The sequence below is a fragment of the Dasypus novemcinctus genome, chromosome 6 (genome assembly GCF_030445035.2).
Source record: "Dasypus novemcinctus isolate mDasNov1 chromosome 6, mDasNov1.1.hap2, whole genome shotgun sequence".
In the NCBI taxonomy this organism is placed as follows: Eukaryota; Metazoa; Chordata; class Mammalia; order Cingulata; family Dasypodidae; genus Dasypus; species Dasypus novemcinctus.
In genome coordinates this window covers 94,355,699-94,427,787 of record NC_080678.1, presented here as the reverse complement: position 1 = coordinate 94,427,787, position 72,089 = coordinate 94,355,699, and the positions used below count along the sequence as shown (strand labels likewise).

At 39.3% G+C, this 72,089-nt stretch overlaps 1 protein-coding gene and 1 pseudogene across 4 annotated transcripts; both read right to left on the bottom strand.

Moving 5' to 3' along the window:
• Positions 1–26,896: 26,896 nt before the first annotated feature.
• On the bottom strand, positions 26,897–43,971 carry LOC101434018 (zinc finger protein 33B). 4 transcript variants are annotated; one of them, XM_004477663.4, is made up of 6 exons: positions 43,588–43,971; positions 42,735–43,006; positions 41,430–41,488; positions 33,375–33,501; positions 33,038–33,133; positions 26,897–31,897 (listed from the first exon to the last, which is right to left on the bottom strand). In XM_004477663.4, exons 2-6 carry the CDS (start codon positions 42,817–42,819, stop codon positions 29,706–29,708), a joined length of 2,559 nt encoding a protein of 852 aa, XP_004477720.1. In that variant the 5' UTR covers positions 42,820–43,006; positions 43,588–43,971; the 3' UTR covers positions 26,897–29,705. The 4 variants fall into 4 exon arrangements, with proteins under 4 accessions (XP_004477720.1, XP_004477719.1, XP_004477721.1 ...); XM_004477662.4 differs by having other exon boundaries at positions 42,735–43,011; positions 43,588–43,962; XM_004477664.5 differs by having other exon boundaries at positions 26,897–31,894; positions 42,735–43,011; positions 43,588–43,948.
• Positions 43,972–55,644: 11,673 nt separating this feature from the next.
• On the bottom strand, positions 55,645–56,392 carry LOC101437718 (fructose-2,6-bisphosphatase TIGAR pseudogene; annotated as a pseudogene).
• Between the last annotated feature and the right edge of the window lie 15,697 nt (positions 56,393–72,089).

Sequence of the window (72,089 nt, the reverse complement as noted above, 5' to 3'; positions counted from 1 at the left end):
ATGGACCACATAGTAAGCACAAATGTTACCTTGTTTGAAAACTATAGTTTCGGAATCTGTACATCAGTTTCAGGAAATATGATATGAATAAGTTAAAAGATTATTGCTGTGGAAGGGAAAAGGTTTTATGGTGGATCTGGGGAAATACTGTATATTGTATATATGAATTTTGGTGATCTAAGACTCTTCTGAAGCTGACATTATGTTGGGATTCACTTTATGGGAAGTTTTGGATCACAGAGTGGTACAACAATGGCAGCGGAGGAATACTGATATGGGATGTTATTGACAGGATATATATGGCTGACAGGGAGTTATACAGGGCATATGCCCAGGGTATATGGTAATGTCTATATATACTCATAGTGGAAACAATTAAAAACAACAGCTGGGGGGGTACTGGGCTCCTGGCCGGGGGGGTCACTGTTGTGGGCCCTGGGAGAGCAGCGGCAATCCTCCAGGTGCAACGGCAAGAACCAGGAAGGAGGGAGGGTCCAACAGTGGGCTCTTGATACTAATGGCTACACTTTTGAGCCTATGCACCTGCAATAAGAACAAAGCCTAGAGTAGCATTGTGCCTGGGGGTTTCCTCCTGACAGCCTTCATGTTACTCAAATGTGGCCACTCTCACAGCCAAACTCAGCATGTAGATGTGATGCATTCCCCCCAGCGTGGGACACGACACCTGGGGATGAGCCTCCCTGGCACCGAGGGATCACTACCACATACCAGCTGAAGAAGCAACTAGAAAATGACCTTGAATTAAAGATTCAATGCGGAACAGCAGAATATCCCTGTCTACATATAATAACATGACTTTGGGAAGCGGTTTGACCTAATGTAAGGGGGAAATGGAAAGGAGAAATGAGATTATAAGGCTGTGAGTCTCTAAAAAAGAGTCTGGACGAGGCATCTAGCCCCGCTCGGTGGGGCTGAGCCAGGCCGGGCCGGGCCGCGGTAGCGTTTGGAGCCGGGCGGGGCCGGTGCAGGCCCCGGCTGCGGGCCGCGGTAGCGCTTGGAGCCGGGCGGGGCCGGTGCAGGCCCCGGCTGCGGGCCGCGGTAGCGCTTGGAGCCGGGCCGGGCCGCTGCAGGCCCCGGCTGCGGGCCGCGGTAGCGCTTGGAGCCGGGCGGGGCCGCTGCAGGCCCCGGCTGTGGGCCGCGGTAGCGCTTGGAGCCGGGCGGGCCCGGGTCAGGCCGCGGCGGGTACGGAGCCGGGCAGGGCCGGTCCAGGCCGCGGTGGCGGGAGGTGGATGCCGGAGCCGGCTGGGCCGCTGTAGCGAGCGGAGCTGGGCGGAGCCAGGCCAGGCCAAGGGGGCGTGAGGAGCCGGGCAGAGCCGGTCCAAGCCTCCGCGGCGGGCGGAGCCGGGCCTGCGGAGGGGTTTCTGTTTTTTTTTTTTTTTTTTTTTTGAGCATCTGTAGTACTGGGGAGTTCGTGGGCCCTGGGCGGCCTATTGGGGGTTTGGGGGAAGGGAGGTGCTTGCAGACCCATTTGGGCAGACAGACGGGGGGGTTTTAGGGCAAAGCGGGGGGAAGTTGTTGTTTTAGATAGTGTTGCAATTGTGACACGTGTGTACCTGTATCTCTCTTCTCCCTATCCGTTCCCCACCGTTTGCCCATCCTCTTTTTCTTTCTTCCTTTCTTCTTGCCTTTCTTTTTTCTTTATTATAATTAGTTTGATTTTTTTTTTTTTTCGGTTTTCTCTTTCCCTCTTGTCCCTCATCTTCCACTTATTTTTACTTTAATTCAAGTATACAATAGGTGCTACAGGGAACACCTCACATTTGCTGGGTTTTCCCATCCTCCACTGCCTCATTTCTGTGTGAACTGATTTAGGCTACCTACACTATCCCCCTTCCCCTGCATCTTGATATCCACTATCATCTACTGTCTCTCCTATATTCCACCCCCCACCTCCCGTTCTTTGATCCACAAAGTGTCTAACTCTTAATTTCTAATACCTTTGTTCTGTTTTCTGTCTATTATCCACTCTTGAAACTATTACCTTTCTTTTCTTTTTCCCTCTCTCATGAAAACAATTACTGTGTAGTTCATACCATATTCCTCCCAAATTCAGTCATCAACTTCATAAAAGGTACTCTACCTACAGCTATAACCCTATACAATCTACATGAATCTAACCTCCATCCTTCCAGATCTCATATTCCTGCTTTATTAACATACATCACCAATACAACTTTACACTTTTCCCTTGCTTACACAATTGCCTTTCCCCAACACTAATACTTTCCTCTAAAGTGAACTTAACCAACAACAAGTAACTAGAATAAGAAGAAAAAAGTGACAAAGAGAAGATATAACACCTGTGCAAAAATAACAACTAATTAACCTCCAAGAGCAGACAAAGAAGCTAAGGAACTGATTAAATTCATCAAAATAAAGAGATGACCAGAAAGCAACAAAAATCTACGAACCAAACCAATAATCAGGAAAACATGGCTGAATCCAATCAACAAACCAATAATCACGAAGGGGAGCAAAACTTGGCACAAGCAATGAAAGATCTCAGAACATTTATCACCGACAAATTTGATGCAGTAATGAAAGAGGTTAACAACATGAAGACATCACTTGGAGGGGAAATTGCAGACATACGCAAAAACATAACAGATATGATGGGAATGAACACCACAGTTCAAGAAATCAAAAATACACTTGCAGCAAATATCAGCAGACTAGAAGAGACAGAGCAAAGAATTAGTGATGTGGAAGACAGTACATCAGAAATCAAACAGATAGTAGAAGGGGTCAATAAGAAGATAGAAAAAATCCAATTAGGATTTAGGGACCTGAATGACAATGCAAAACGCTCAAACATACGTATTATAGGCATTCCAGAAGGTGAAGAGAAGGGAAAGGGGTCAGAAAGAGTGTTGCAGGAAATAATGGCTGAAAACTTCCCAAATCTACTGAAAGAGACAGATGTACATATCCAAGAAGCACAGCGCACTCCACAAGTCATAAACCCCAACAGGCCCACCCCAAGACATATACTTGTCAAATTATCCAATGCTCAAGACAAAGAGAAAATCCTAAAAGCAGCAAGAGAAAAGAAAACCATCACATACAAGGGAAGCTCAATAAGATTAAGTGCTGATTTCTCTTCTGAAACCATGGAGGCAAGAAGACAGTGGTATGATATAGTCAAGGTACTAAAGGAAAAAAATTTCCAACCAAGAATACTCTATCCAGCTAAACTAGCATTCAAACATGATGGAGAGTTCAAAATATTCGCAGACAAACAGAAACTGAAAGAGTATACCAACAAGAAACCTCCCCTTCAAGAAATTCTAAAGGGAGTTCTGCAGGAAGAAAGGAAAAAACAGGAAAGGCAAAGTTGGAGGAGAGTATAAGACCAACAACAACAACAAAAAAGACAAAAAAAAATATACAAACAAAATATGACAAACACAAATCCAATCAAAATATGGCTAACACAAATAATTCCTTGATAGTAATAACACTGAATGTCAATGGATTAAACTCACCTATCAAAAGATTCAGACTGGGACACTGGATAAGGAAATATGACCCATCCATATGCTGTCTACAAGAGACACATCTTAGACCCAGAGACGCATGGAGATTGAAAGTGAAAGGCTGGAAAACAATCATACAAGCTAACAATAACCAAAAAAAGGCAGGAGTAGCTATATTAATATCAGACAAAATAGACTTTAAATGTGAAACAATTGTGAGAGACAAAGAAGGATACTACATTTTAGTCAAAGGGAAAATCTGTCAAGAAGATCGAACAATCATAAATATCTATGCCCCTAACAAGGGTGCCTCTAAATACGTCAGGCAAACGCTGGAAAAACTAAGTGAAAGAATAGATACATCTACAATTATAGAGGGGGATTTTAATACACCACTATCAATTCTGGACAGAACATCTCAAAAGAGAATCACCAAAGAAACAAAACATCTGAATAGTATATTAGAGGAGCTCGATCTAATAGACATATATAGATCGCTACACCCAAACACAGCAGGATATACATTTTTCTCAAGCGCACATGGATCATTCTCCAAGATAGATCATATGCTAGGCCACAAAGAAAGGCTGAACGAATTCAGAAAGATTGAAATCATACAAAACATTATCTCTGACCACAGTGGAGTCAAGCTGGAGATTTGCAAGGGAAAGAAGCCCAGATTTCACACCACGATTTGGAAATTAAACAACACACTCTTAGAAAAACAGTGGGTCAAAGAGGAAATCTCAAAAGAAATCAATGACTACCTTGAAACAAATGATAATGATAACACAACATACCAAAATTTATGGGATGCAGCAAAAGCAGTACTGAGAGGGAAGTTTATAGCCATAAATTCATATATCAAAAAAGAAGAAAGAGCAAAAATTGAAGAACTAACTGCACATTTGAAGGAATTAGAAAAACAACAACAAAGTAACCCAACAGGAAGAAGAAGGAAGGAAATAACAAAGATAAGAGCAGAACTAAATGAAATAGAAAATAAGAAAGCACTTGAACAGATAAACAAGACCAAGAGCTGGTTTTTTGAGAAGATTAACAAAATTGACAAACCTTTAGCAACACTAACAAAGAAAAAAAGAGAGAAGATGCAAATACACAAAATAAGAAATGAGAAAGGCGATATCACCACTGACCCCACAGAAATAAAGACTATCATAAGAGGATATTTTGAAAAACTATATTCCAACAAAAATGACAATCTAGAGGAAATGGACAAATTCCTAGAAACACATAAACAGCCCATATTGACAAAAGAAGAAATTGATGATCTTAACAAACCAATCACAAGCAGAGAGATAGAATCAGTTATTAAAAATCTCCCAACTAAGAAGAGCCCAGGGCCAGATGGCTTCACAGGTGAATTCTATAAAACATTCCGGAAAGAACTGACACCAATCCTGCTGAAACTATTCCAAACCATCGAAACAGAAACAACATTACCCAACTCCTTCTATGATGCCAACATTACCCTAGTACCAAAGCCAAACAAAGACATCACAAGAAAGGAAAATTACAGACCAATTTCTCTAATGAACCTAGACGCAAAAATACTTAACAAAATACTTGCTAATCGTATTCAACAACACATTAAACGAATTATACACCACGACCAAGTGGGATTCATCCCAGGTATGCAAGGATGGTTCAACATAAGAAAATCAATCAACGTAATACACCATATAAACAGATTGAAGGAAAAAAATCACATGATTATATCTATTGATGCAGAAAAAGCATTTGACAAAATACAGCACCCTTTCTTGATAAAAACACTCCAAATGATTGGAATACAAGGAAATTTTTTGAACATGATAAAGAGTATATATGAAAAACCTAAAGCCAATATTGTTTACAATGGAGAAATCCTAGACTCCTTCCCTCTAAACTCAGGAACAAGACAAGGATGCCCACTGTCGCCGCTCCTGTTTAACATTGTCTTAGAAGTACTTGCTCGAGCACTGAGGCAAGAACCAGAAATAAAAGGCATTCAAATTGGAAAGGAAGAAGTCAAAATTTCATTATTTGCAGATGACATGATCCTATACATAGAAAACCCTGAGAGATCTACAACGAAGATTCTAGAACTCATAAATGAGTTTAGTAAAGTCGCAGGTTATAAGATCAATGCGCAAAAATCAGTAGCATTTCTGTACACCAATAATGAGCAAGATCAGGAGGAAATCAAGAAACAAATACCATTCACAATAGTAAATTAAAAAATCAAATACTTAGGAATAAATTTAACTAAAGAGGTAAAGAACTTATACACTGAGAACTATACAAGATTGTTCAAGGAAATCAAAGAAGACCTAAATAAATGGAAGACTATTCCTTGTTCATGGATAGGAAGACTGAACATTATTAAGATGTCTATCCTACCAAAATTGATCTACACATTCAATGCAATCCCAATAAAAATCAATGCAGCCTTCTTTAAGGAACTAGAAAAACTAACTATGAAATTTATTTGGAAAGGAAAGAGACCCCGAATAGCCAAAGACATACTGAAAAAGAAAAACGAAATTGGAGGAATCACACTACCTGACTTCAAAACATACTATAAAGCTACGGTGGTGAAAACAGCATGGTATTGGCATAAGGAGAGACATATAGACCAATGGAATCGAATTGAAAGCTCTGATATAGAACCTCACATATACAACCACATAATATTCGATAAAGCCACCAAACCCTCTCAACTGGGAGAGAGTGGCCTATTCAACAAATGGTGTCTGGAGAACTGGATAGCCATATGTAGAAGAATGAAAGAGGATTACCATCTCACACCTTATACAAAGATCAACTCAAGATGGATCAAAGACCTAAATATAAAAGCCAAGACCATAAAAACCTTAGAAAGCAGTGTAGGGAAACATCTACAGGACCTTGTAATAGGTAATGGATTTATGAATATCTCACCAAAAGCACGAGCAGCAAAAGAACTAATAGATAAATGGGACTTCCTCAAAATTAAAGCCTTCTGCACCTCAAAGGAGTTTGTCAAGAAAGTAAAAAGGGAGCCCACACAGTGGGAGAAAATATTTGGCAATCATATATCTGATAAGAAACTTATAACTTGCATATATAAAGAACTCCTACATCTTGAAAATAAAGAGATAAACAATCCATTTAAAAAATGGGAAAAAGACTTAAACAGACACTTCTCCGAAGAAGAAATACAAATGGCAAGAAAGCACATGAAAAAATGTTCCAAATCTCTAGCTATCAGGGAAATGCAAATCAAAACCACAATGAGATACCATCTTACACCCATAAGATTGGCAGCTATGAAAAAAACAGAAGAATACAAGTGCTGGAGAGGATGTGAAGGAAGGGGAACACTCATCCACTGCTGGTGGGAATGCAGAAGGATCCAACCATTCTGGAGAACAGTATGGTGGTTTCTCAAAAAACTAGCCATAGATTTGCCATATGACCCAGCAATGCCACTGCTGGGAATATACCCAGCAGAACTGAAAACAAGAACACAAACCAATATATGTACACCAATGTTCATAGCAGCATTGTTCACTATTGCCAAAAGTTGGAATCAACCCAAATGCCCATCAACAGACGAGTGGATCAATAAAATGTGGTATATACACACAATGGAATACTACTCGGCTGTAAGAACAAACACACTACAAACACATGTGATAACATGGATGAATCTTGAGAACCTTATGTTGAGTGAAGCAACCCAGACATTGAAGGACAAATACTACATGACCTCAATGATATGAAATAAACAAGCTGCCCTAGATAGCAAGAGACTGAACGATAGGCTTGCAGGAAATCGGAGGGTGGAGGAAGGATATGAGCCGATGTCTGCAGGGGTGGAATTTAAGACGAGATGGTGGTAAGTATGAACACAAAGAAGAGATAAAAGGGGGGCAAGGGGTTGCCTTTGCTTGGGGCTTTGCGGGTTTGAGGGTGGCTGGGGAGGGATGGGTGGGTAACGTTGCCCAAAAGTGGGGGGAGGGAGGGGTAGCATACGAACCAGGAGAGGGTCAGGTGTTGGTGGAGAGTAAAATGCTGAGAAAATCATATCAAAATATAATAAAGAGGGTTACCTGTTTAGAATGCTCGGAGGGGAGGGTCTGATGCAGGACGGGCTCCTGGGGAATGTCTAAATGCTCATTCTGCCAGAGTGGGTGACACCATGGGGTAGAAACCCAAGTAGTGAGAGTGGGGGTGGACCCACATCCTGGGGACGACTAATGCCATCCAATAGAGGGAACTGTATCCCTCGAGAGAAAGGGTGGCTCCCAGGGCATTGGGGCAGTTGAGCAAGTTAGGCCCTGAACACTATTCCATCTATCTCTGGAAGTGGCTCCTCAGGAAACGGAGGTTGGCTATCACTGAGGGCACCAAGGTGGAAGGGAAAATGGACGTTAAATGTGTGGAACAAAAGTAAATGGGGGGTAAGAGAGGAGTTTCTTGAGAGTACACAAGGATGGATATAAAACATGTAATATTACACCATAACATATAGGAGATGACAGACTGATAATGTAAACCATAATGTAAAACATAGGATAACTAAAAATGTAAAGAACTGTGTATCCTAAAGTATGCACCATAATGTAAACACAGATGTCACCTTGTTAGAAAGCTAATGTCTCAGACTCTGTACATCACTTTAAGTAAATATGATATGAATAGGGCGTAAGAGTATCACTGTGGAAGGGAAAAGGTTTTCTGGTGGATGTGTGGGAGTGCTGTATATTATATATATACATTGCTGTGGTCTAGGACTCCTGTGAAGAAAAGCTGAATAATTAGGGGGGGGGGGGGAAAAAAAATAGGATGTGGAATTTTTTCAAGTCAACATTCTTTATCTAAGTTCTTTATCTAACTTTATCCAAGTTCTTTATCTATCCTTTAAACTCATCGCTATATGCCATTCCCTAGTAAGGGACCATGACATTATATTGGGCTTCAAATTTCGGGGAGTTCTGGATCACAGAGTGTTTCAACAATGGCAATGGAGGGATACTGGTATGGGATACCAATGACAGATGATATATGACTGACAGGGAGCTGTACAGAACATATGTCCAGGGTGCATGGTAATGTTTGGATATACTCATAGTGGCAACAATTAAAAACCACAGTAGGGGGGGTACTGGGTTCCTGGCCAGTGGTGCTCTGTCGTGGTCCCTAGGGGAGCACCGACAGTCTCCCAGGTACAGTGGTGGGGACCGGGAGGGAGTGAGGGTTCAACAGTGAGCCCCTGATACTAATGACTATGCTTGTGAGCTGATAAACCCAAAATAATAACAAGGCCTAGAGCAACTTTGTGCCTGGGAATTTCCTTCTGTCAGCCTTCATGTTACTCAAATGTGGCCAGTCTCGAAGCCAAACTCAGCATGTAAATGCAATGCCTTCCCCCCAGCGTGGGACATGACACCCGGGGATGAGCCTCCCTGGCAACGAGGGACCACTATCAACTACCAACTGATGATGCAACTGGAAAATGACCTTATACGGAAGGTTCAATGCGGATCAGCAGAATATCCATGTCTACATAAAATACCATGACTTTAAAATGCTGTTTGACCTAAAGTAAGGGGGAAATGGAAAGGAGAAATGAGTTTATATGGCTACGAGTTTCTAAAAAAGAGTCTGGAGGCTGGCAGAAGGTTTGCCCTCATGCACAACTGAGCAGAGTCAGAGAGACAGATAAAGCAGATACAACCCCCAGATATTGGTTCCTTTGAGGGCTAAAGAGACCCATGGGAGTTATGGTCATGGCCGATGGGGTTAACTACCAGGGCAGATGGCCCCTCTTTGGAAATGGTGTTTATGTGTGATGAATCTGGACTCAGATGGTATCTCCCTTCATAAGACTTTCATGCTAATGTGCTGGAGGTGCAGTTAATGTTGGGGTTTAAGATGTATTTAGGGGATTTGAATCTCTGGACTGACAATGTGATAGCCAGATCCTGAGCCTCAACAGACTCCAGCACCTACAATCTGATTTATTGGACTTACCACACTCAGCTAAGATGGAGGTGAAGAAGGACAACCACCACACCATGGAGCCTAGAGTGATTACAACTGAAAATGGGAGGATTGCATCCAGCATCCAGGTGGAATCTGAGCCTCCTCTTGACATAAAGGTGCAATGGACACAACCAATCCAGTGTCCACATAGAAGAGGTGGCATTGGATTGGGAAAAGTGGACATAATGGACAAAGGGTATGGGGAAAGGCAGGAAGAGATGAGAGGTGGAGGCGTCTTCGGGACATGGAGCTGCCCTGGATGGTGCTTCAGAGGTAATCACCGGACATTGTAAATCCTCACAGGGCCTACATGATGGAATAGAGGAGAGTATGGGCCATGATGTGAACCAATGTATATGAGGTGCAGAGGTGCCCAAAGATGTACTTACCAAATCCAATGGATGTGTCATGATGATGGGAACGAGTGTTGTTGGGGCGGGGGGAGAGGGGGGGTGGGGGGGGTGGGGTTGAATGGGACCTCACATATATATTTTTAATGTAATATTATTACAAAGTCAATAAAAAAAATTAATAAAAAAAAAAAAAAAAAAAAAAAGAGTCTGGAGGTTGTCAGAAGGAATACCCCTATGTACAACTGAACAGAGTCTAAGAGACAGATAAGGTAGATACAACCCCAGGTATTGGTTCTTTTGAAGGATAAAGAGACCCACGGGTTCTACGGTCATGGCAGAAGGGGTTCACTGCCATGACAGATGGCCCTTCTTTGGAGCTGGTGTTTCTGCGTGATGGAAATGGACTCAGAGGGGATCTCTTTTCACAAGACTTGCATGCTACTTTATTGGAATTGTAGTTGGTGCTGAGTTTAAGATATATGTAGGGGATTTGAATCTCTGGACTGATAATATGACACCCAGGCCCAGAGCCTCAACAGACTTCAGCTCCTACACTTTGACTTATTGGATTTACTCCACTCAGCTAACAGGGAGTTGAAGAAGGTCAACCACCACAACATGGAGCCTAGAGTGTCTACAACTAGAAGCGGGAGGAGTGCATCCAGTACCCATGTGGAATCTAAGCCCTCACTTGACATAGGTGTGCAATGGACACAACCAATCCAATGTCCACAGAGAAAATGTGAAATGGGTGTGGGAACGGTAGCCATGGGGGCTGCTGGGTGTGGGGAACGGGAGGAAGAGATGAGATGTGGAGGCGTTTTCGGGACGTGGAGTTGTCCTTGATAGTGCTTCATGGACAATTACGGGACACTGTAGATCCCCCCAGGGCCCACTGGATGGAACGTGAGAGAGTCTGGGCTATGATGTGGACCATTGACTATGGGGTGCAGTGATGCTCAGAGATGAACTTACCAGGTGCAATGGATGTATCATGATGATGGGAGAGAGTGTTGCTGTGGGGGGAGTGGGGGGCGGGGGCGGTGGGGTTCAATGGGACCTCATATATTTTTTTAATGTAATTTAAAAAATAAATAAATAAATAAATATTTAAAAAAAAAAAAAAAGAGACACAAGAAGTAAAACATAATGAGAGACACAACAAAGCAGGGAGCAGAGGTTCCTGGTGCCTCCTAAAGAGGACGAGCCGGACAGCAAGTTGGCATGATGGGCAGGTACAGCAAGCTGAAATGACAAGATGATGCAACAAGAGACACAAGAGGAAAAACATAATGAGAGACACAACAAAAGCAGGGAACAGAGGTGGCTTAGGCAATTAGGCACCTCCCTTCCACATCTGAGGTCCCAGGTTCAGTTCCTAGCACCTCCTAAAGAAACAAAGAAGACGAACAGAAACAGCAAGTGCAAATAATGAGAGAGATAAATAAAATAAAATAAATCTTTAATTTAAAAAGCCAAAAAACAAAAAGATAGTGGTCACCAGAGGTTCTGAGGAGAGAAGGAGGAAAGAAAGAATAGGTGGAACATGGGGCATTTTTGGGACATTGGAATTGTTCTGCATGATATTGTAATGACGATTACAGGCCATTATGCATTTTGTGAAAACCTATAAAATTGTACAGTGCAAAGTGTAAACCATAATGTCAACTATAGACCATGATTAGTAGCAATGCTTCAATATTTGTTCATCAATTGTAACAAATGTACCACACTAATGAAAGATGTTATTAATAAGGGAAAATGTGAGGGGGGATGGGGCAGATGGGAATCCCCTATATTTTCCATGTAACTTTTCTATAATCTAAAACTTCTTTAAAAATAAAGTTAAAAAAAAAAAGAAAAAAAAAATCTCATTGAAGAATGAATTTCACAGGGACAATTGGCTCAAATAGATCCTGACAAAACTATAGACTTGGTGATTTTTTTCTACCCCGCAATCTCCTACCACCCTGTTCTGGCAAGATGGCATATTAGAATGGGTATTTATCCCCAATAATAAAAAAGATTGCAAACATATTTACAAAAACTTATTTCTATTATTGCTAAAGGACAATTATGGCTCATGCAACTTAGAGGGACTGATCCTGATCGAGTAATATGTAGTCTGTCTAATGATGAAATTAAACATCTTTATGCTACAAATATACAATGGCAAGTTGCTATTAGTGATTTTCAGGGAATTATTGATAACCATTATCCCACTTCTAAGCTGTTAACATTCTTATGGAGAACAACTTGGATTTTACCAAAAATAGTTAAGTCATTTCCAATTGAAAATGCACTTACCATTGTCACAGACAATGGTAAAGTGGCTTATGTTACTCCTTTTACAGAAAAGGTTTGGCAAACACTGCATACTTCTGCCCAATGTACAGAATTATCAGCTGTTCTCATGGTCCTACAAACTTTTAAAGAGCCTCTCAGTATTATTTCTGACTGAGTATGTTTGCTTAACCGTTGCTCAGATTGAAACTGCTAATATCTCTGTAACTGATGAGCTTTCTCAAATGTTCCTGCAATTGCAGGCACTCATTCATCAATGAGTAAATTCTCTGTACATTACCCATATTCAATCACATTCTGCTTTACCTGGCCCCTTATCTGCACATAATGCACAAGTAGATATTCTGGTAGGGTCTATACAGGATGCTGCCAAATATCATGCTCTAACTCATATCAATACTAAGGGATTGTGACATAAATTTCCATCTTTAACAAAATTACAAGCACAAGATATTATAAAACATTGTTCTACCTGTGGCCCTCTCATGTCAGCACCATTTGATAAAGGTACTAATCCCTGAGGGCTGGCTCCAAATCAGATCTGGCAAATGGATGTCACACATGTTCCAACTTTTGGTAAATTGCAATATGTTCATGTTTGTATTGATACTTATTCTCACTTTGTCTGGGCTACAGCGCACAGTAGGGAAAGGTTTTGTCATGTTTGTTCACATTTGTGGTCTGCATTTGCAGTTATGGGATGCCCTGCAAAAAATCAAAACTGATAATAGTCCAGCTTATTCTGGCAAACAGTTTGCAACATTTTGCTCTAAATATTCCATTGCTCATGTCACAGGAATTCCTTATAATCCCACAGGTCAAGCCATAGTTGAACGGTCGCATCATACCCTTAAGCAAATGTTATTAAAACAAAAAGGGGGAGATGATGGCATTATAGTACCAAAGGACCAACTGGCAAAACTTTATTCACTTTAAATTTCCTTAATGTATATGATTCAATAACACCTGCTGAACGGCATTATGCATTGAATAAGAATAAAGAAAAGGTATTGTGTGACTCAGCTAAATATCAGCCAATATATTGGAAAGATGTACTAACACTTGGCAAAAGGGAAAGGTTAAACTATGGGGGTGAGGATATGCTCTTGTCATTACAGAAGACAGGGAACAAACTTGGCTGCCAGCTTGATGGATTAAACTGCGGATAGAGAAGAAAGAGAATTTTGACGATGATTTCTCCTCTTCTGGTCATGTTAATGGTAACTCTGGGTCATGCAGGTGAAAATCACACTTATTGGGCATATATTCCTAACCCACCTCTAGTACATGCTCTAACATGGAGAGACCCATCATTTCCTGTATTTTTTGAATAAAACACATGTGTTTCCTGGGCCTATAGATGACAGACTACTCTTAAAACCTGATGAAGAAGGGAAGGAAATATATAATCTTATCCTTCCTTTTGATCATAGACCATTATGTACTGGAAAAGGTCCCCCTTATGCAAACAAAAAATCGGACTATGGTTACCATGAAAAATAATGGTACAAAATTATTAAAAACATTGTTTCCTTCATATAATTCTTTGGTAACTAAAAAGCAAAATTATAATTGTCCAACCCAAAATCCTGAAAAGAAAAAGGGATGGCAGGAATGCCATATAGAAAGAAGATCTGTCATTTTTAGTGATTCCTATGGAATAGTGTGGGAAAGTGCTCCTATGGAGACCCCAAAAAAATATAACAGCAGATTTATATGGTATGGACTTAAAAACGGTCAACAAGTTAGTAATATTCAATATCCTTTTTCAGAACCTCTATTCTTGGGTGAACAAGTGGTATATACTAACAATTTTACTATTTGGAAATGTAAAGGAAAATGGTTACCAACCCCTTGGATTAATGACACCTATCATCTTAATATACATAAAAACTTGTGGAAAGTATTTCTTGGAATTGCCCCTACTTATAAATGGATTGGTAATTTCAGTCAAACAGGTCAATATCTACAATTAAATCAAATCTGTCAATTGAAAGGATGTGTCAGGGATCCTTTCATATTCATTACTGGAAAAGTAACCATAAAAGATAATGCCTTGTTTTATAAGAATGGTGCCTTGTATACATGTCTGTCAGAAAGTGTGTTGCAGGATGGAGACATTGTCACAATAGCCAGAAGATGACGAGGTATATGGATTCCTGTCCAAATGAACCGAATATGGCAGTCATCACCTGAAAGTCAGCTATTGCTCCATATGGTGCAAGAAATCATGAAACAGACAAAAAGACTTATTGGACTCCTAATAATTAGTATAATGGGGCCAAGTGGAGTCATCACAGCTGCTGCCACCGCTGCTGTCACCTTGCATGAGACTGTTCAGACCCAACAATACATGCATGATTGGCATAAAAATGCTAGTGATTTGTGGCATAGCCAAGAGCACATTGATGAACAGTTAAATAATCGGGTTAATGATTTAGAATCTGCTGTTTCACATATTGGAGATCAATTGTATAATTTAAATTTGTTAAGGGGGTTGAAATGTGATTGGAATGAAAGCAACTTTTGTATTACTCCTCTTGCCTATAATTCATCTTGTATAGAATGGAGAAAAATTAAGAATCATTTGCTAGGCCATAAAAGTAATATCTCTCTGGAAATAATGGAATTAGAAACATATTAGAAATGTCTCAAAATCAAATTCATGTAGCCAATGATAAGGATATTTTCTGATATGATTTCACATATTACAAAATTTAACCCAGTTAATTGGTGGAAGTCACTGCATTTCCTGTCTGCTTTAGGAATAGGGTTAATCATATTTGTTCTGTTGCTCATGATTCTTGCCTGCGCCGGACAGTGCTTTCGAAGAAAATTGCAAAGCATAACAGCCATGGGACATGTGAATAATCTGGTGCTAGCAAAAGCACTTCAATAATTTCCCCAAGTCGAAGAGCTTGGCCATGGTAGTCAATGACGGGTAAGACTCTCAGAGGAGGGGAACCTAAAACAGGCATGGTCACCTTGACAAAAACAAAAAGGGGGAGATGTTGGAAACTGAGGCACAGTGGCCTCTCAAGGAGAGACGTGCTGTCTCCATGGCTACATGGCTATGCTTGTAATCTAAGGAATGTGGTAATTAAGAGTTTCTGGCAAACAGGATGAAGCTGTGAAAGGCTGAAAGAAAAGATGAGCAGATAACATTTGTGTAGTAAATAGAACACTTAAAACTTGAGATAAGATTTTTTAAAATTCCTTAGACTATGAGTAATGTTGATGGTTAACTGCATGTTGCTGCTTCTACCCATGTGGACTGGGGTATATATAGAGCCCCTTGTGAACAATAAAGTTGTCTGAGGAGTCATTACTTGCAGACCCTCTGATCCCAGCTCTCTTGTTCTTTCTCTTTGTTTCCTTCTCCCTTTTCTCTTTCTTTCATTCCTGATACCCTTCAGGTCCAAATCTCCAACATTGGTCGAGGGTTGATAAATGGGACTCCTGTATGATGTTATGCATGTTTGCTTTGTAAGTTCACATCTTTTACTATACATCTAATTGTTTATGTATGTTCATATATAAATGATATAGAGATAATAATAATAGGGTTGTTGGGGGGAAAATACTTTGTAGTAGTAATATTTTGACAATGCTCATAATCATTAGTTTAAAATGTTTAACAACAATGCAAGTTATTGGTGGTAGAGTAAGTTATGGGAGTCCTGTATGATGTTATATAAGTTTGTTTTATAAGTTCACAGCTATTATTATACAGTTATTGTTTGTGTATGTTTATGTATGAGTGATATACTTCAATACATTTTTTTAAAAAAAGGAAACCATTTCCCACTCTCTGAGAGACCCCTCTTCCTCCCAGGGAATGCTACATCCCACTCTGTTGGGTGCAGTTAGTCAGCTTTACCAAGGTTATTCGACTTGAAGGTGGGGTATATGTGCTATTTCCAGCCACAGGGGCGAGTAATTCATGGTTTTCCTTTGGTTTCTTTACCTATTTCCCTCCTGGATGATGCATAGCACTTTCCTATTCTATATATCTCCAATGCAACTCCCTCAGATAGGTTTTATTTTTTATTGTCTTTTTTTAAAAGATACATACATTGCAGAAAATATTACATTAAAAAATATAAGGTTCCCATATACCCCACTCCCCAACCCACCCCTACTCTTCCCACATCAACAACTTCTTTCATCAGTGTGACACATTCATTGCATTTGATGAATACATTTTGGAGCACTGCTACACCACATAGACTATAGTTTACATTGTAGTTTACACTCTCTACCAGTTCATTCAGTGGGTATGGCAGGATAGATAATGCCCTACATCTGTCCCTGCAATGTCATTCAGAACAACTCCAAGTCCCAAAAATGCCCACATATCACACCTCTTCTTCCATCTCCCTGCCCTCAGCAACTCCTGTGGCCACTGTCTCCTCATCAATGATACAATTTCTTCCATTGCTAGAGTCACAATAGTTCTAAAGTAGAATACCAGTAAGTCCACTCTAATCCATATTTCATTCCTCCATCCTGTGGACCCTGGGATGGCAATGTCCACTCCACGTCTAAATCGAGAGGGGGCTTAGATCCCACATGACTGATGGATGCAATCCTCCTGCCTGCCTTTGTAGACTCTCTTGGTTCCCTGGTGTGGTGGTTGACCATCCTCACCTCACTGTTAACTGATCAGGGTTAAGTCCAACAAACCAGAGAGTAGGTGTTGCAACTCTTCTGATGCTCGGGGCCCAGCTGGCACATGGACAGTCCAGAGATTCATGTCTCCTGAGCATATACTAACCCCAGCAACAACCACAGGTTCAGTAAAAGTGACAGAAGAGACATGTGTTGAGAGGTCACATTGCCCTTTCTCCATTCTTTCTTGTGAGGGAGTTGGACTCTGCCTGCCTATTTTGATGCCATTTTCTCAAAAGTCTGTCTTTTTAATAGTGGCCATTCTAATAGGTGTGAAATGATAGCTCATTGTAGTTTTGATTGCATTTCCCTAATCACTAGTGACAGTGAACATTTTTTCATTAGTTTTCTTTTCTTTTGCCATATGTATTTCTTCTTTGGACAAAAGTCTATTCAAGTATTTTACCCATTTTTCAATTGGGTCTTTTGTCTTTTTATTGTTGAATTGTAGCATCTCTTTATATATCATGGATTTTAAACCCTTATCAGATATGTGATTTCCAAGTATTTTCTCCATTGAGTTGGCTGCCTTTTCACCCATTGGACAAAGTCCTTTGACATGCAAAAGTGTTTAATTTTGAGGTGGTTCCATTTATCGATTTTTTTCTTTTGCTGCTCATGCTTTGTGTGTAAGGTCCAAGAAACCCCACCTACCACAAGATCTTTGAGATGTTTCTCTACACTTTCTTCTAGTAGTTTTATGGTCTTGGATTTTATATTTAGGTCTTTGATCCATTTTGAGTTGATTCTTGTACTGGGAATGAGATAGAGTTCCTCTTTCATTCTTTTGGTTATGAATATCCAGTTCTCCCAGCACCATTTGTTGAAAAAACTGTTTTGTCCCATTAGTATGGATTTTTTAGATTTGTCAAAAAACATTTGGTCATAGAGGTAAGGGTTTATTTCTGGATTTTCAATTCTATCCCACTGATCAGTATGTCTACTTCTATGACAATACCATGCTGTTTTGGCCACTGTAGCTTTGTAATATATTTCAAGTTTGGGCAGTGAAATTCCTCCTGCATCACTCTTCTTTTTTCAGAATGATTTTTGGCTTTTTGGGTGCACTTTCTCTTCTAAATGAATTTGGTAGTTGCTTTATTTATTTCTGTAAAATAGGCTGTTGGAATTTTGACTTATTCATTTAATCTATAAGTCAGTTTGGATAGCATTGACATCTTCATGATATTTAGTCTTCCAATCCATGAACACAGAATGTCTTTCCATTTATTTGGGTCCTTATTGATTTCTTTTTGCACTGTTTTGTAGTTTTCTGGGTATAGGTTCTATACTTGTTTGGTTAACTCACAGACATGAGTCTTTTGGTTGCTATTGTAAATGGAATTTTCGCCCTGATTTCCTCCTCAGAGTTCTCAGAATATCTCAAAAAGATATTTGCCTGTTGATCTTGTATGCTGCCACTTTGCTGGACTTTTTTTTTAGCTCAAGTAGCTTTGTTGTAGACATTTCAGAATTTTCTAATATGTGATCGTGTCCTCCACAATTAGTGAGTTTTTCTTCGTCTTTTCCTTTTTGGATGCCTTGATTTTTTTTCTTGTCTAATTGCTCTAGCTAGAACATCTAGTACAATACTGAATATCAGTGGTGACACTGGGCATCCTTGTCTTATTCCTGATCTTAGACAGAAAGCTTTCAACCTTTCCTCATTGAGTACAATGTTGATGATCCATTTTTCGTCTACTCCTTTTATCATATTGAGGAATTTTCCTTCTATTCCTATCTTTTGAAAAGTTTTTTATCAAGAAAGGATATTGAATTTTGTAGATTGCCTTTTCTATGTTGATTGAGATTATCATGTGGGTTTTTTTCCTTCAAAATTTTAATGTAGTGTAGGATGGGTTTTTTTTCAAAGATTTTATTTATTTCTCTCCCCTTCCCCTCACCCCCATTGTCTTCTCTCTGTGTCCACTTGCTGTGTGTTCTTCTGAGTCCACTTGCACCCTCCATGGCACCAGGAAACTGTGTCTCTTTTTGTTACATCATCTTGCTGCATCAGCTCTCTTGTGTGTGGCTCCACTCCTGGGCAGGCTGAGCATGTACCTCTTCTGTCAGTTTTACTGAACCTGTGGTTGGTGCTGGGGTTGGTGTATGATCAGGAGACTTGAATCTCTGGACTGCCCATGTGCCAGTTGGGCCCTGAGCCTCAGCAGAGTTGCAACTCCTACTCTCCAGATTGTTGGACTTACCCAGGTCAGCTAACAGGGAGGTGAGGATGGTCAACTGCCACACCAGGGAACCAAGAGTCTACCAGGGCAAGCAGGAGAATCATATCCATCAGCCATATGGGATCTAAGCTGCCTCTCAATTTAAGGTGGAGTGGACATCACCATCCAGGGCCCACAGGATGAGGGAGTGGAATATGGATTAAAGTGGATGTACTGGTATTCTACTATAGAACTATTATGACTCTAGCAATGGAAGAAATTGTATCATTCATGTGGAGACAGTGGCCATGGGAGTTGCAAAGGGCAGGGAGACTGAAGAAGAGGTGTGATATGGGGGCATTTTTGGTACATGGAGTTGTCCTGAATGATATTGCAGGGACAGATGTAGAGCATTACATATCCTGCCATAAACCACTGAATGAACTGGGAGAGAGTGTACAAAGTAAACTATAATCCATGTGTCACAGCCGTTCTCCAAAATGTATTCATCAAATGCAATGAATATGTTACACTGATGAAAGAAGTTGTTGATGTGAGAGGAATAGGAGGGTGGCAAGTGGGGTATATGGGAACCTCTTATATTTTTATTTTTTTAAAAAGATTTATTTATTAATTCCCCCCCCTCCCCCAGTTGTCTGTTCTCTGTGTCTATTTGCTGCATCTTGTTTCTTTGTCCGCTTCTGTTGTCGTCAGCGGCACGGGAAGTGTGGGCGGCGCCATTCCTGGGAAGGCTCCACTTTCTTTCGCGCTGGGCGGCTCTCCTTACAGGCGCACTCCTTGCGTGTGGGGCTCCCCTACGCGGGGGACACCCCTGCGTGGCACGGCACTCCTTGCGTGCATCAGCACTGCGCATGGGCCAGCTCCACACGGGTCAAGGAGGCCCGGGGTTTGAACCGCGGACCTCCCATGTGGTAGACGGACGCCCTAACCACTGGGCAAAGTCCGTTTCCCTTATATTTTTTAATGTAACATTTTGTGCGATCTATTTATCTTTTTTAAAAAGACAATAAAAATTTTCATTTTCAAAAAAAAATTATGAGTCAGAGTCTGAGAAATCCTTATCCCCTCTTCCCTTTCTTGGGGTCTTTAGTGTGGGGGAGGTTGCTGGTAGTAGCAGTTACAGGTTTCAACTCACAGTTTTGCCATCATTATGATTCCCTTCCTTTCTCCCTCTCTCTTCTGGGCAGTGTCCAACCTTCACCTGGTGTCCTAAACCCTAGAAGATCTTTTTTCAGGTCATTTCAGCCTGTCATATAGCTATTTTTCTGGCAGAGAAGAGAGTCCTGTATCTTCTAGTCCACTTAGCTTTTCTTGATCATCTTGTAAGCCTTCTTCACCTTGCCTCCTGATGTGTTTTTTTCCTTTCAAAATAATACCTACCTTTATATAATACTGAATATTTTATTGATATGCTTACTGTCCTTCTCCACCATAAGAACCATAAGAATGTAAGCTCCATTTAAGTCTTAGCTTTGTCTCATTCATTACTTTGTACCTAACCCCTAGAACAGGAACTGGCATATAGTTTATTGCTTCATATTTGAAAAGCAATGGAAAAGTTTATTAAATGCCTTTTTAGATACTTTAACAACTCACTTTTTGAATTATAGATCTTGAGTCCATGTTATATTTTTTGTTATAACTTGTGGAAAATATATAACTTTATTTTGTTAGGTGATTAGCTGTTATTCTATGATCTTGGATTGAATTTTTAAAAGTCTTTATTATTTGCTGAACTAGAGCTACGAAATCTATCCTAAGAGTCTGTCCACCAGATTTCACTATTTTTTTAGTACCTATAAATTGTGGTGAATTTCTCCTTCTCAATGTCTCCAAAATAAGCAAATGTCCCTGGCCTACTAAGAAGCACTCCTTCTGACCACTAGTAAAGCTGGGACTCTAAGACAAGTATCAGGCAAATTTTCCTGGGAAGATTTTGCAGGCGTTTGCTTCATTAGCCAAGTAGAGTGTGTTCCTTGAAAGCGGCTTGTCTTACCTACTTAAATGAGAACGATGCACCAATATGATGCCCTAGGTATGTCAACTCCTTGGTTGCACAGTTTGCCCAACTAAATTCTGGTTTAAAGGGGCACATTCCTACTGAACCTATTCAAATAGTTATACTGCCATGAAAATAAGGAAACTTGTAAGAGTTTCTGAATTCTGAGATGTCAGTAAGAAAGAGAAGGCAATCATATTTTAAATATTCCATTTTAGTTTACAAAAACAGAATCTACTTAACTGCTATACATAAAAAGAAAGGTTTTTAAAAGTTATTCAGAGGCAGTGGACTTGGCCCAGTGGTTAGGGCATCCGTCTACCACATGGGAGGTCCGCGGTTCAAACCCCAGACCTCCTCGGCCAGTGTGAAGCTGACCCATGTGCAGTGCTGATGTGCGCAAGGAGTGCCATGCCACCCAGAGGTGTCCCCCACGTAGGGGAGCTCCACACGCAAGGAGTGCGCCCGTGAGGAGAGCCGCCCAGTGTGAAAGAGAGTGTAGCAGACGACAATAGAAGCGGACAAAAAAACAAGATGCAGCAAAATAGACACAGAGAACAGACAACCGGGGGAGGGGGGTAAATAAATAAATAAATAAATAAATCTTTTTAAAAAAAGTTATTCAGAGAATAGGAAATTTAAACTGCAACAGACATTCTAAGCAAATAACAATAATAAAATTTCTCCCATCAGTTCATTCAGGCCAAGGCGGTAAATTCTTGTTCTTCTGGGTCTTAGGTTAGCAGTCTGCTTTCCTAAAGCCATCTACTTCTGGACTAGAAAAGAGTCCTGGGAATCCTAACTTGATCCATTAGTACAGTCTGAAAACTGCCCACAAGTCATGTTAACTCAGAAGACTTTACCCAAGAGTATATTCTTTGAAGAGTCAAAAGTTGTAGTACTCCCCTCAGTATGGTACATTACTCCCAGGGATGAGCATCCCTGACACCCAGGGATTACTACCAAGCAATCTGCAGCTGGTGATGCAACTGGAAAAAGACCTTCAACAAAAGGGGGAAATGGTAAAAAGAAATAAGTTTATATGGCTAAGAGATTTCAAAATTAGTTGGGAGGTCATCAGAGATGTAACACTTATGCACATCTCAGCAGGATCTCATAGACAGCCAAAGTAGACACTACCCCAAATAGTGGGACTCCTGAGGGCTACAGAAACACCCAGGTCATGAGGTCATGGGAGATAGCTCTGGAGTTTGGTGTCTTGCCAGTGGGCCTTACTTTGGAGTTTGTGCTTCCAAGTGTGGCAGAGTTGGACTCAGATGTGACTTCTCTACACATGCCTCTTCTGTTCCTCTTATTGAACCTATAGTTGGCACTGGAGTTGGTAGGTGTTATGTCCAAAAGACTTGAATCTCTGGGCTATCTGTGTGCCAGCTGGGCCCTGAGCCTCAAAGGAGTTGCAACACCAACTCTCCAGTTCATTGGACTCACTCAGGGCAGCTAACAAGTAGGTGAGGATGGACAACCACCACACCAAGGACCTGAGAGAGCCTACAACTGCAAGCAAGATAGTCCCATCCCAGAATCCTCATGACTGGAGAATAAAATATGGACTAGAGTGGACTTACTGGTATTCTACTATAGACTTTTTATGATTCTAGCAATGGAAGAAATTATATCATTGATGTGGAGACAGTGGTAACTGGAGTTGCTGAAGGCAGTGAGAGGGAAAAAAAAGTTGTAATATGGGGTCATTTTCAGGACTTGAAATTGTCCTGAGTTACATTGCAAAAACAGATACAGGATATTATATATCCTGCCATAACCTACAGAATGGAGTGGGAGAGAGTGTAAACTAGAATATAAACTATAACCCAAGCTGTGTGATAATGCTCCAAAATGTGTTCATCAATTGCAATGAATGTACCACACTAATGAAAGAGGTTGTTAATGTAGGAAAAGTGGGAAGTGTGGGAAGTGAAGCATATGGGAATTCCCTATATTTTTTAATGTAACATTTTATGTAAGCTATGTATTTTTAAAAAATAAATTAAAAAAATATATTTTAAAGTTGTAGTACTTTAGATAGTCCTATTCCTATATAACTATGTGATGCTCCATGACTGTCCTTAGTTGAAGACACATACTCTGACCTGCAGCTCATAGCAGAGTTTGAGCAAGCATAAGAATAAAACGAAAACTGCCTGCAGATGAGCAACACTGCATGGCTGTGGTCAGTTTATTACAGTGACCAGTATTATCAGAACAAAAATCTCTTTTGGGTTATACTGAGGGTATAAATATATTATGGACAAAGAGAGTATTGACAAATTTCCTGAGATGTCCCACAAAACATACAATTTCTTTAAAACTGTATATTAATATTTTAGCTATACAAATTTATTATAGGGCAGGCCAAGTATCTCTTCACATTTGACAATTCTTCTCAAACAAGGCTTAAAATATCATATCAAACTAACCTAATTATTTCTAGCATTTCTCCTTTTTTAATTTGAAAGGAGATCTTTTGTGACTTTTCTTTGGAAAATGTTTTGGTTGTTAAAGATAGCCTGTCCACACAGAGATGCATTGTCCTTACTTAGCCCCAAGTAGAAAGACACCTTTTATCTTATCCTTTATCACTCTGTACAGAGGGAAAGGGCTTTGCATGAGCTAAGGAGAGAATGCTCTGCTATTTTGTGCTAAGGGAAATTACAAGGCAAGGAAGTCAGATGAGGTCCCTTGGAAACTCTCTGAAGCTGTCTACACTACCTCTCACAGCCACTGAGGTTGCTATAAGAACAATTGCTGAGTTCATATACTTGATTATAGAATCCCAAAATGCAGCTTTGATTCTCCAACTCCAACCCTCTAAACTGGCTCTTCAGAAAGAATGGAGAAGCAGTAAAATTATGTTTGGGGATGGTCAAGGACATTTGAGAGCTTTCTGAGAGTCTCCTTTGAGATGGTTCTTAGGTCATGGACTCTTCTGAGAATATGATGAGAGGTATGTACACACTCCCCACAAACATGCAGTTCATGCATGAAGAAGTTCATAAAACTTTTGGTGTTCTAGTTTAGGAAGTGTGCTGAGCTGATCAAGAATATGTTACCTCATTATCTGCTTATAAAACCTTTGAATATGCTCCACAGGGATGGGGGCTCCAGAATCCTGGAGGATAAGCAAGAGAAATCACAAGCAAACCATTCATCCAGGCAAAATCCCTTACATCTATCCATCTGTATTAGTTACATGGGTAGGCTGCCCATCATTTTGTTCAGATAGATGGTTGGTGAAAGGTTACTTAACCAGCTAGTTAACCAGGCAGAGGCTAATTAGTAAGGATTAGTAAAATGGGCAGGCTGGCAGTGAGTTAGAACATTGCCCAGAGAGACAAGTCAATGGGAATTTGGTGGTTAAGACCCAAACAGAGGGAACATGAATAAGTGTATTCACATGCAGAATGAGAAGACCGACTGTAAATAGGAATCACCCCTCTCTCCCTCCTAACTGTTGCAGCCTAAAGACCTGTGTAAGTGGGTAGAAATAAAGCCTGGGAATCCCTGGGACTGAAGTCCCAGATGTGTCTTCTATTTGCTAGAAACAGAGAGAGACCTGTTATTGAGAAACCCACCAGCCAGGGAGGAGGCAAGACCAGGCCTAGGGAGCCGACCCTATGAGGCAGTCAGTGATGTTGCAACTGCTCTCAGGGCTTTTCCAGGAGAGATGTGACAGTGTGAAGTTTTTTTATGAATCCCAAAAAGAAAAAGATTGTTTTTAAATTAATCCATCCCTGTGGGTGAGACTTGATTAAGGTGTGACTCAGGCTAGCCTCCACCCTCTTACTGGGTCGTATATAAATGGAAACACAGAGAGAGCAACACAGAGTAAAAGGAAGCTCAATATTTAACCTAGCAATGTGAGAGGACTCTAAAATTGCTAGCAGCCAAAACTTCAACACAAAGCTCCCAAGAGGCTGGGCCTACAGAGCAGCTCAATGCAGAAGAGATGAGCCATATACCCGAGAGCTCACAGCTGAACTCAGGAAAAAACGGGAGCAGGTGAGACAGAGAGGAGGCTGGAATGATACAACCCCTATGCCTGGTTGCCCACAGCTGAGCTTCAAGGGACAGTAGATTCTAGAGGGGGAGGCAGAGACCTCAGCAGAGATGGATTGACCATCTTTACCACATGACACAACTCCAGGATCACCAGTAACCAATTTTGGTGAGAAAGCATCTCTGCTGATGCCTTGATTTGGACATTTCACAGCCTTGGAACTGTAAACTTTTACCTTAAATAAAATTCCCAATATAAAAGCCAACCCATTTCTGGTACTTTGCCTTTGGCAGCCCTGTGGCAAACTAAGACATGGGGAACGCAGTTGCAGGCTGAGACAGCAATCACCAGACTCTGGCCTTATCAAAGGAAGGCCCAGACCAGCTGGGAAATGTGTTCCACCCTGAAGGGTACCTGAGACTTTATTTTATGCAAATCTAATCAGATTCCAAAATTCTTGGTTGTGTGTGGTGGGTGGGACCACGTAGAATATGACATTTTTACCAACAAATATTTTGGGGGTGAGGGGGAATTCAGTGAATGTAAAGGACATGCCATATATTACTAAAAAGCCATAGCAGTTAAACATTATTTTTGGTTTGGGTGGAAACAAAGAATTCAATTTAAAAGAAATTGATCCCAGCACATTGACAATGCTATTTGTTGGTTTAATGAAACCACAAGAACTTGACGGTGTGGCTCTTTTGGATATCTAAGCAAGGGAATTAAACACTGCTTGGACTTGGGCAACATACATCAGAACTCCTTCAATCTCTCAACTGTTTCTTTACACTATTTTTTAACTATTTTCTTTCTGCAAACATTTTCTTAACATGACTGCTGGCAGTTCCAAGTTCACTGTAGCAGTTTGATGTGGTTATCAATTCCAAAAATAGATATTGGATTATGTTTGTAATCTGGTCTGTACCTTGGCATGATTATGATTAGGGCTTTGATTGGGCCACGTCATTAGGGTGTTGAGTCCCCACCCCTTGGTGGGTGGAGACTCACAGATAAAAGGCATGGCAAAGGACAGAGTTGAGGGTTTTTGACGTTGGAGTTTGATGCTGAAGCCTTAAGCTGGAGCCTTAAACTCATAGAGGAAGGAGAAGCAAGCCCTGGGAAGAGAGGACCTGAGCCAGGAGAAGAACACAGAAGAATAGAGACAGCTCCTTAGACACGGCAGAAACCCCAGGTAGAGAGAACCATTCACCTGATAGTCTATAGCTGACCGTTGTGGAGCGAGGCAAAGCCTAGATAGCCTTATAGTCTACAGCTGATCTTGTGGAGAAAACAGAGGAGCTGAGCCCAGAGGAACCCAGGAAGCCTGAACCTTCACAGACATTGGCAGACATCTTGCTCCAACCTGAGAAAAAAGACTTTGTTGAGGGAAGTAACTTATGCTTTATGGCCTGGTATTTTTAAGCTCCTACCCCAAATAAATACTCTTTATAAAAACCAACCAATTTCTGGTATTTTGCATCAGCACTCCTTTGGCTAATACTGTCACCCACCTATATATCATGATGATCTCCTTTTAAAGAAGCCCCAGGTTGGGCTCTAATAGCCCATTTGGATCATATGCCCTTCACTGGAGTAACTGGGGAGTCAGGGCAATGTGGCCCCAGGGGATATCTGCTAGACCTTATGTCACAGGGGCAATGTCTCTAACTGGAAGAATAAGGGAATAGAATTATGAGCAAACAAAACATGCACTATAATTCTTAGTGGGAAAGGGGTTAATCGCATTGAAAAGAGAACTGGCTACTATTCTTTGGGAAACAGAAAGATCCTTACCTCACACCAGATCTAATCAAACAACAGAGATCAGTGAACAAGTTTAATGTAAAGTTTATTTCACGCATTTAAAATCCAAGACAAATAGGGCATGGTAGTTTCCAAGTGATTTTATTGTACTGATGCTATGAAAGCTTAATGAAGAAGACTGCTTCATATAATGGGATATTGAATAACATTTCTAATGGCAAGGTTCACTAGCATGGCAAGGCTGAAAAATGGCCATCCCTGAATCAATTTCTGAGAAAATATTCTCCCTCCAGGCTGTTGAAAGTTAACACTTCTGAACTAATAAGCCTTCAAAAAGATAAACCTTTGTTGGTTAAATCACTTTTTGAACCAAGAAATAGAAAATCTCAACTCACATTACTTTAATAACAAGGCAAGTTTATTATCTTACAAACAAACCTCAAAGTTAGTCATTTCACCTGCTCAAAAAAATATCGTTGAACCAAGTTCTTCACAGCTTTGTGCTCTACTATCTTCAGACACCACCTCATGACCACAAGAGATATGTCCAGACATAAGAATGTCCAGCAAAACCAAAGGGCCATCTTCTCAAATGTTTGTTAATCACTCAGGAATCCTTTCCCACTAAGTTCTTCATGGACCACAGCCAGGTTACATGATTACTTCAAATCCATCACTGGTCAGGAAACATTTTTAAAATTACCAATCATGGTTTACTCTCTGAATCATAAAGAGGAAGGGTAGAAAAAAGTAACATCCTGTTGGCATGGAATAAGTTGGGTAGCATACCAAAAGTCTGACAGACACTTCTATAAATTTGTCACAAGGAAAAGATGCTACTCATACAGTATCTAACATGTGTAATGTTCTGTAACATTGGGTCTAAGTACATTACATTTGCTAACTTACTGAATCCTTACTAGAACAGCATGGGATAGGTAATGCCATTTTGCAGATGAGGAAACTGAGGAACAATTTTGCCCAAGGTCCTACAGCTAATAAATGGTAGAGCTGAGATTTGCACCCAGAAGTCTGGCTCCAGACCATGCTCTTAAACACAACACCAGTGTAGGCAAACTGTGGCCCACAGGTCAAATCTGTCCCACAGCCTTGTTTCTCTATGGCCCATGAGCTAAGAATGACTTTTGCATTTTTATATGGTTATTTTAAAAAATAGGGAACAAAGACTGAAATAAGGAATCCAACTCTTCTTTAATGTTTGATTGATGACCACTTTCAAAGTTCACCTTGTGTGCTCTACAACTGAACAAGCTCATAAGGAACTTGGATGCTCCCTTCTTTGGTGCCAGTGGGAATATCAAACCACTTAAGGCAATGCCCATGCATGAGCTCTCACCCTTGTTCCACTCCCTAATAATGAAAACCTAGGCCAGTCTCCTCTTCTTTCTAGTCATTTTGGACCTGCTTAAGAAGTCCGTCCCACTCTCCTAGAGGCTTCAATTATGTAATAAAACTTTTCACACGCTCTGTGCCTGTGTATAGTGTCATCAGTTTCCACATCTGAACCAGGCTTTGGTGGGGAGGGGCTTATCCCTGCCTGCTTTACCAGGGTGGTCATAACAGAAACTAGATGTGCCCTGCAAAGCCTAAAATATTTACTATACGACCTTCTACAGAAAAACTTTCCAACTCATTGTTTTAAACACTAGGAAGTATAGGAAGAAAAATATTAAAGACATATTACCCAATAGTTTTGGGATTACAAACAACTTGGGCTTCACACACTTTAAAATTTCACAGGTTCTTCACTAAATTATTCAGGAGGTTGAAAGATGGGGTTATTTTCCTACTGAGCACATTTCCTGTTATAGAATACAATCTTTGTTACTATTTACAGCTGCTTTCTAAATTGCTGTATGCAAACTGTATGCTTGACTTTTGTACTTTTATGTAAAAACTGCTTTTACACAAGTATATTGCAAATAAAAAGCTTAGCTTTTTATTGAACAGGTAGTTTAATAATAACCATACCTATTTATATATGCCAGGAAATGATTGGAAAAATTGTGCTGGTATGCTTTGAATTTGCCAAATATATATATTTTGGGTTAAGATATTTAACAAGCCACAGTGATATTTGCAAAGAGAAATTGTGGTCTATGTCATAAAGGTTATTAAACTAAGGATTCTGATTTTTTACTTTGCTTTCGGTTCTAATTTAAAAATCAAACACAGAAAATATCTATCATATAGTGCACTCACACATAAAAGTTCCCCTTTGCTCAAGTACCCTTCACATTATGTTCAATGCTATATACCTGATTAGTCAAAATCTTTTTACAAAAACACGTTCTAGAGTGAAAACATCCATAATGAAAATGTTCTGTATTTAATAAAATTTGAATTTTTTTCTAAAGAGAAAACTCTCTTGTATTTCCTAAATTCATACCTACCCTCAGAATCCATTGATATGAAGATTTTTTTTTTTGGCTGAAAACTCAGAAAAATCACACAGTTACAATGTGCCCTGCAAAGTTCAAAATTATTTCCTATATGATCTTATACAGAAAAATTTCTGTTCTCCTCCTATTTAACTGATATTCAAAGAGGTGTCACTTTTTGGTAAAGGCTTTCTAACATTTTTGTCATCTCTGGGTTTCTTTCCTGTTATTTCCCCAATTACAGTGAGTTTGACACATAAATAAGGCTTTTTAACCTTGAGTATGTTGACAGGAATTTCTACTCTTGCTGAACTTATCAACATACAGTGAACATTGACATCTCAAAGGAAGGCTTCTACATTCTTATCACAGAAAATATAGATTAAACATAGCGGATTGCCCTGGAGGTCCTTATGTTCCAGAATTTTAAAACGTGAATTACAGCATTTATGCTTACATGCCACTGGCCAAATATTCACATGGTCCCACCTGAATGCAAAAGAGGCTGTGAAATATAGACTAGCTGTGTGCCCAGTAGGAAAAGGATAGGCCCATTGGTAAATAAATTGCCATTCTCTGCTACACAGGGTTTCTTCTCTGTGTGAGTTCTCTGATGTAAACTGAAGGTTGACTTTTGATAGAAGGATTTCCCACATTCATTACATTCATATGGCTTCTTGCCTGGGTACACTTTTGGTTGTACCAAATGCTCTGAATTATGGTAGGAGAGTTTTGCACACCCATTATTTTTATAGTGTTTCTCTCCTGTATGTATTCTCTGATGTGTGATGAGCGTTGGCTTGTGACTAAAGGCCTTCCCACATTCATTACATTTATATGGTTTTTCCCCTGTGTGAATTCTCTTATGTTTAATGAGTGTTGATCTATCAGAGAAACATTTTCCACAATCGTTACATTCATAGGGCTTCTCTCCTGTGTGTATTCTCTGATGTACAGTGAGGGACCCCTTTTGGCAAAAATTTTTCCCACATTCTTTACATTCGTAGGGTTTCTCCCCTGTATGAATTCTCTGATGTTTAATGAGTTGTGACTTTTGACAGAATGTTCTGCCACATTTGTTACATTTAAAGGGTTTCTCTCCTGTGTGAGTTCTCTGATGTTGAGTAAGGGTTGACTTATCACAGAAAGTTTTCCCACATTTATTACATTCGTATGGTTTTTCTCCTGTATGCGTTCTTTGATGTTGAGTAAGGGCTGACTTATCACAGAAAGTTTTCCCACATTTATTACATTCATAAGGTTTCTCTCCTGTATGAATTCTCTGATGTTTACTGAGGGCTGACTTCCCAGAAAAGGACTTCCCACATTCACTGCACTCAAAGGGTCTCTCCCCTGAATGAATTCTCTGATGTTTAAGTAGAGCTGATTTCTCACAGAAGGTCTTCCCACATTCACTGCATTCATATGTTTTCTCTCGTGTGTGGATCCTTTGATGTTTACTGAGGGTTGACTTCATATAGTATGTTTTCTTACACTCACTACACTCATAGGGCTTCTCTCCTGAGTGTATTCTCTGATGTGCAGTAAGTTTTGACTTTATACTGAAGGATTTCTCACATTCACAACATTTATAGGGTTTTTCTCCTGTGTGAGAACGTTGATGCACAGTCATGTCTGACTTATGGGAGAAAGACTTTGCACATATAGTACAACTGTAAGGCTTTTCCCTTGTATGTGTCCTTTGATGTTGACGAAGTGTTGAGTTCTGACAGAAGGTTTTCTCACACACAGGACATTCATAGGGTCTCTCTCCTGTGTGAATTCTTTGATGTACAGTGAGGGCTGACTTCTGGTAGAAGGATTTTCCACATGTAGTACATTTGTAGGGTTTCTCTCCTGTGTGAGTTCTCTGGTGTACAGTTAGGTCTGACTTACGGCAAAAAGATCTCCCACATTCATTACATTTATAAGGCTTTTCCCCAGTATGTGTTCTCTGATGTACCGTGAGAGTTGACTTCTGGAAGAAGGTTTTCCCACATATACTGCACTCATGATGTTTCTCTGATAACTCAACTTTATCTTGTTTCTTCAAAAGAATTATGTTATCAGAGAATGCTTTTTTGCATTCACTCAATTCACAGTTATTCTCCCTTGAGTAAATTATCTGATGAAACAAGAGAGTTGACTCATCCCTTAAGGCTTTCTCACATTCATTATAATCAATGGCTTTCTCTCTTGTGTGAACTCCCTTATGTGTAATGAAGAGAGCATTCTTGCGGAAGGCTTTAAAACATTCATTATACTCAAATGGTTGCTCTAAACTGTGACTCTCCTGATGCTGAATAAGATTCTCATTATGATGGAAGATGGTCTCATTTTTATTCAATTCATTAAGTTTCTCTCTAGCATGAGTCTTCTCATGCTTAATATCAGGAAGCAATTTCTCATACTTGACTTCTTCAAATTTCTTCCTTGAATAGTTTCTGTTAGTGATTAACTCTGACACATTTTTCAAACTCATTCCATCTTGTTTACATTTACTGGATATTTTTCTTGAAGGAAAAGAGTCTATGCACAGATTAAATGCTTTCTGTAGTATGTTTTCTCTCTGTGTAATTACTTTTCTGTTATTGATAAATTCAACTTGCCGTAAATGTTTTTCATGGTTTTCTTTGCTTTCTATCATGCCATCAACTTTCAGTTCTTCTAGGAATGAGAAAAATTAAACATACCTTAAGAATCTAAAAATATTTCTTATAAAATGGGACTGAAAATAAGTCTCTTGAATTGAAAGTAATACCAAATTACCTACTACTCTCATTTTTGGGAGGGATCCATAGATGGGTAACAATTAACAAAATGAACAAGCAAAGCTTCTGATAAAAGGAAGAGGAAAATCAGCAATGAATATACATATAGTTGGCCCTTCACAAATATGCATTTCAAAATTGGTAGAAAGAATAAAAATAAACATAAGACACAGAGAAAAAAGGATAAAAAAATTGGTAAGAGTGGATGAATTGTGATGAGTGAAATGTGCAGCGAGATACGTCCAAACAGAACAATACACAGTAAATAACATGAAATGCAACACAAATAGACAGGGATATTGCCCTAAAAAATTATCACAGGAACGAAAATGTTTAGAGGAGGTGGCATGGAGTCTAGATATCACCATAGTTAATCCCACCTTCAAAATATACACTTATTTCAGCCACTTTGCACACCCTATCATCCTGAACCCAGTGTCTGTTAGTATCAGCTTCCGTAACTGGTCTTTCTGCCTCTACTCGTTCCACCTCTCCAAAGGATCTTCTCTGGATGCAGCCAGTTTCCTGTGTTTCTCCCAAAATAATATGTAAGTCCCATGAGCTCAGCACCTTTATTTCATTCACTGCTGTATACCTTTCACTTGGAACATGACTGACTCAGAGCAAGTGCTCAATTAACATTGAATGAATAAACAAATAATTAAAAGCAAAAGCAGTCTGTGACAATGAAGGGAATGTGGGTAACTGAAAATGCTTGAGAAAGGGAAACTACCAGATAAAATATTTATCATGAGATAGACAGGAATGAAATTCAAGGTACTCATAATTGGTATAAAACTCTTAGACAGCCAAGCAAAAAAGATAACATTTATGTGTGAGAGTGATTTTGGGGGTGGTATCTGAGGCAGAGGCAAGCAGGATAACCATTCCTTAATCACTTCCAAACAAATGGGGACTATAAAAAAGAGATTCTTGAAAAATGTTTCAAAGATGCCTACAACTAAATGTTTCAAAGATCCCACAAACTGGGATCTAATTTCACCTGGATTAGATACCTGTGTACTTACTAACTCACCTGGGTAATACTGGCTTGGGAATTCCTCCTCTAATATCCATGGTGCTTTTCCTTGCTCCAACTTAAAGATCACCTCTGGTTTGGTAATGCAATGCCCTGAAAATAAAAAATGATACAGGATATAGGAAAAGCTGACTGGATTCAGAACTATGAAGAAAAAGGACAGTCAGCTTTGAGAGTTGTAAACTGAAGGGGACTACTCTGGGACAGTAAGAACACAAACAATATTCCTGGTGCCTAAACCTAAATATCATTACACTCTATTAAAGATCCATATGCTTTGGTAACTAAAGGAAGGATAATGTCTACTACTGATACTCAGAGAACCTCTGCTTACCCAGTGAGACAAGGATGCTATAGTTCTCCAGCATCACATCTCTGTACAAGGTCCTTTGATGAGGGTCCAGCTGACCCCACTCCTCCGGGGTGAAGTCCACAGTCACATCCTCAAATGAAATTGATTCCTGTAAGAGCACATTTTTGATTAATCTGAAGTGTTCTGAACTGGTGACATTAGAATGCGTTAGAAACCAATTCTTCCCCATGTTCACTGTTGAGCTTAACCAGAAAAAGTTTATATGGGATGCTTACTATGTTCCCTGTTTTAAGTTATATTTTGTGGGAGAAAGAGAAACACAATAAAAGTATCCAATTAATTTATTAATTCATGCATAAAACACATATGTAGTTCTCACTAAATTCATTAACAGTCCTAAATACATATGTAGGTCTCACTAAATTCATTAACTGTCCTAAATATTAAGATTCACAAAACACTGCTTCTAACCTCAGGAAGTATGCAATTTGGTATGGATGCCAACTGGATTAACAAATAGCACAAGAACAGGGAAGATTTAAGTTTGGGGCTTTAATGGTAATTTTAGGCTTACTGCTTTAAGCAAGCAGTCTACAAATACTGGATGATTCATCCTGCCAGGAAAAACTTAAAAGACTCAACAAATCTGTGGTAATATATATGTATGCATGAAAGTATATGTATACACAGGCAGTCCACACTTTGTACTATTCCGATAGGCACAAATTTCAGTCACCACAGGTAGTTAAATAACACCAATTCCCCAACACCATGGTTCAAATCTTAATTATCACAGTGTATTAATTTTGAGTACCTGCATAAAGTACAAACTTCAATGCTGGCTCTCAGTCCACAAACCAATACATTAATAGTAAATGTGCATCAATATCAGTGACCAGTTATCACTTCTTGGAATTTTGTTGATGACTAGTCATGACACACCTGTTATTTAGTTCATACAGATTAAGAAAAGTGAATACTTGTACTGGCTCCTGGTCTTGCAGCGATAAAGTCATATGACAATCTGCAAAAGTGGGTAACTGAAAGAGGAAAACTGGCAGCAAAGAAACAAAGAGCAATTACATAGCAAATGAACTTCAAATTGAATGTAAATGGAATTTTAAAAGAAAATAGCTGACTTTGGGAATGTCAACACTGCCACCATTAAAGAGAATATAGAGGAACTTATTAAAAGTAAACTTATTGACATAAGTGAGGAAAACTGTTGTGACAAAAAGGAGGAAGGTATCCCAGAGGAAATAAGTACTGCTAGAAAAAACATCAGATTAAAGGAACTCTTGTAGATGTTTTACAACAAAGAAAACACAAAGGATAAAATGCTGAAGCTGACTGAAATTTACAAAAGGGTATGACAAGGCATAGAAAGAGGTTTGCTCTGTATCTTAAGTTAATATGAGAAGGAGGAGGCAAGAAGTATTCAAACTACTCTTGATAAAATTGTTTACAAAGAAATAAAACATTTTAATTCTCAGTGAATTGAGACCTTGGCAGAGATTGGCCTCCATTTTGCTTTGCTATATGGCAGGACTTCAGGATTGCCAGCAGCCAAGTTCAGTGAGAAAGCATCTCTGCTGATGCCTTGATTTGTAAAATCCCTATTGTAAAAGTCAACTCATTTCTGGTATATTGCCCCCAGCAGCTTTAACAAACTATACCAACCAACAAAAAGTAAACTATTATAAAGGAATAAAATTCTAACTGCCACCTGACTTCTCGTGTATAAACCCATATGTTAGGAAAAGAATTTTGAACCTGAGAATTCCATTCTTAGCCAAACTCTCATTCATGTACAAAATAAATGCCAAAGTAAAAGTAAATGACCATGTACTATCTCTGCAAAGTATGACAGGAAGTATGCCATCAAAACAGGAACAAAACAACAACAAAAAAGAAAACCAGATGCATGGAAGAATACATGGGAAAGAACAGTGATGAAATATGAGGCAAGCATAAACTACTTTCTGAGTGACCCATAGCAGGTAACTGTGGAACTGCTAATAGGTTACTATTTGCAATAGGTTGAGAAAAGAAGATGCTTGTGGGCCATGTTGCATTACCCCGTTAAGTTACTTACAGAGGTTAACTATCATCTTTATATTCAGTGTGGATATACCATGATTCCCTTACTTATCTGTGGTGGAGATGGCTACACTGAGTAACAGAGAAGCTAACCAAATCACAGAGACTTATGAATCTACAAGTTGAAATGAGGATAAAGTCTGTAATAGAAGAATATCTGCATCCTTAGCAATACTGGTCTGCCCCTTATATTCAGTTTGGGAAATCTCCAATTCCCATTCTACCAAATAGCTCTCACATTCCAAGTGAGATGATACTTCATTCCTCAGAGGGACAGGCAGCTTGATGTGGATTTAGACCCAGTTATATTTATCTACTGATTATATCCCTTGATCAAACTAGCCATTAGTAGTCTCTTTCTCTAAGTTTTAATCATTTTTAAAATGGGTATAATTTACTGTATCTAAAGTTGTTGCTGGCATTATATAAACTAATCCAGAAAAAGCAATTAACATAGCACCTGGAACATAGTTGTGTGTTCATACAACTAGTTATTGTGGCTGGCCTGCAGTTTACTCAATCCCATTACAGTGGGATAAACAGGTAACTAGGTCTAATCTCCCTTGTCAACTGGACTTCCTAATAAATAGACTAATGATAATTGCCAGAAAGAAGAGACCTTATTCATATAATGCTGGCAGGACATCTGTGGCTAAAGGATCACTTTTAGGAAAATAAACGTAGACTCAACGGATTTATGTGGCATAGATCCCTGAAGAATGTCACATAAGTTATATAATTTTCTGGAGATATGAAATAGAGATGTTTAATAAACAAAATACTACGAAACTTCTCTTGGAGACCTCATCTATTATTGCAGGCCAAAGAACATTGTATCCTATGTAGAAAGGAAGGACTGAGAATCCCATGTCTCTGTTTCACCTGTACATCTTAACTACCTGTAGCCTTGAAATGATTATTAAAGCTTGATATTGGATAAGATCACTAATTTACTATAGTCTAACTTGACAGTCTGATCCTGTTTAACTCACTTGACCTACTCTATCACATAAACTTATTTTAACGCAACTACCTTTGAAATTAGAGAATAGAATAACCAAATAACTTAGTTTTGTCTACATAATTCTTGAATAAGTGGCCATGTATTTTAATGCAACTATTAAGAAAAGATTTAAAAATACTCAAAATAAAAATTCAGGTGATTTCTATAAAACATGGAATGTGGGAGAGAAGGGGACAGTAAAAGCACATAAAAGGTCACATTATGTTAGAGATCTAGGAAGGAAAGAAAATGTGGTAAATAAAAATACAAATCACCAGAGATCACAACAAATGTCAATGTCAATGGATTAAATTACCAATACAAACAAAAATCTCATTAAAAAAACAATTCAATGAAATGGTGTTTATCAGGAACACAATGTTAAAGAAAATAGATCAGTACTTTAAACATAACCCTTCTTATATGGGGGATCAAGGCACATTTCTCTTCTAAGTTTATTCTCCATTTTAACTCCCTTCCAGCCTTATCTACTAACTCTTCCTTTTACATCTCCTTCCTTGGAAATTAAAGTACCTTTTAGGGCACAGCACAGATACTGACCATGGTTGTGGAATAAATTAATTAACTAATCAATCTCAGTTATTAAGATTTCAAAGACCCAGGATGACTACCAGTTTGTGGTCCTTAGAAGACCTTTCTGATATGGTAGAAAACAGTGGATAGGGAGGGAAGATTTGATTTGGAGGGCTGAATTAGTCCTGGGTCCCTGTGTCTGAAAAAGAGCTGCCTTAAAAAGCTAATAGTGGTGAAACTTCTTTCTTGAGTTTCTGAAATATAAAAGCAAGGAAATGATGAGAAAGAAAACAATCTTGAAGAAAGTTAGAGACATGAAATAATTGGGATTCCAGAAAAATACTATTTGGGAGATAATTAATCATTAATAATGAAAGCAATTTCACTGATGGGTTCTCTCAAGTGTTCTGGGAACCTCAGTTTATTTGCACTTAGTGAAAGTGCCTTGAATTATTTCACTTTGGAAGTCTGCTCTGTACAAGCCAAGGCTGCAAAATTCTGAAAGCCAAAAATAAAGATGAAAATCTTCTAGACTTCTCAGACACAGTCAAGGCTGCTCATTAAAAAAAGAGAGAGAGATTTTATCAGCGTTATGAACTGCAAGCCTAGAAAAAAGAAGACGATGCAATAATATACAATGAAAGAAACTAAAGCAAAGCCATTTTCATTCATATAACAGGACAAAAGATGTCTTCACACAGTCAAGGCCTGAGAAAACACACCATTCACGATACCTAAGGAATATACTTAGGAATGTGTCTTAACCAAATAACATTTAGAACACATGTCAAAACAGGAGAAGAGAGGTAAACAGTAGGTCTTGCTATATATGTAGTTACAACTAAATACATGGTATTAATATGATTGAGAATTTATAAAATTAATACTAAATGAGGTTTCTTGAATGAGACAACTTCTTAAACCGGTATACCTTGGAGATATTGCAGGTTCAGTTTCAGACCACCACAATAAAGCAATTATCACAAAAAAGCAGATCACATGAATTTTCTGGTTCCCCAATATATAAGTTACACTTAATATCTATGGCAGCTACTGCCTTACTAAATGTATTTCTTAAATAAAAAAACTTGAAGGTAGAAATTATTCCTTGATCTATAGGCTGCAGAATCGATGTTTTGTTAGTAGACATGAAAACAACATTAATCTCATATATCTCCATCAAAGCTTTTGGATGATCTGGTGCATTGTCAAGAGCAGTAGTTATTTTGAAAGGAATCTTTCTGTCTGAGCAGTAGGTCTCAAAAGTGGGCTTAAAATATTCAGTACAGCACATTATAAACAGATGTGCTGACATCCAGGCTTTGTTTTTCCATTGACAGAGCACAGAGTAGATTCAACTTAATTCTTAAAGAACCCTAGGATTTTTGGAATGGTAAATGTGCACTGGCTTCAACTTAAAAGTCACCAACTACATTAGACCCTAACAACACAATCAGCCTGTCCTTTAAAACTTGAGCCAGACATTGACTTCTCTAGCCATGCAAAGTCCTAGATGGCATCTTCTTCCATCCATTTATAAGGCTGTTTTATCTACACTGAAAAGTGTTTAGTGTAGCCACCTTCATCAATTATCTTAGCTAGATCTGCTAGATAATTTGCAGCTTCTACATTAGCACTCACTGCTTTCACCTCGCACTTTCATGTTATGGAGATAGCTTTCTTAAACCTCATGAACCAACCTCTGCTAGGTTCAAAGTTTTCTTCTGTAGCTTCCTTACCTCTCAGCCTTCATAGAACGGAATAGTTAGGGTCTTGCTTTGAATTAGGCTTTGGCTTAAGGGAATGTTGTGGCTGATTGGATCTTCTAATCAGACCACTAAAACTTTCTCCATATCAGCAATAAGGCTGTCTTGCTTTCTTATCATTCATGTGTTCACTGCAGTAGCACTTTTAAATTTCCTTCAAAAATTTTTCCTTTGCATTTATGACTTGCCTAACCAGCCCAAGAGGTCTAGTTTTCAGCCTATCTTGGATTTTGACAAGCATTCCTCACTAAGCTGAATCATTTCTAGCTTCTGATTTAAAAGAAGAATACAACTCTTCCTTTCATTTGCCTTAAAGTTCATTATAGGGTTAATCAGCCTAATTTCAATATATTATAGTTGTTCTCTCAGAAAATAAGAAGGCCAGAGAGGAAGAGACAGAGGAATGGCCAGTCAGTGGGGCAGTCATAACATACATACATTCATGAATTAAATTTGCCATCTTATATGGGTGCAGTTTGTGGCACCCCAAAACAATTACAGTAATTACATCAAAGATTGGAGATCACCATTACAGGTATAATAATGAAAAAATTTGAAATATTGCGAAAATCACCAAAATATGATAGAGACACATAAAAAGCACATGCTGTTGGAAAAATGGCACCAGTAGACTTGCTCAGCAGAGGGCTGCCAACCAATCTTTAAAAATTGCAGTATCTGCAAAGCACAATAAACCAAGGCACAATAAAATACGGTATGTTTGTACCAGAAATACTCAAAATAGACTGTAAAGGCTCTAAAAGTCTAGGAACACATGAAGTGTGAGTATGTAAGGAACAGAGAAAACCCATCTGTATAGGAGGTAGAAGTTGACAATTAAAAGACACTTATGAAAAAATAGCCATTATAGAACACTGATATGTTTATATAGAAATAAAGATTCCATTCTAATAACTACATAGGGGTTGGTAACAAATAAGAGAATCAGAAGGTGGAAAAGATCCAAAAGAAAATAAAGAATAGCTTGTCTAACAGCAGTAGTAAAGGAAGTAGAAAAGATGTGAGGAAAAGTATACCAGAAGACATGACATATAGTATATTATATTGTATACTGTGTATATGTACATACAGACATATAGGTCAGTGGAATAGAGAACCCAATATAGATCCAACACACTCTCTTAAGCCAGGTTACCTAAAAGCAGAGCCTGAGGCAGTGATTTGGGTGCCCATGATTTTGAGAGTGTGACTATCAAGGGGTAGTATGAAGGATTTCCTTTGTGGTAATGAGGCAGTACTTTATCTTGATTATGGTAGAAGTTATACAACTCTATACATGGACCCAAATTACATTACCCCTCTCCCCCAAAAATCTTTCTCCAGTTTTCTTCCCTATCAGGTGACTTTAACACCATCCAAGTGGTCACCCAAACCAAGAAAATCAAATTCATTACTTCCTCTGGCACCGCCTACTGTATTCAGGCAGTGATTACTACTTTTAAATTACAGCAGCCATTTATTAAATCTATCTTCTCTATCTCATTACTCTTATTCCTATTTGTCAACTGTTGCAGCAACTTCCTTACTAGTTGGTCCACCTCTTTTCTTCCCTAAGTTCAGCCTGTTCATCTAAAATGCTGTTAAGTTAAAAAACTGTGACGGGACTGACATTCTACCCTACTCCACAAGCTTCAAAAGTTAGTCTGCCAGAGATGATGATGGGGAACAGGAACAAAAGGACTGTATTTGGCATAAGTTTTAACACTCCTAAGAAATGACTAATTGTTCGACAGGTACGGTAACCAATAAACATCAAAACTAATTTCAAAACAGTCTAATATATATATAGACATGGTGATTTTAAACCTGGCTGATCAATGACAACTCACTTCAGTGAGCAACAGCCTGAAGCAGTGAGTTAGCCAATTGGCAATGGACACGTTCCAGCGAACATGTTCTAAAGCTGATGCCAACCCACTTCCAGCTCTGTACCCCAAAAACACACTTCTTAGGGTGTCACTGACCAACTCCTGACTCTGTAACCAATACAGTCCCGAAATTCTACAGAAAATCAACAATTTGCTTTGCTCAATAAGTATATCTGACCAGTAATAGCTCAGGTTACTTAAATAGGTACGACACTCAGCCTTCGGGTTTCATATTTTTACTGGTTGTCTCAGCCTTTGATATAGCTAAAAATCCAGGAAGAGTGTAGTCAGCCAAGAACAACAGTAGGGTGAGAACTCTAATGAGCCAAGGAGGGACAGCTGGGGATAAGCTGGGCAAAAAGGCATCAGAAAAAAGATAATACCCTGAAGTAGTCAGAAATATCATCAACTTGAATTACCTGAGTTATGCTGTGGCTCTTTGTCCACTAAAGAAAAGAGGAAAAAACCTCAGGCACCACTTCTTTCAGGATTGTTAACTGAGGTTGTCCATTCATCTCTTTCATGAAGATGATAAAAAGAAATTTTTTAGATTTCACTGCCAACGTCTTTTTGTCCCTTGAAGATTTTTTTTTTCATTCTTAGGGTCAAAGCAAAGTGTTTTCCTTTTGTTAAGAGAATCAGGGATAAATTTGCATCTCAAGGACCTTACCTCCACATAATTAACATGCTGAATTTTCCCTGCTTTATATCTGTTATATATTCTTTGAAATTTTTTCACCATTTTAGGCAATGGAAAATGTGAGAAATGAATAAACAAACTCACCTGAGATTTGTTCATTTTCTGTTGCTCTTGAAAAAGTGGAGAGAAGGGTGAATGTACAGCTAAGAGAAAAGAAAATAGGTGATGAGAAATCTGAACTGCTATGCAGCTTTGAGATTCATTTGCCTATAAACCTTTGCCCCCAACTGGTTAAAAATATAACTCTGTAGGAAAAAGTCCTTTGGCCCTTGAGAAAGTCAGCAAAAAAATATAAAGGAGAAATCACATGTATGACCCTGAAATAGGCTGTGCAAATTTTCACTGGGTTTACTTTCTAACGATTTGTTAGTAACTTCATTCTTCTGTTAGAACTAATCCAGGACTGATTCAACAAATTACATCAGAAGACAAATTGTTAGGCCCAATATCAAAGTTATAGGAAAATACTCAGGGTATTGTTTACTTAAATTCCCACTAACTTGGTGACCCCTAGAGTTAAGAGAAATAACTCCACAGAAAGGGAAGGAGGTGCCTTAAGGAAAGGTCCATTTAAAATTTTTTTTGAGTTGAATAAAACCTGTCAGTGACTTACTTGTTAAAAAGTAGATAGAGGGAAGCGGACTTGGCCCAGTGGTTAGGGAGTCCGTCTACCACATGGGAGGTCCGCGGTTCAAACTCCAGGCCTCCTTGACCCATGTGGAGCTGGCCCATGCGCAGTGCTGATGCATGCAAGAAGCCCCAGGTACAAGGAGTTCACCCCGTAAGAAAAGCCGCCCAGCGCGAAAGAAAGTGCAGCCTGCCCAGGAATGGTGCCACACACACACGGAGAGCTGACACAACAAGATGATGCAACAAAAAGAAAACACAGATTCCCGGTGCCACCTGACAACAATAGAAGTGGACAAAGAAGAACACACAGCAAATAGACACAGAAACAGACAACAGGGGTGGGGGGGAGGTAGGGGAGAGAAATAAATAAATAAATCTTTAAAAAATAAAATAAAATAAAGTAGATAGGTACTTCTGGCTCTGCCACTATAAAACTGAGTGAATCTGGATAGGTTACTTGCTCACTTAAGACTCAAGGTTTCTCAGCTTCCAAATGAAGGAGACCCAGATGACCCTACAGACCTGCAATACCACTCTGATTTTCTCAGACCAGGGAAGACAGAGCAGCAGCATACCTCTAGACACACATTTTACAACAGACATTGTATGAGAGCCGCTCATAATCTAGAAAAAGTGAGTAGGTAATGACCACAGGATGTTTACCGAAGGCTCCCTGAAGACTACACCCGAGAAGCCTGCAATAAATTAATACTTCCTATGCAACCTGTCCCCTCCCCATCATTCTCACTATGAGCTCACCTATTTTTTCTGAAACCTGGTTCAGCTCTTTCATCATCCTGGTGATGCCTTCTGGATGAGGTAACATTACCAAACTCTTGCTCATTCTGAGCAGATGATTATTTCAGGTTGTGCAAATCTAGGATCTGTTCCTTGCTAGCAGTTTCTGCCTCTAATTGAAGCAGTGGTGAGAAATTTGAGGTCAGAACAGTGATCTTCAGGGTGGAATTCCAATTCCTGGATGCTGTCCTTCTTACTTCACAAGAGCTGCTTTGTTCCAAGGGAGTTGGAACCTGGGCTTAAAAGACAAAATCACTTTACTTAATAGTTCCACTTAATGTATCACATTCACATCTTGGAGAAATTACTAGTATAAAGGCAAATTAAGGCCACTGAGTTTGCTGAAGACTGGCAGTGCCAAAATACAGGCCATGTAATGATGCAGTCTGACCCAAGGATCGTGAAATGATGCCAAGAAATCCCAGAATACATTGCCACAAGATGAGATTCAGTCCACACACTTCTCCCTGGGCTCTGAGTTAGGTGCTGCGAGGAACACAAAGCTAGGTTTTAGGCAGGGTCATTTGCCCTGGCTATGATCTTGAGCATTTCACTTCAACTCTTAGTGACAGTTGTCTTGTCAAAATGGAAAGCTACATAAAGGCCGCAATTAAATCAAGTAGCTAACGAAAAGAATATATCTTGCAAACAACTATCCGCTAACCCCAACTTGGTAAGCTCTGTACCAAATTTCTTAAATAGGTCAAAAAAAAAAACAACACCCCAAATCCCCGGAACAACGCCACGGGGATGTTGTTATAAGCCTCGATTTATAGATGACAAAACCTAGCCTCACGCAGGCCAAAGATCTTACCGTTTGTCATTTATAACCTGTTCTGCCGGACTGCGAAGCACACCGCTCACGCGCCGACCCCACCCCAAGCTTGGGGAAATCGCGCCCTCACGTTCCCACGCGCAACAAGGACACACACGGCCCGGTCCCGCCCGCGCCGCGGAGCCGGCCGAGGCTGCTCGCCCAGGCGCCTCAGGGACCCGCCGCGCACTCCAGGCGCTCCCCCGCGCCGGGCTGCAGCTGCGCAGGGCCCCGGAACCTGGGCTCGCCAGACGCTCCCACTCATCGGCTCAGGCCCTGAGGGGCCCGCCGACCACGCATTCCCGTACTTTCTCCCCCGGGGATGGAAACCGGAGGAAACCTGGGACGGCCTTGCACATGCGCAGAGAAAGCCCCGGAAGACCCGTTCCCGGACGGCTGAGGGGTGCAAGCCAATGAAAAGCAGGACTACATTTCCCGTAAATCTCGGCGCCCCTTCCCTGCGGCGGTGAAGGTTGCAGTTTGGCTTCCGCTTGTGGCTCACCGAAGTAGATCATTTGTGTTGCGTGGGAGATCGCAAAACATCGCAATGCCACGCAGGGCTGTTGCTTGACCCTGCTTAAAAGAATGAGCTGTAAAGGACATTTTAGGGGCCATTAAGAAAAATGTGAATTGCACACTATATAAGACAGTTGATTTTATCAGGTGTGATCATCCTAATGTAGTTATTTAGGAAACTAATAAATTTAGAGCTGCACACGTAATATTTAGGGGTGAATTTCTGGTTAAAATATTTAACAGGAAAAAAAGAAATATGCAAAAATGACAAATGTTAGGGTGCTGGATATATGGGTTATAAATTTACTTTCTCTCATTTGATTAAAAAATAAAAAGAGCAGACTTTTCCTCCGACCTGTGTGCTTTTCACGCAGGTAAAGGAAGGAGGAAATATGTATGGCAATTGCATTTATGAATATAAATGAGAAATTGAACTAAAATGTAGGAACAGTGCAGCAATTCAATAAAAGACAATACCCATGACCAGATGGGTTTCTTCTAGAAATGAAGAAAAGAGAAAGGCAAGCTAGTTACCTAAATAATTAATGCACATAATTCTTGATATATCAGAAAATAAACAGAAATCAAAAGAAGGTAACAAATGTCACAGGTCACTTTCCAGGAGTACCAGGTGTAAAACGGTAGTGTATACCCATCTGACACTTTTACCTAAATGATAGAATAATTACAAAGTGGCAAGATGCACATCCCGAACATTTCCCTTGGACAATATTACATTGTAACATAATTTATTACTAATAATATGTCAGGAATAATGAAATAGAAAATAAAGTTTCACTAAAAGATATTTTAAAAATTAAGAAATTAGGATTATAATTAACCAAGAAATTGGGTTCTAAATGTATGAAGAAAATAATACAACATGAAGATGAGGAAATAATATTCTGTGTAATTAGACCTCCAAATTTTTAATGCGCATGTTTTCAGCTTCTGTCAACCAGAGCAACTGATAAAACCCAACAAAATTCAAAGACTTGTTTGCCAAGTAAAGTTTTTGAGACCAGGTGGGTGGATTTACAACCCAGCAGTAAAAAAAAATAAAATAAAAAAATTGTCATCTCTAAATGTATTGTAAAAATTGATGTTTTAAGTATGCATAATGCTTCTGGTAATTGTAAGGGATGTTCCCAAGGGGGAAATGTTCCTTTTAGGACAGAGGTAGTGGGAGAAGTGCACAGTAAGTCTACCCCAGCCCATCTGTATAATATTGGCAAAGCAGTGCAAGGGGGAAATCACTGTCATGAGAAGTCTGATTTTTTTTTTTGTTTGTTCCATTTTTTGATGTCTGACTGCCAATAGTTTTCAGTCCTTACCTCTTCTTGCTTTCCTTTGGCCCCATATCTGGACAAGCTGCTTAGAAAGACTGGATACTCACTCCTCTGGTGCCAAAGGAAATTAAAATCATGCAATCCCTTTCCTGCATGCAGAAATTCTCACCCTAGATCTATTCTCTACCCACAATAAGAACCCAGGCCAGTCTCCTTTCCTTGGTCTCTCAAGCCATTTTGTACCTCTTGAGAGGGCTGCTTCTCTCACCCCAGACAGCACACTTATATAAGTAAAACAAATTTTCATAACCTCTTGTTGTACGTGTGGCATCATCAGTCTCAACATTCAAACCAAATCTTGGAGGCTCTTGCAGCTAACTGTAGCACTTACCATACTGCTTAAAGAGGTGGTAAATACAAGAGGGCTTTACAAACTATCTGTATTAGTCAGCCAAAGGGGTGCTAATGCAAAATACCAGAAATTGGTTGGTTTTTAGAAAGGGTATTTATTTGGGGTAGGAGCTTAAAGATACCAGGCCAAAAAGCAAAAGTTACTTCCCTCACAAAAGTCTATATTCACATGTTGGAGCAAGATGGCTGCCGACATCTGCTAGGGTTCAGGTTTCCTGGGTTCCTCACTTCCAGGGTCTTGCTTCTGTTTGTTCTGTGAGCTTACTTTCCAGGGCTCTAGCTTAAGGCTTTAGCATCAAACTCCAACATCAAAAACCCTCAACTCTGTCCTTTGCCATGCCTTTCATCTGGGAGTCCCCTCCCCTTCTTGGTCACAAAAACTGGAAAAAATAAATATGTTCATCAACAGGTGGAAAAAAGAGGGAGATGAGGAGAAGGGGCAGACTCGTTGGTAAGAATAATATGGGGTCTGAGTCTCTCATCCCCCACCCAAAATAAAGACAAAGAGAGAGGTAATTGACTAGTAACACTAAAAACTCCTAACCCCTCCTCTTTTTACATACCGAAGGAGGGAGACAGGCCTCTCCAGAGCTGGCTGATAGCCAAGGCAGATGTCCTCAGGCAAACAATTCTTAAGGCCTTGTTTTTTTAAAAAATGGAGATGATGCAACGCAGAGAGCATTTCTTTGAGGGTTGCAAAAAAAGAGACCTGGAGTGCATCTCCAGCCCTGTGGAGGCCCCTTTCATTCAATCATGGAACATTTTTTTTTTCCTAGTAAGCCTTTGAACTACAATGTCAGTGACTCACCACTATGCAAACTAAAGCTAACAAGACATCAGTGGAATGTCCCACCAGCATGAAAGGGTGGCCAGTCCCCTTCCCCTATGTGGCTACTCTAGAGGTATAGTCTTTGCCAGCATTGTGGGCTACTTGAGGGGTCTGATTCACTGAGTTCCCTGAGGATGACCAGACTAGGTTGATGAACAGATTAACTAAGTTAGAAGCTGATGGGTATAGAGTCATCATGACTGTGTAGCCCTTGAAAAAATTGTTAAAAACTTTATATGTAGAAGGAAATTCTACATATAAATGGGCAGAATTGTGGGCCATAGTGCTGGTCTTAGAAAGCACACTGAAAAATTCACCTTACTCAATTTCCACTGACTCGCTGGTAGTAGCCAACAGGCTGTCATGTGGTTTGACACATGGCAGTTGGATCAGTACTAACCTCTGTGTGTTGAACATTAGGACAGTAGATTGTGGAAGACCTTTGCCCCTGTTTGTGACCTATGTGGACTCCCATGGGAAAAGAGCCTTCATCAGTGAACATCAGTGGGACTAACAGGCTGATCAGGTAAAGACTATAGCCACCTGGATATACCATCCCAGGGTGCATGGCAATCCATCTATAATTCTGAACTGGGCCTAATATCAAGGCTTATGATTCCAGCCCATGAGAGCAAGGTAGCCTGGCAAATATACCCAGATTACCAGCTACCCAGTTGAATAGTAAAGGAATCTTCAGCACCCATAGCTTGGGACACCAGCTCTGGGAGGCCACCGAAGATACATGACACAGAGTGTAGCAGTTTGATATAGTTATGAATTCCAAAAATAGATTTTGGATTATGTTTGTAAACTGGTCTGTACTGGGCATGATTAAATTATGATTAGGGCTTTGATTGGGCCATATCAGTAGGGTGTTGAGTCCCCACCTCTTGGTGGGTGGAGACTCACAGATAAAAGGCATGGCAAAGGACAGAGTTGGAGGGTTTCTTAATATTAGAGTTTTGATGTTGGAGTTTGATGCTGAGTTCTTAAGCTGGAGCCCTGGGAAGTAAGCACACAGAGAAAAGAGAAGCAAGGCCCAGGAAGAGAGGAATGCTGAGCCCAAAAAGAAGCAAGACCTGGGAAGAGAGCAACCCAGGAAGCCTCAAACCTGGCAGGTGTTGGTAGACATTTTGCTCCAACATGTGGAAATAGACTTTGTTGAGGGAAGTAACCTTCCATTGGGTAAAATTATGAGGTTTAACTATAAGGTTGTGGGTGGGTAGAAAAGAACCTCAAACTAACATAAGAAACCCAAAACACATAGTTAGCCCTTCTTACTATTCAGTTTTCCCTCTCACACCTACCTCAGGAACACCAGGCTGCTGGAACTCACAGATGGCAAAGTAGAAATGGAAGTGAAAGACTCTAACCTGGTGGTTCTCTTACCACATGGTCATGCTTGTTGGATCTTAGAAATTATGGATATTGATGATAATAATCATAAATATGAGAAGGTAACACCTAAGATTATCTTAGTGTAGTACACATATCAGAGGTGGGAGATGTTCTAGGAAGGTTATACAAGGAAGAATACAAGATGGTAAATCTGGTTGGATGATGATGGTTAGAAATGGTAAAGGGGGGGAAGGTGAAGTGGTTGCTGCAGGGACTGGTTAGTTACACTGTTCACATGGTCATGGAAGGTGAGCAACCCTTCTGGTGGGGAAGAAACAATTTAGAAACTAGGAGGTAGTTTTAGTTTCTTAGGTTGCTTAAAGCAGATACCATGAAATGGTTTGATTTAAACAATGGGAATTTATGAGCTTACAAACTTACATTATGAGGTTATAAAATTGTCCAAATCAAGTCATCAACAAGGTGAAGCTTTCTTCCCAAAGTCCAGCTTCCAGTGATTCTTGGTTCCTCTGCCACTTGGCAAGGCACATGATGGCATCTGTTGCTCTTTCCCTTCTCTTCTAGATTTCATTGCTTTCAACTTCTTCTTTCTTCTCTCTCTTTCTCTCCTTCCCCCCTCCCTTGTTTTCTATATTCACTCTGTTTGTAAAGAACTCCAGTAAAAGGATTAAGATCCATCCTGAATGAGGTATGTCACACCTTAACTGATGCAACCTCATTAAAAGGTCCTAGTTACAATAGCTTCACACCCACAGAAATGGATTAGATCTAAGAAATCTTTTTCTGGGGCACATACAGCTTCAAACCACCACATTTACCCTCTGGAACCCAAAATGGCATGTTCTTTCTGTAGGTAAAGTACACTAATTCTATCACAATATCCCAAAAGCCTTAAGTCACTTCAGATACAAGGTTTAATACCAAGACTCATCAAAATTGGCTATGGGTGTTGTGGTCTAGCCTGGAGCACAATTCCCCTCTGTGGACCCATGAAACATAGAGCACAAGTTATACACTTCCAATATACAAAGGAGGGACAGTCATAAAATAAACATTCCCATTCACGTAGGGAGAAATTGGAAGGAAAACATGGGTCACAGGTCCCAAATAATTCCAAAACATTGAAGGACATATTCCATTAGATTTCAAGCTCTGAGAGTCATCTATAGAACAATGTTTTGTCCTTCAGGCCTGATGAAGCAGCAGCTCCAATCCTTCCAAGAGGTTATGAAGCCCCATTCTTTCCCATTCTCTCCCCAAATACCGAGGTGAACAGTCCACCCTCTTCAACCACAGGAGTGATAGCCAGGCTCTCTGCAACCCCTGTGGAATAGGCTCTACCCTCTGAGAAAACTGGAATGGCGGCCAGACTCTCCACAATTCCCAGAGAATAGGCTCCAACCTTGAGAGTACTGGGGTGCAAGCACTGCTACTGAACAACTAAGAGGAAGGTCCACCCTCACCATGGTTGGGCCCACTTCCTGGGCCTGAGAAGATGTCTTTGGTCCAGACCTCAGCTTCCAAGTTTCTGCCTTTGGAGTGATATTTCCTTCAATTTATCCTTTTCTGTCCCTTTTAGTCCAGGATGGCAGTGGTTCGAATAATATAGATCTCTTTCTTTCACACACACACACAAATGTGTCTATTTTGCATGTATTACATAGGGGTTCAAACTATCAGGTAAAAGAACTTTCCATAAATCCTTTCTGGAAAACTGCGTTTTCAGTCCTCACTTGCACTGAAATAGCTGGTTGGTTCCATGTTGAGTTAAACCCTCACACAAAGCACTCACTTTTCAAAAACTCAGAATTTTCCAAACCACACATTTCTGGTTTCTTTGTGCCCAGGAATTCAGTTCTCAGTTTATCACTTTCCTCCAGAATTTTACTGTAAGTGGCAGGAGAAACACAGTTGTACTTTCTACACTTATGTTAGAAATCTCCTCAGCTAAATATCCAAGCTCATCACTTTTAAATTCTGCCTTCTATCTGACATCAGAACTTGATTTTGCCAGGTTCTTTGCCACTTTAAAACACAGATTTCCCTTCTTCCTGCTCCCAGTGGCACACTTATCAATCCCTGTCTGAGGCCTTATTGGAAGTACGTTTAGCATGCATATTTCTGCCAATAGACTCTTCCAAGCAATCTATGCCTTTTCTATCAAGCACCTCACAATTCTTCCAGCCTCTACCCATTATCCAATTCCAAAGCCATTTCCACATTTTTGGTATTTGCAATAGCAGCCCCTCACTCCTCATACCAAATCTGATTTAGTTTCCTAGGCTACTTAAAGCAGATAACATGAAATGGGATTTAAGCCATGGGAATTTATTAGCTTAAAAATTTACAGTTTTGAATCTGTGAAATTGTCCAAATCAAGAAATCACCAAGGTTATGCCTTTTTTCTGAAGACTGGCTGTCGGTCATTCTTGGCTGCTCTGTCATTAGGCAAGGGACATAGTGGTATCTGCTGATCTCTCTCTTCTCTTCCAGGTCTCATTGCTTTCAGGTTCTTCCCCCTACCCCCCCTACCCCCACTTCTCCCTCTCTTTCTCTCTCTTCATTCCATTCATAAAGGACTCCAGTAAGAAGGTTAAGTCCCATCCTGAATGAGGTGGGTCACATCTTAACTGAAGTAGCCTCACTAAAAGGTTTAAAATGGGCTTGCTTTCACAGGAATGGATTAAATTTAAGAACATGATTTCCTGGGGTACATACATCTTTAAACCATCACAGAGGAACTGAAAACAGAGACACGAACAGACATTTGCCCATGGATGGTCATAGTGGCATTATTCACAATTGCCAAAAGATGGAAACAACACAAGTGTCCATCAACCAGTGAATGGATAAACAAAACATGGTATATACACATGATGGAATACCTTGCTGCTTTAGGAAGAAATTAAATTAGGACACATATGACAACATGGATGAACTTTAAGTAAAATAAGCCAGACACAAAAGGACAAATATTGTATGAGCTCACTTAATTTAAACTAAATATGATGACTAAACTCATGAAGTTAAACTATAGAGTGTAGGTTACTAGGAAATAGAATGTGGATTGATAAGGGGAAGCTGATGCTGAATGTATATAGAACGTTTAATAATGTGAATTGTAAATGTGTGGAAATTAATAGAGTTGATGATGACATATTATAGTGAATATAACTAACACTGCTGATTTATAAATGTGATTGTGGCTGAAAGATGTAGCCTAGGGATGTAAATGTCAGTTGAAAGAAAGCTAGAGAATAATTTAGGGACTGTATAATATAGTGAACTTGGTGGTAGATTGTGGCTAATAGAACAAATACAAAAATGTTCTTCTCCAAATTAGAACAAATGTACATCACTATTACATGGTGGTAAGAATATGGCAATACATGGGAAAAATACAATTACTGTAACTTATAGACTATAGTTAACAGCAATATTGCAATATTCTTGCATCAGTGTCAAAGAAGGCACTATATCAAGGTTAAGGGTCAATAATAGGGGGTATGGAATTTTTTCTGTTGGACTAAGGAAAATGTTCTAAAATTTACTCAGGTGATGACAGTGCAATTCTCAGAAAAGTCTGAGAACCACTGAGTATACACTTTGAATGGAATGTAAAAGACATGGGACTGTATAACAGAGAACCATGTGGTGGATAATGGACTGTGATTAACAGCACAAACATGAGAATGTTCTCTCGGGAATTATAACAAATGCACAACACTAATACATGGTGTATTAGTCAGCCAAAGTGGTGCTGATGCAAAGTACCAGGAATACCCCTTTATAAGGGGTATTTATTTGGGGTAAAAGCTTACAGTTACAAGGCCCTAAAGAGTTCAACTCAAAGTTAGTGCCTCACCCAAGACTGTTGCATGTTATTGAAGCAAGATGCTGGGTGACATCTGTGAGGGTTCAGCCTTCCTCTTTCTTCTTAAGGCTCTGTGGCCCAGGTTTTCCCAATCTCAGTTGTAGGCTGGAGGGCTCATTTCATTCTGGGCCTGCTCAGCTGCTCAGGGCTCTGGTGTCTTCAGCTGCAAACTATGAGGCAAATGGCTCATATCTCCTTGGGGTTGCAGGATCAAAGTTCTCTTCCATGTCTATGGAGCTCTCTCTCCCTGGGTATCTACTTCTGTGTTCTCGATTGAGTATCCTTTTATATAGCCCACAAAGAGGGTGGGGAATCAAACTGAGTCGCCCTAAAGATGTGGTCAAATCAAAGCCCTAATCTTGATTTAATCAAGTAAATGTAAAGCCTTTGAACTTAAATCAATCAAAGGGTATCATGTCCAGAGGAACAGACCAGTTTACAAACATAATCAATATCTCCGTTTGGAATTCATAAATAATATCAAATTGCCACACATGGTGTTAATAATAGGGGGATTATGGAAAAAAAATAAACCAAATGTAAGCTATGGACCATAGTTAGCAGTAATATTTTGATGATGTTCTTTCATAATCTGTAACAAATGTTCTACAACAATGCAAGGTGTTGGTGGAGAGGTAATGTATGGGAATTCTGCACATTATGCATGATTGATTTATAAGCTCACAGCTTCTCTAATAAAAACACAGGCTAAACATTCTAATGTGAATAGTGATGGACACTCATGAAACTCTGGACTTCCTGCTGGCCAGACAAGGAAGTGCCAAACCCTTGTGCTTCGTTTGGATTACTGATCAATGGAAAGTGACAAATCTGTCTCACAGCTTAGAAAAAAGAGCAATATGGCTTTCTATGGTTAATTCCAGTGCATCTGTCACATATTTTTAAATGTGCTCATATTTATTCACCTGAATACTTGACAGTGGTTATAAGTAACTAACTTGACCTATACATAGCAAAATAGCTAAAGCCCCAAAATATAGTAAGTGAAAATAAAGAATAAATCCATCTTGATGACATTTATGTACAATTTGCCAACAACAAAACAATATACTTTCCTTATGAATACCAGGTGAAAATGTGAATAAAAGAGGTGAAAGCATACACACTCAGCTCAGTGGTCTTGACTTACAAGAACTGGTGAAAGGGGACTTTATTTACGTCTCAATATTTTGTCTTTAAAACAGGAAAGCAATACAACAAAATGTTAACTTTTTTACTTCTGAATGGTGGGAATGTGGTATTTATTATTATTTGTCCTTTTCTATTATTTTTTTCAAGTTTTCACTCACTTCTTCTGGTCCTCAGCCATATGCTCTGTTTCAGTACTGGCAGGAAATACTGGTAGTACTGGACACAGTGAGAAACAATACAATTTTGGACTTCATGTTATAGACTAGTGATATCCACCAGACTCAGACACTGAATGAAGTTCCAATTGAGAGCTTTATTAGCCATGCGGCGACTGCCTCGTCCTACGCAGAGGGGAGAGCAGCCCCGAGTCATGGGGGGAGTTTGCTTATATAGGCCTTTAGGTTCAGGGTGGGGGGCAATAGCTCAGCAAGCAAGCATGTACAGAAGCAGGTGTTTGTGGTTAATCAAGCGCTGGGAATTCTATCAGGGGAGACAAGCAGTCGGGGAGTTCTTGTTATTTACAAGGGTCTGGGTCAGGTTGGTCTTTTGGCAGGGGCTGACAACACTTTCTACAGGAGGAGGCCTTGAGACAAGGTTTTTTTTTTAAAGATTTATTTATTTATTTAATTCCCCCCCTCCCCTGGTTGTCTGTTCTCTGTGTCCATTTGCTGCGTCTTGTTTCTTTGTCCGCTTCTGTTGTCGTCAGCTTCTGTTGTCGTCAGCCGCACGGGAAGTGTGGGCCGGGAAGTGTGGGCGGCACCATTCCTGGGCAGGCTGCACTTTCTTTCGCGGTGGGCGGCTCTCCTTACAGGCGCACTCCTGCGTGTGGGGCTCCCCTATGCAGGGGACACCCCTGCGTGGCAGGGCACTCCTTGCGCACATCAGCACTGCGCATGGGCCAGCTCCACACGGGTCAAGGAGGCCCAGGGTTTGAACTGCGGACCTCCCATGTGGTAGATGGATGCCCTAACCACTGGGCCAAGTCTGTTTCCCGAGATAAGGTTTTACAGTCGAGCAAGCTTGTTACAGAAGCGAGATATAGGCAGTTAGGGGGCTGTGGAATTTTCCTCTCGGGTGGGGGTGGTCACAGGCTCCTACTTCTCCACATTCATACATGATTTAAATGATGTTCAAAGTAAGTGTTACCTATATGTGATTTTAGCCTTAACTGCAAGTTTAGTATTAATTCTCTTTTAAGACTAGACTCACAGCATTCATTAACATGATAGCTTAAATGCAAACACTAGATATTATTAATCTTTTGCCTTTCAATTTAATGGCATAAAAATGGTTCTCTTTAAATTTTCACTTATTGATTCCTAGTGAGGTTAGAAGAGTCCTCTCATTTCTTGACCATTTGTATTTCTTTTGTGATTTTCATGCCCTTTGTTTGGATTCAACTTTAGCAAATCTAGAAAGCTCATGGTATTTGAAGTTGCACAGATCTGAGTTTGAATTTTGGCTTCGCTAATTTTTGGCTGTGAGACTACAGACAAGTTGCTTAACTCCTTAGAAACTTAGCTTCCTCATTTATAAACACTTTCTTCCTTTATATAAAGGAATTTTGAACAACCAATCTTTTGGGCAAAATTAAGCTAATCAAATAGCCTTTTCTCCAGCGACATTGGGTGGAAAGAAGCAGTAACCTCATCTGTACCTTCCACAATTTAACCTCTGTTAGGTTACATAGCACCGTTGTTTTCAATGGTGCCTCTTATTTTATCCTGAGGTTACAACACAGCATGCTATAACTATTTACTTTCTTTAGAGCCTTCCTCAAACTGTAAATCCTCAGCTTATAAGTTATAGAAGAGACAAATGTATATTTATTCTCTTAGCTAAATTTTGTGGGTTTTTTTTGTCTTTCTTGACTTACACTGATTTGCCTTTTGCAAGACAGCTTAATCACTTAGAAGAGTTGCTCTTTTATCTTCTCCTGCTTAGAGATTCCATCTTTAATTTTTAAAAAAAGGAAGCCTTAACTTCTGTTCCACATCAGATCATTCTGGAATACTAAACTGCATTCACTCACATTCCAAACCATCCTCAAAAATTTTCCAGCAGTTGATTCCTATACAAAAACTATTAGTGTCATTTTTACTTTACATAAACTTATGATGGTAAGAATTTTTCATTTAAAGGACAGAACCTTTTTTTATATAACATATTGTCACTATAAATATGTAGTGTGAATTATAGAATAAACCATTTCTTCTCCCCAACACTGGTTGAGATAGTAAAAAGCAAACAGTATCTTACCAAGAGCCAATAAAGTAAGCTAGATTTTCAGAGAGTAAAGAAAATTATCAACAAAACCACAGTAACAAGGTTATTAATTCCCCCCCCCCTTTCAATAATGCATTCCTTCATTTACAATCCAGAGATGGAACTGAGCAGGGTGAAAAAATTACTCTGGAAAATGCCAACTGTACTCAAACAAATCAGTCACTTCTAAATTATTTTCCATTAGTATTTTACATGGCTCCAATTCCATTGAACTTTACAACCTGCGATAGTAGAAAGCTTTTTAACTGTTTGCAAATCAACACTAGCAGGAGGGAAATAAATAAAACCAAAGGCACTCCCTCAGAGGCTCCTAATTGTTAGATATTGATGTAGATTTAAATTTAGTGGGTGCCAGTCACAATGTTTACATGCTCCTGTAGGTTCATACAAACATGCTAAATTGTTGGTTTAACTTCTTTTCTTTCCTCCAAGTTTATGATAAAGAGGCCATGTTTGCTCAGCATTTTTCTTAAGGAAAAGTTATAGGCTGTCAGAAAACAACTCAACAGTCTTCTCATATAGGCACCATGACTCACAACTAAGACACTGGCTTCTAATCCTGGAGGATTGCATTTAAATTAAATTCAGAACCAAGGTTTTTCACTAAAGGAAATATTTCTGCCAAAGAAGTTTCCAGAGAGTTGTCTGGTGTGCTTTGTGGAAACTAATCTTTTTGACCTGCTTCTTTTGGGATCAGTTGACAAAGAAGTTTTAAAGTTTTTGAAAGGTACATTTTCAACTGGTCCAGCATATGTCTTCTTGGGCATTCTTCCCCAGCTGTTTTCCCAGTGCCTTAGCTCACTCAGCACTTTGCCTTCTGCAACCCCATATTTCCTTTCTTGAAGAAGAGAATCTTACTTTACTGTCATACTATTTCAAAATTTGCTTTTCTCCAAAATCCCATGCATTGGTCCTCATGAGCTTGCAGGAGAAAGCATGAGTAAACTTGTCATTTTTAAGAAATATACCAATGGCAGCTACTCATTTAACTCCAGTATATGAAAGAGGCTCATCTACTCTTTGTCCTTGAAGTATTAAGTTAAGTCTTGTTTCTCCATGCTGGACAATGGTCAGAGCAAAGTGGGTCATCTTCATGGTCTCCAGGAGGAGCAAAGAAAGCACCACAGCTCCACTCCCATGCCCCTTAATATACCTGTGCCCCTCCTCTGCACTCTGCCACATGTTTAAGTGGCTTGGCTCTGGATTGGGAGCCTGGTTGCAGTCTGTCCACAAGTATGATTGACCATTCTGCTGTGTTTCATCATTGTGGTCACACTCTCCTGAAGTTGTCTATGACAAATAGAAAGAATTTGGCCCATTAAGCCCCATTAATAAATTATTGTGTCTAATGGGGTGACCTATACTTCAACACAAAAATCCTTAGCTGTTTGTGTGAAAGATTGGAGGGTGGAGTTGTAGGGAATTAGCTCTGCTAGATACCCTGTAAGCTAGTGCTTCTGTGTCTTGGGGAATGTCCTGCCATTCCTCCTAAAGCAAGAATACATGAGTCTAACAAGAAGATGCCATGAGACAGTTGATTATATCCATCTTGTAGGAGACTGCCACAAGGCCATTTCTCATCCATCTCCATTGTTTCAGTTGTGTGTAGGACTTTCTACCTGCTATTGCCCCCTACCATCTAACTTAGGATGGGCTGTGGTTTAGGGGTGGCTCTTCCACTGCACAGTAACCCACCACCCATGGCATCCGTCACCTGGCCCTTCCAGTTCAATGGTATGCTGTGGAACTAAGGCGCTGAAGCCAGGCTGATCCTGTTTTTGTTGTCAATATAGGAAAACACTGTGAATCTTGTTGGTCTCCTTGTTTCCTTACCTGCTGTGACAGTTTGAAGTTCCTTTATGAATCCTAAAAAGAGAAAGATTGTTTTCAACTAATCCATTCCTGCGGGTGTGAGTTCCTTTTGACCGGACTAGTCAGTGAGCCATGACTCAGGTTGAGTCTCTGCCCTCTTACTAGTTCTGATATAAACAGAGACACAGGAAAAAGGAGCTGCCATATTATACTGATGCTCCCATGTGATAGAGAGAGGACTGCAGGAAAACAGAATTCCCAAAAAGCTTAAGGAGCCAAGGCTCAGGAAGAGATGAGCCATATGCCTGATAATTTATAGCTTAACTCAGGAAGAAAGTGGAGCAGCCAAGACTGATAAAGAAGATCTGGAAAGAGACAAGCCCTATGCTGGGTTGCCCACAGCTGCCCTCTGGTGGATAGTAGATTCTGGAGGGGAAGATAGAGATCCTCAGCCATCTTCACCACAAGGCAGGATACTTGGATCCATAGTAGCTGACTTTGGTGAGAAAGCATCTCTGAGGGTGCCTTGATTTGAACGTTTCATGGCCTTGTAAGCTTTCCCTCTAAACAGAATCCTTATTATGAAAGCCAACGTATTTCCGTTACTTTGTATTGGCAGCCTTTGACAAACTAAGACAGCTGCCAAGTTCATGGATGTGAGGCAATCCAAGCACACAGATGCTGTGTGCTGCCCCTGAGAGACTGCTGGGCCTCCTAATAGGACTACAATGCAGTTATCTGAATCAAAGATAAGCTGTATCCAAGGTTTACACATTATATTTAATATATTTACATGAACACAAGGTAAAATATTGTTAAAAGTAAATTACAAAAATTAGATTTTAAGGAAATAAAAGTTTTGCAACGTTTTGGTACAGTAAAACCCTCATGTAGGGAAGTGTTTTAGTTTGCCAAAGGACTGCCAATGCAAAGTACCAGAAATCTGTTGGTTTTTATAAAGGAGACTTACTTAAGGTAAAAGTTTACCAAGACTATGAAAATTCCAAACCCAAGCACCATCAGAAATGCCTTCTCCCCAAAGTCAGCTACTGTTTATTCTGGCTTGTTGCCAGGCAGTGAAGCAAGATGGCCACCAATCTCTACCCAGGTTTCAACCATTCCCTCAGGGCTCATTTTTCCTCTTGAGCTGCTCTGTGGGCCCAGCCTCTTACGACTTCATGCTTAAACGATCCTGTAGTCCTCTCCCTCCTGGCATAGGGTTTCTTTCCAGGCCTGCTATATCAGTCTCAGCTGTTCTATCCTCTTCCCAACTTCAGCTGTAAGTTATCAGGCAAATGAGTCATCTCTCCTGGGGGCCTCAGCTGTTTGAGCCTTTCCTTTCTGTCACATGGCAGGATCAAAAATGGCAAAGCTTGTTCTTCCTGTATCTGTCTGAGTAAGTCTTTGTTTCCATTTATACCCAGCAAGGGGGAAGAGACTCCACTTGAGTCACATCTCACTGACATAGCCCAATCAAAAGTCCTAAAGCAATCTTATCAAGTAATCTAATCAAAACCCCTTAGCTGAATTTAATGCAATAAAAGGGTATCACAACCAGAGGATTAAATTAGTTTACAAACATAAACTTTCTCTTTTTGGTATTCATAAAATGATTTCAAACTACCACAGGAAGGCATGTCATCAAACACAGAACTCACAAAGATAATGACTTATGTATTTTATTTTAGAAAATTAAGTACTTTAGCTCCACAAAAACATACACAAAGCTGAAAAACTAAAACAATGAAAGAAATACGAGACAAAGGCTTTATTTTCTTAATTTTTTAAAAGAGCTCTTAAAAATTATTCAATCTTTTTAGATCAATGCTATCATAATTTATGAAATGTCAGTGTAAGGAGTTCAGTGAAAACTTTCATGCAGAGAAACATCTATTAAACTGGTTAATATTAACAATCACTGAAATTATCTATAGATTGAATAACAAATTGAGATGCCTTTATTCAACAAATCTTCAAAACTGAACAGTGGTGGGCCATGGCATTCAAGCCAGCAGCTACCCCATAACCCCACCCAGCTCTATATTGGGGATGAGCTTTTCTGGGTATATTCACCAGCTTATGAGTACCAGTACCTCCCATTTCTCCAGTTCCATCCAGTAGAAGGTCTCTTCTGAGCTGGTGGCAGTATCTGGGTAGTGGCACTATCCCATGTATCCCTCTCCCAGCTCCTGTTCTTTTGGGTTTGAATCATGTATCCCCTCCCCCCCAAAAAAACATCTTCATTTCTTAATCCATGCTCCTCTGGGCATGAACCCATTTGTAAATAGGGCCTGTGAAGATGTAAATATAGTTCATATGTGGACTGATTTGTGAATAGCATCTTCCAATATCCTTTTCAGATGAGACCAAATTGAATCAAGGTGGGCTTTCCTCCATCCTCCTAAAGAGAGGAAATTTTGACATGTCAGAGGAAGCCAGAAGTCAACAGAAACCAAAATAGAAAACACAAGGAAAGAGTGATTGCTATGTGATGGTAGACAGAGATGAAAGTGAAGGAACCCCAAGGATGGTGGCAAGCCAGCACCAGGTTGCTACAGACATTGGGGAGAAAACATGATCTGGCCAATGCCTTGATTTTGGACTTCTAGCTTCCCAAACCATGAACCAAGAAATTCTTGTTGTTTATGTCTACCCATTGCATGGTATTTGTCATGGCAGCCATGGCAAAATAAGTTATACTACATAGGGAAAATCTGGCTGGGGAAGCCAGTGATGAGTGAGTCCACAACATCTTACACCAAGTTCCTGCTCCAGCAGGCAGAAGGTCTACCTAGGAAAGAACAAGCCTCAAAATCAGGCAACAACCTTGTCTGCACTGAGGTGCCTGACTTTAACTGGATCAGACTCTGAAGCTGTATTAGGCAGCCAAAGGGGTGCTGATGCAAAGTACTAGAACTTTGTTGGCTTTGATAAAGGGTATTTATTTGGGGTAGAAGCTTACAGTCACAAGTCCCTAAAGAGTCCAACTCAAGGTACCATTAGAGGTATTTTCTCACCCTAAGTCTGTTGCCATGTGTTAACACAAAGGGTTCAGCCTTCCTTCTACCTCTTAAGGCTCCGTGGTTCCAGCTTCTTCTAATCTCAACTGTAGGCTGGCAGAAGGCTTGTCTTTCTTCCTGGGGCTCATTTCTTTCAGGGCTCAGGTGTTCTGTTCATTTCACAAAGTCATCTGTAAACTATCAGGCTTATCTCTCTTCCTGGGTCACAGGATACTGTGTGTATCTTCTCTGTCTTTTTCTGTGTAAATGCCCACCCACCAATGGGGTGGAGACTCAACCCTGCATGCCCTAATGATGTGACCAAATCAAAGCCCTAATCTTAACATAATTTAATCAAAGGCATCTCCACTGAATCTAATACGATCAAAGGGTATCACACATAGAGGAACAGACCAGTTTACAAATGCAATCAATATCTCTTTTTTGGAATTCATAAATAATATCAAACTGCCACAGAAACTGTTTATGCTCCAAGCATTGTAAAAAAAAAAAATTAGAGCAATCAGCTGGCAATCAGTGAAGGGTAACATCTTTCTGTGATACAAATAGAGATAGACTAGATACAAGTTAGGGAGATCAAGAAAGAAGATAATCATTGCTAATGATTACAATACATTTTCAGTTACTGTGAGCACAAGAACATTCTACACCCCCTTCCCCTGTGGCCCTAGCTCTGTGAAACTGCCCTCCAATCTCCATCTTCTCCACAAATTCATATGCTTCCCTTCCAGTTCACTGTCCAGGATCAAGTCACAAAAGGAGATAGGCTAGTGCCCCAGTTTAAGTTCCCCTAGAAGGATAGAGATGGAGGTTGAAAAATCTGCAGTTCAGTTTGGACATTTGAATGTGCACTGAGTGCTTTCCCAGGGTCCTCAGAGGACTCCATTCTAAAGACCTCCACAGTCCTTCCTTCAGTGAACATCTCAAATGTTGGACTAGTGCTGCTCAAGATTAACTTTCCTACTTCCTAGATGTCTGTTTCTTTCATTATCTCCAAAAGGCGTGGATTAGAAGGGGCCTCTACTCACAGCCTATGTTGAAATGGAGAAGAAGCTACTTCAAAATGTATATCCACTTCATTTATAAATATAGAGAAAATATATAAGTAAAATTTACAAGGATGAATTAAAAGGATAATGCCTATGACTATCAGTGTTTCAGGATTTAAAAATATTAGTATTAATCATACAAACTAGTAAATACAGATTAAAATGCATAGCAAGGAGTAAACAAATATTACATTTGATCTCACACCTAAAGAAAACATTAAACAAGAACTTCTTGGTATTTATACCAAGATGGATTGTTAAGGCTTAATGCAAAGTTTTCCAAATCTTCTTGGTTCAGGGTGCCCTGGATGTCTCAGTAAATTTTTCATGGCAACAGTAGGCCAAAAGAAATACTATATCTTTTATTAAGTAGTTAGATCTAAACAACTTAATAGTAGAAGTTCCCGCGATGTATGACAGATGTTGCTGTGTTTTCCTAGAAAGTTAAACTATCTCATAATGCATTTTAAATGCTGCATTGTGAGTTCAGCATAGCACAGCACCCCTGTGAGTATACTGGGAGCCTGAGCACACAGTTTAAGAACCATGGGCTCAATGCCTCTGTTTTCACTCTACAGTATATAATGAATATCTTTCCTGATAAATATACTTTAATAGCAAAATATTTCCTATATACTCAAGATTATAATATAGACAGTATGTTCTGATTCTATATGAGAACATTATACTCTAGGAGCTTTTTGGTCTTGGCCCTTATATTTAGATCTTTGATCCATCTTGAGTTAATTTTTTTTAGAGGGTATGAGATGATGATCCTTTTTCATTCTTTTGGATATAGATATCCAGTTCTCCAAGCACCATTTGTTGAAGAGGCCATCCTGTCCTAGTTGAGTGGGCTTGATGGCCTTTTCGAATATCACATGACCATATATGCCAGGCTCTATGTCAGAACTCTCAATTTGGTTCCACTTGTCAGTATATACATCCTTGTGCCAATACCATGCAGTTTTGACCACTGTAGCTTGTAGTATGCTTGAAAGTCAAGCAGTGTGATTTCTCCAATATCATTTGTCTTTTTCAATAGGTTTTTGGCTATTCAAGGTCCCTTGCCCTTCCAAATAAATTTCCTAATTAGGTTTTCCAATTCACTAAAAAATGCTGTTAAAATTTTTATTGGGAATGCATTAAATATATAAACCAACTTGGGTAGGGCAGACACCTTAATGATGTTTATTCTTCCAATCCATGAACATGGAATATTCTTCCATTTATTTAGGTCTTCTTTGATTTCCTTTAATAATGTTGTATAATTTTCTGTGTACAAGTCCTTAACTTCTTTAGTCAACTTTATTCCTAGATATTTGACTTTTTTTAGTTGCTAATGAATGCTTTTTTTCTTTATTTCCTCCTCAGATGGTTCATTAGTGGTGTACAGAAGTGTTACTGATTTTTGTGTGTTGATCTTGTGTCCTGCCACTCTACTGAACTTGTTCATCAGCTCTAGAAGTTTGTTGTAGATTTTTTAGGGCTTTCTGTGTATAAGATCATGTCATCTGCAAATAGTGAGATTTTAAATTCTTCCTTACTAATTTGGATGCCTTTTATTTCTTTTTCTTGTGCAAGTACTTCTAATACAATGTTAAATAAGAGCAGTGGCAATGGGTATCCTTGTCTTGTTCCTGATCTTAGAGGTAAAGCCTTTAGCATTTCACAATTGAATATAATGTTAGCTGTGGGTTTTTTTAGATACTCTTTATCATTTTGAAGGAGTTTCCTTCTATTCCTATCTTTGAAGTGTTGTCAAGAAAGCGTCCTGTCTTTTGTCAAGTGCTTTTTCTGCATCTATTTCTTCCCTTAACTTTTCCAATATTTGTCTCAAAAAATCAGGTGATGTTTTTCTTTTGATCTCTTAATGTGGTTGATTTTCTTATTTTGAACCATCCTTGCATACCAGGGATGAAACCCTCTTGATTATGCTGTATAATTCATTTGACGTGTTATTGAATATGATTAGCAAATATTTTGTTGAGAATTTTAACATTCAGATTCATTAGAGAGAGTGATCTGTAGTTTTCTTGTGGTGCCTTTATGTGGCTTTGGTATTTGTGTGATGTTGGCCTCATAGAATGAGTTAGGTAATGTTCCCTCCATTTCAACTTTTTTGAAGTTTAAGTAGGATTGGTGTTTAGTTCTTTTCAGAATGATTGGTCGAATATACCTGTGAAGACATTTGGTCCTGGATTTTTCTTAGTTGCAAGGTATTTTTAATTCTGTTTTTAAAAAATATTTATTTTATTTATCCTCTCCCCCCTTGTTGTTTATGCTCACTGTCTGCTCTCTGTTTCCATTCACTGTGTGCTCCCTGTATCTGCTCATCTTCTCTTTAGGAGGCACCAGGAACCAAACCTCATGTGAGAGAGGCACTCAATCACTTGAGCTACCTCCGCTCCCTACTTTGTTATCTCTCTCATTGTGTTTCCTCTTTGTTTCTTTTGTTGTGTCATCTTGTTGTGTCAGCTCACTGCACCAGCCCATTGCACCAGCTCATTGTCTTGCTCATCTTCTCCAGGAGGCACTGAAAACCAAACCTGGAACCTCCCATGTGGAAGATGGGAGTTCAATCACTTGAGCCACATGCACTTCCCTGGAGGTTTTTAATGACTAATTCAATCTCATTAATTGTGATTGGTCTGTTTAGTTCATCAGTTTCTTTGTTCATCAGTGTAGTCTGCTTGCGTGTTTCTAAAAATTTATCCATTTCTTCAAACTTATCCATCTTGGTGACATACTCTTTATTTCTGTGGCATTGGTGGTGATATTCCCCTCTCTCATTTTTTATTTTGCATCTTCTCTGTTTTTTGTTAGTTTAGCCAAGGGCTTGTTAATTTTATTAATCTCCTCAAAGAATCAGCTTTTGGTATTATTAAAGTTTTCTATTGTTATTTTATTCTTAATTTCATTTAATTCTGCTCTAATCTTTATTATTTCCTTCTTTCTGCTTGCTTTGAGATTCGTTTTTTGTTATTTTTCTAGTTCCTTCAGATGTTCAGTTAGGTCTTCTATTTTAGCTCTTCTTTTTAAATATAGGCATTTAAGGCTATAAATATCTCTCTCAGCACTTCTTTTGCTGCATCCCATAAGTTTTGATATTTTTTTTCTCATTTTCATTTGTTTCTAGTTACTGATTTCTTTGCAATTTCTTCCTTGACTCACTGCTTATCTAAGAGTGTGTTGCTTAAAATCCATATCTTTGTGCCTATTCTGGTTCTCTGCCCCTTATGAATTTCCAGCTTCATTCTGTTGTGGTTTGAGAAATTATTTTGCATAATTTCAGTCTTTCTGGATTCATTGATACTTGTTCTGTGGCACAGCATGTTGTCTATCCTGGAGAATGATCCATGTATGCTTAAGAACAATGTATATCTTGCTGTATTCAGGTGTAATGTTCTGTATATGTCTACTAGATCTAGATTCTCTAATGTTTTATTCAAGGTCTTGTTCTTTATTATGATTCTGTTGAGGTGTTCTATTTAATAGTGATAATAGGGTATTAAAGTCCCCCATCATAATTGCAGAGGCATCAACTTCTTCCCTTATTTTTTCCAATATTTGTCTCATGTATTTTGACACACTGGTTAGGGGTATAAATGTTTGATTGTTATTTCTTCTGATAGAGTACCCTTTTTATTAATATATACTTTCCTTCTTTGTGTCTTACAATAGTTTTGCACTTAAAATCTATTTTGTCTGATTATTAATATAGCTACTTCTACTCTTATTTATTTTTTGCATGTAAAATTGTTTTCCAACCATTCACTTGCGATCTCTTTGTTTCCCTGGGTTTAAGGTGAGTTTCTTGTAGATAGCATATAGATGGGTCATATTTTCTTATCCACTCTGCCAGTCTATGTCTTTTCATTGGACAGTTACTCCATTAACATTCAATGTTATGACTGTCAAAGTAGCATTTAATCATTTTTTCTTTAGTTTTGTATTTGTCATATTTTGTTTTTATTTATCTTTTTATCTTTTTAGCTATTCTTACTAGTAATTTTCCTTTCTACATTCTCCTCCAACCCTCTCTCTCCTGTTTCTTCCTTTCAACCTGCAGAACTCTCTTTAATATTTCTTGAAGGGAAGATTTCTTTTGACAAACTTTTTTTTTTTGACAAACTCTCTTAATTTCTGTTTTATCTGTGAATATTTTGAACTCTCTCTCATTTTTTTAAAAGATCCATTTATTTATTCCCCCTTCCTCCCTCCAACCTGGTTGTCTGTTCTCTGTGTTTATTTGCTGCATCTTCTTTGTCTGCTTCTGTTGTTGTCAGCAGCATGGGAATCTGTATTTCTTTTTGTTGCGTCATCTTGTTGTGTCAGCTCTCTGTGTTTGCGGTGCCATTCCTGGGCAGGCTGCACTTACTTTCGCACTGGACGGCTCTCCTTACGGGGTGCACTCCTTGCGCATCGGGCTCCCCTATGCGGGGATACCCCTGTGTGGCACAGCACTCCTTGTGTGCATCAGCACTGTACATGGGCCAACTCCACATGGGTCAAGGAGGCCAGGGGTTTGAACCGTGGACCTCCCATGTGGTAGATGGATGCTCTAACCACTGGGCCAAGTCCGCTTCCCTCCAGTGTCTTCTTAATATCCTTTATCTCTTACTTCACTTCATTAAGTTGATTCATAGCACTTATTTGGACATCCTTGATTAGCCTTTCCACATTCTACATCTCCTCCTGTTTTTTTGTTTGTTCATTAGTCTGGGCCATGTTTTCCTGTTTCTTAGTAAGACTTGTAATTTTTTGCTATTGTTTTGGCATCTGTTTATCTTGATGTGCTTATTCAGATGGTTAGCTTCTCTTTCTACTCTAGGGTTTTATTTTGTTTTGGTTCCACTTATGCTATATCCTTGTAGTTGTCCATGTTTCCCTGAAAAAAAATTTAAGGTCATAGAAAAAGAAAGGTTGAAGAAGACTAAAAGAATAATAGTAATAATTTTTAAAACAAGAAGATAGAAAAGGAACTATAAAAGGTCCAGGGGAAAAAAACAATTTGGCTTGGTATCAGGAGAATCTTAAAAGACAGTAACTTTACTTAAAACTATGTAAAACAATTAAAGTGCTGCATTAACTGGGCAAAGGCTGGATTAAGAAAACACAGCTTCAAAAGCCATAGAAGAAAACAAAAAAAAAATTGCACATGTATGATTCTCATGGATAGACAGTATGTTAGGTCACAAAACAAATCTTAATACACTCAAAAATATTGAAATCATAAAATGTACCTTCTCCAACCACAATAGAATGAAGCTTGAAATCAAACAGAAGGATAAATGGGAAATCTACTAATTGGCCATTAAACAATGGACTGTTAAACAATCTATGGGTCAAAGAAGAAGTCACAAGGAAAATTAGGAAATATCTTGAGGCAAATGAAAATGAAAATGCAACATATCAAAACTTACGGAATGCAGCAATGGCATTGGTGAAAGGGGAAATTATGGCTCTAAATGCTTATTTTAAAAAAGGAGAAAGATCTGAAATCAGAGACATTACTTCAATACTAAAGGATCTGGAAAAAGAACAAACTCTACCCAAAGCCAACAGAAGGATAAAAATAACAAAGATTAGAGTGGAGATAAATGAGATAAAGAACAAAAAAGAAAAACAATTGAGAGACTCAGTAAAACTGAAAGTCAGTTCTTTGAAAAGATCAATAAAATCCACAAAACTTTAGCTAGACTGACATCTTATTGTATCCTTGCCATGCCAGCCCATCGTGTCAGCTGGTTGTCTTGCTTGTCTTCTTTAGGAGGTATTGGGAACTGAACCTGGGATCTCCAATGTGCTTGGCAGGTGCCCAACTGCTTGAGTCACATCTGCTTCTCTCCTCTGCTTTTTAATAGCCACCAGTCTAATAGGTGTAAGATGATATCTCATTGCAGTTTAGATTTGCATTTCCATGAAAGCTAGTTATGCCAAGTATCTTTCCATGTGCTCTTTTTTTAAAAGATTTGTTTTTTATTTATTTCTCTCCTCCCTCCCCCCCCAGTTGTCTGCACTCCGTGTCCATTCACTGTGTGTTCTTCTGTCACTGCTTCTATCCTTATCAGCGGCACTGGGAATCTGTGTTTCTTTTCGTTGCGTCATTTTGTTGTGTCAGCTCTCCATGTGTGCGGTGCCATTCTTGGGCAGGTTGCACTTTCTTTCACACTGGGCGGCTCTCCTTACGGGGCGCACTTCTTGCGCATGGGGCTCCCCTACGCGGGGACACCCCTGCATGGCACGGCACTCCTTGCGTGCATCAGCACTGCACATGGGCTAGCTCCACACAGGTCAAGGAGGCCTGGGGTTTGAACTGTGGACCTCCCATGTGGTAGGTGGACGCCCTATCCATTGGGCCAAGTCCGCTTCCCTCATGTGCTCTTTAGCCAGTTGTAATTCTTTGGTGAAGTATCTATTCAAATCTCTTGCTTATTTTTAAAATGGGTTGTTTGTCTGTATTTTTGAGATGTAAATTTTCCTTATATGCTGGATATCAGGCCCTAATAGGATAGATGGTTACCAAATATTTTCTTCCATTTAGTAGGCACCTTTCACTTTCTTGATAAACTCCATTGAAGTGCAAATGTTTTTAATTTTGAGGAGGTCCCATTTATCTGTTTATCTTTTTTTGCTTGTGCTTTGTGTTTAAAGTTTATAAAACCATTTCCTACTGCAATATCTCATATATGCTTCCCTACATTATCTTTCAAGATCTATATGGTTTTGGCGCTTATATTTAGATCTTTTATCCATCTTGAGTTAATTTTTTATAAGGTGTGAGGTGGTGTTCCTCTCTCATTTTTTTGGATATGGATATCCAGTTCCTCAAGCATCATTTGTTGAAGAGGCCATTCTGTCCCAGTCGAGTGGGTTTGGTGGCCTTGTAAAATATCAGTTGGCTGCATATGTGAGGAACTGTATCAGAACTCTCAATTCTGTTCCATTGGTCAGTATGTCTATCCTTGTACCAATACATGTGGTTTTATAGTGTGGATACAGGGCATTAAATTTTGTCAAAATCTATAAAAATGTATAGTGCAAAATGTAAACTGCAATGTAAACAAATGTACCCTAAAAATTGTAACAAATGTTAAGTGTTATTAACAGGGGACAGTGGGAGAGGGGGAGAGTGTTGGGTACATGGGAATCCCCTATATTTTCTATGTGACTTTTTTATAACCTAAAACTTCTTTGAACATAAAGTGAAAAAAATAAGATATTGGGGAAATATATGGAAGAAATTGTCACCATACATAAGAGATAACAGATCTTACAGTGATGAAAGACACAATGAACACAATTTAAAAATTTTTCATTATTTTTTATTTTTGTATTTTATTTGTAATTTTAAATTGTTTATATTTTTGGCTCTGTTTTTTAGGAGGTTTTGGATCACAGAGGAGTCACAACTGTGGCAGGGGAGCATCATCGGTGGAGGTGTTGATGATGGGGGAATGTGTAGGAAGGGGTGCACCTGGGCCATGCGCTATGGCATATTAATATGTTCAAGTGGTTATGGGGTTGTCTCAGTGGGTAAAGGCCCATACATTAACTGAAAGAATATTGAATTCCCATCCTGGGAAGTCCTGTGACATTCTCTAATACAGCAGCAAAAATTCCCTAAGTACATGGGCAGTGCCTAGTAAAGGACAGACCTTTGTAACAGGCCCTTTCTCTTGATGGTTGTACTTATGAACCTTTTCTTGTGAAATTGAAACTTAGTTTAGTATTATATATTGCCTAAGAGTTGCCTCCTGAAAGCCTCCTTTTTGCTCAAATGTGGCCTCTCTCTATGCCTAACTCAGCATATAAATGCACTACATTAACCCAGGCAAAGGACATGACTCTGGGGATGAGTTTCCCCACCACCAAGGGATTATTATCAAGTGCTGGCTAGTGATGCATGTGGAAAAAGACCTTGATCAAGTGATGAAATATTAAATACAAATGAGTTTTTATAACTAAGAGATTTCAAAGTGAGTCAGGAGGTCATTCCAAGAGTTATGCTTGTGCACATCTCAGCAGGATCTCCTTGACTGCCATAGTAAACAGTGCCTCAAAGAGTGGGGCTCCTGAGGGTTCTAGAGACATCTAGACACTATAAACAGGGCAGATAATCTCAGGAATTCAGTACCCTGTCAATGACCCTTACTCTGGAATTTATGCTCCCAATGTAACAGAGTTAGACTCATTGATAATTTCCCTACACATGCCTCTTTTGCCCCTTTTATTTGAACCTATAACTAGTACTATACTTCTTAAATATATGTCCCAGAGACTTCAATCTTCAGTCTGTTCAGATGCCACTTGAGCCCCGAATCTCAGCAACACCTCAGCAATCTCAGGGTTGCAACACCTACTCACCAGTTGATTGGACTCACCCAGGAAAACCAACAAAAGAATGATGATGGGCAATGCCCATCCCCCAAACAAAGAGTATCTACAACTACAATCAAGACAGTTCCATCCATCTGCCCCATGGGATCTAACCACCCCTCAGTCAGAAGCAGAGTGGGAATCACCATCCCCAAATCCTCAAGATTGAGGAATGAAACCTAAGAGGGGAGTGCAACTATGGACTAAAGTAGACTTATTATTATTCTAGTTATGGAAGAATTTATCACTGATATAAAGTGAGTGGCCACCAGAGGTTCTGAGGAAAGGGAGAGAGAAGAATAGATGTAATGTGGGGACATTTTTGGGACATTGGAATTGTCCTGCATGGTGTTGCAATGATGGATATAGGTCATTATATATTTTGTCAAAACCTATAAAATTGCATGGGGCAAAGTGTAAAATACAATGTAAACTATAATCTGTGGTTAGTAGCAATGTTTCAGTATGTGGTCATCAATTGTAATAATGTATCACACTAATGAATAATGCTATTAATGTGGGAAACTGTGTGTGGGGGTGGGGGTAGGGTATATGGGTATCCCCTGTACTTTTCTTCTAACATTTTATGTAATCTAAAGCTTATTTAAAAATAAAAATCTCTAAATAAATAAATAAATAAATAAATAAATAAATAAAACATGAGGCAGCTTGAGGCCCAGGATGTAGTTCCATAGCCCTGCACTTAGTAGGAGCTTAATAAATGTCTGAATGAAAGAGTAACAAAAAATACATTTAAAAAAGTAATTCTGGGTATAGAGAGTCTGATCATTCATTTGTGTAAAAAGGAGAATAAAAACATGTATATTAATTAAACCTTACCTATATTAATAACATAATTAGTATAACATTAATATAGCATATAATAAATATCTATATTTATATGAATATATATTTACTTCTTTAAGTGTACATAAATATATGTTACATGATAAAAACAATAATACCAATCTATGAAGAGATATCAAATATGATAAAAAAGCAATATCCTAAAAAATGGGCTAAGGAGAGGGGCAAATATATTAAAAGGGAAAATGCAGAGGCACATTTTGTTTCTAAATTTTCTTAAGTCTCTAGAAATGAAAGAAATTCAAATATTTAAAAATAATCACTGCTTATATCCCATAGGGTTAGAAAAAATTAAAATCACAAAATCTGTTGTCAGTTTATGACCCAGCAGTTTTGCTAATAGGTATATACCCAGAAGAATTGAAAGCAGGGACAAAAACAGATATATGCACACCAATGTTCACAGTGGACTGATTCGTAATTACCAAGAGATGGAAGCAAACCAAGTGTCCATCAAAAGATGAATGGATAGGCAGACAGCTCAGGAATGTGGCCCCTTGCCAGTGGGCACTAATCTGGTATTTGTGCTCCCTGGTGTGACAGAGTTAGACTCAGCAGTGGTTTCCCTATGTATGATTCTTTTGTACATCTATTTGCACCTATAATTATTGTTAGAGTTTGTAGGTGTACATCCAAGAGACTTAAATATTTGGTCTGTCCATGTGCCAGCTGAGCCCTGAATCTCAATGGAGTTGCAACACCTACTCTCCAGGTTAATGGACTCACCCAGGACAACTAACAGGGAGGAGATGATGGACAAACAACATACCAAGGAATCGAGAGCCCCTATCACTGCAAAGCAAAAGAGTACCATCCATTGAATGAATGGGATTGAAGTTCCCCTCAATTAATGGTGGAGTGGGAATCACCATCCCAGAGTCATCAGGATTGGGAAATGAACTAGGGACTATAATAAACTTACTAGTTTTCTACTATAGACTTGTGATTCTAGCAATGGAAGAAATACCATGGTTGTGGATGCAATGACCCACGGATATTCTGGGGTTAAGAAAAGGGAAAAACATGTGTAACAGGGGAGCATTTTCTGGACTTGGGAATCACCCTGAATGACATTACAATGACAGATACAGGCCATTATATATCTGACCATAACCTACAGAATCGAATGGGAGAGAGTGTAAACATGATGTAAACTATAATCATGCTTAGTGGCAATGCTCCAAAATGTGTTTATCAATTACAATGAATATACACATGGATGAAAGATGTAGCTATTGTGGGAAAATGTGGGGTGTGGGGAGTGGGGCATATGAGAATCGCCCATATATTCTCTGTAACATTTATATAATCGAAGTATTTATTAAAAATTTTTAAATAGTGAAAAAAAAGATGGATAAACAAAACCTATATCCATATGATAGAATATCATTCAGCAGTAAGAAGGAATGAATTATTGATGTGTGTGCCAAAATGGATGAACCTCAAGGGTCTTAGGTTGGGAGAAATAAGTCAGACACAAAAGGACAAATATTGCATGATCTCACTGATCTGAATGAAGTGTAGTGAGCAGTCTCATGTAGATAGAGTCTGGACAATAGATTACCAGGAGATAGAATGGGAGTAGAGAATCATGAGTTCATGTTTAATCTGTACAGAGTTTATAAGGTTGATTATAATTGTTTGGAACTGCATGGA

What these genes read in the sequence shown, in the direction of transcription:
- LOC101434018 (XM_004477663.4), bottom strand. Translation starts at nt 42,819, where the DNA reads ATGAGCAAGAGTTTGGTAATGTTACCTCATCCAGAAGGCATCACCAGG. An exon ending in AGAAAATGAACAAATCTCAG is followed by an intron (nt 33,502 to 41,429) that starts GTGAGTTTGTTT and finishes GTGCTCTTACAG; the next exon opens with GAATCAATTTCATTTGAGGA. An exon ending in CCCAAGCCAGTATTACCCAG is followed by an intron (nt 31,898 to 33,037) that starts GTGAGTTAGTAA and finishes TCTCATTCCTAG; the next exon opens with AAGAACTGAAAGTTGATGGC.